Source organism: Homalodisca vitripennis, unplaced genomic scaffold (genome assembly GCF_021130785.1).
Source record: "Homalodisca vitripennis isolate AUS2020 unplaced genomic scaffold, UT_GWSS_2.1 ScUCBcl_4346;HRSCAF=10474, whole genome shotgun sequence".
Taxonomy (NCBI): domain Eukaryota; kingdom Metazoa; phylum Arthropoda; class Insecta; order Hemiptera; family Cicadellidae; genus Homalodisca; species Homalodisca vitripennis.
In genome coordinates, this window is record NW_025780469.1 from 1 (window position 1) to 51,962 (window position 51,962).

Genomic DNA, 51,962 nt, shown 5'->3' on the forward strand with positions numbered 1-51,962 from the left:
GGTTATTTAACATTCGTGATTTCCTGTTAGATTTCTTAGATTTGTTTATGGTACATTAGACAGTAAATTTCATTGGTTTTCTGACTGTCCCAAAAGTGTCCTAGGACCCCCAGATTTATATCTACTGCCCAGTACATACTGGCTCTAGGAAGATTGTAAATCGACATCAAAATACAAACACCTAGATATTGCTCTAGCTCTGGAGTTGTCAAAATCAGGGGCTTGTTAGGGTTTATCTGTATAGCATACAGGTTAGACTGATCTGTAATGGTATTCAAAAGATCTTCGTCAAAAAAGTATTTGAAGTACTCAATTGGTGTATCAATTTCAAAACTCGTCAGGGTTTGGGAGGGCACCTAGCCATGCAGAATACCTCTTTTTGACTATCTTCTGGAGCGACATCTGTCCACAGTGGAAGGGGTGTGTAACAGGGGCATCTTCTACAGCAGGCTCCTCAGGGTGTGCTTCTTCGTCATTTTCTTCCTGATGTATCTCTCCTTTTTCTGGTTGAATTCGCAGTTTCGTCCTCACGTGAGTCATCATCTGGGAACATAAACAATATTCTGCAGATAAACAAAGGTAGGCCCTCTTTGTGTAGGCCTATATTTACCTGTAGAAATCAATAGGTTACAAAAATTATTTTGCATAAATAATAATTATTATAGGTTTACAATATTTATTATTCCAGAACAAACTTTGGTCTTGATGCATGAGTTGGGCTGTTTCTTTACCCAATTTACAATCCTCCCCTTTCAGCCACACACAACACACACTCACGAGCACACTTGCTTAGATAGGCTGTATATAACCTAAAGCCTACCACTTTGCTCCCGAGCAGCTAGAATTCTTTGCAGCCTAGTCAATCCAACTGTATTTGGGTCGTCGTAGTCGGGGTCAGCATCACTATCGTCTGCCTCGCTCTCTTCACTTGATTCTGGAGGCAACAGTCCTATGTCAGCTAGAATCCTCTTCGGCCGACGCATCTAAAAAAAACACAAGTGAATTACTCCATGCTCAATATCACTAATTTAGTAAATAATGAGATAAACAAATAAATGTGGAAATACGTTTTCTATTGGCTTCATTTTCCTTTATGGCCTGTTGTTTGCAAAAAAAAGAACAAAACCTATTTTAGGTTATAAAACTACCTTAATCAGGTGGAAAACATTAATCAACTAGACTAATCTGTAGCTTATGAATTTAATTAACACTGACAGTATTTTTTAAAATCTAGTGACTTACCTTTTTTGAGAAAAAAAAAAAAACAATTTAAAATCCAGTACCCGGCTTATTTCTGAAAAACTGTGTCACCAACTAACCAAAATGGCTTATAAACAGCTTCAACTCAGCAGTTCTGCCACTACATTATCACAAAATTTCCCACCGGTTTGTTGTCAAACTGTAACATTAGTCCACAGACCAATATAAAATAGTTTTCATGGAGAAAAAAAAAATTAAATTCGGTTTGTTGCAAAATCGCAACACCCGCCCATAAGAGGTTAAGGGTGAAAATCTATTATTGGTTTCAAAAGAATGGGATCTTGATTTGAAATTATTTTCTGCGAGTTCAGGAAAGTTTGCTTCATAGTTTAGGGTCTTCATAGCATTAGCATAAGAGTTCGGTTTAATAAAATTACCTCTGACTTTTTTATAGTAAATCGGAATGTATTTGCTGGCAGTGTAATAAATCCTCCTTCATAGTACTCATTCTATTTTTAATGTTTTTCTGCCGGTTATATTCAGGACAAATTTTTGAGTTGTTACTATGTGATCCAAAGCAATGAATACATTTAACAGGTGACTGACATTCCTCAGAATGGAAATTTTCCCCGCAATTTCTGCATAACCTATTGTTGTTACAGGGCTTACTAGCTACGTGTCCATACGCAAAGCAGCGATAGCATTGTTTTACAGGAATCTTGAAGGTATTAACCTTCATCCGAACATAATTTAATTTTATGTAGTCTGGCAGTCTATCTGATTCAAAAGTAATTTCTAACAAAGTATGTAGGTATCAATTAGTTTATTAACACGTCTTTCGATTCGGGTGAACTAGAATAATATTACATTCACTTTCTACATCTGTAAGGATTTCCTCTTGAGAAACATCTCGTTCCACATTTATCACTCCTACAGAAAAATTTCTGATTGAAGGCACAAATACATTGTATTGTGATAAATTTTTAGAACATTACTATGTTGTTGGCCGCTTCATAGATTTTGCATATAACAGAGAGAGAGAGAGAGAGAGAGAGAGAGAGTTTTTCCTGCTCTGTCTTATGTATTTGATATCCGTGTAGTGGGTTTTGATTATTTTCCCTACAGAGAAGGGGTTTTAACCTATTTTTCTCTTTATCTTGGATAATGACCTCAAAATGTCCCTGATTGTCACACTTATAGTAACTTTTAGTAAATTTTCTTTTAATCTCCTGTGGGTTTTGATTTTTTTGTTCAGGTTCAATAAGGTTATGTGTTCTTTTTAATGGGTTTTCATTACTTTCAGTATTATTTGTGTCTTTATTAGTGTATTCATGGTCTAATAAAATGGATTCGACTGCAATTTGGGTTTGCATAACCTCATCCATGAGGTTAGTCGTGGCCAGACCCTCCATCATGTCGGGTCTGGCCAGAAACAGGTTAGTGGTGGAAACGATGTGTAGGCTATTTTACTATGTTTTAATTTTAAGATGTTAGAATAGTTTGATTTAAAATGCTATTAGTTATTGTAAAATACACAGATAAAAGAAGAAATCTACATAGTTACCCGATAATTCACAAATAGTATTAAATATATTACAATACAACTTCAAAATTTATCAGCAGGACAACCACTTCTTCAGCAAAAAAAAAAAACCCGATCTGAACAAAGCCTTTAGATTCTTTATAAAAAGTTAATAAATAGGTGGTTAATTACATTGCATAGAAAAAATATATTTTATAATTACTATATAAACTTATAAGTCAAACTGCAATTTCTATAATTCATTCCATAAAATAACGAAACTAACCTGAGCTTTTTTATAGTAACAAAATCAAACTGGACAAAAATAGATTATATTAGTTTTTAATATTTACCACAATGCTGTTTGACCAAAATTTATTTAAGAATGTTAATTTAATATTCTGTTAAAAAGAGCATAATGTTATCTATCAATGGCATGAGTATACATTTTAAAAAGGTGAAGATGTCTAAAACCTTTCAATCTGACTTATGGGCTTATATGAAATAATATCCATATTACGATTACAAATGAATACATACCTTTATCTTTATACATATATTTCTTGTGTGCGTTTTATGGGGCTAAACTCCTAAACGGGTGGACCGATTTTAATGAAACTTTTTGTGTATCTTTAGGTGGATCCGAGAATGGTTTAGATTCACAATTCGGTGAAATTTAAATTGTTTATATAATTAATTTTTTATTTATAAATAAATTGTTGTTGATCTTGGAATATTTTACATTGGACCCGCCAGACTGCGCTACGACACGTAATACAAAGTGAACTGTTACGTAACAGCTGTTAACACTTTCAGCTTAAATTCAACAAAGAGGCAGAAAAATGTGCTTACATTTAAATTGTAGAAAATATGATGTTATTATAAAGTGCTTGATCAGTAGTGTAATGCAGATTTCAAAGATGAAGTTTCACCAATTGTTCTATGTAAACATTATAACATTACAAACACAGCCATATGTTTAATTAATTATAGTCTTGAAAGCGCCCGTAGGGGAAACGTCTTACTCTGACGTTTAAAGGTTGGCCACCTTTCGTACCCCGAGCTAGTTGCCAGACACATCTCCAATCCTGGCACTTTCCCCTGTCTCATCCATAAATCCTACCTATTCCTAATTCCTCCCTTTTCCTGACTGGATCGTGCTATTGTTTGTGGGGAGTGCTTGAACTGCTACACTCTGAGAAGGTGTAGCAGAAGAGAGCTGATGTGAGCTTGCTCTGCCGAAGCAAACGGTAGTATGAATCCTGGTGCCAGCCACTTCGGTCCCTGGTCAGGAAGTGATTATTGGACAGAAATGTCGGAGATTTCTGTTGCCACGTGCGAGCCCGAGTCGTGCGTGAATTCCCGACTCGGTTAAACGAGATAACATCGGGCCCCGGGGAACTGGGGTAGGGTGCCCTGCCAAGCTTTGGCTGACAGGTTCCCGAGGGTACACCCGTTCCCGATGTCTCGGCCTGCACCTTTAATCACGATGCGCTGGTTCAAATATTGAATGGCTACATTAAACCCTTCTCAAGCAAATGATAGAGTTGTAGAAAGAGATTCTATGGATCTGGAAAAGAAGCGTGCTCTCTCTTCAGAATCTGAATAGGAAACAAAACAAACAGAGAAAAACTGCAGACAAGAAAATTAATATTCAAAATCTTCCCACCCCACTTTTTCTAGTATTCAAACACAAAGACGATACTCAGAACTTGGCAAAGGTGAGCCCCTTCCTTGTTAATAAGGCTCTAGTCGGAGAGTGGGCGGCTCGCCGTCTTCTGTTAGGAAGCTCCGTAATGGAAGCATCTTGGTAGAGGCTGCGAACGCTCCACAGGCTCAGAAATTTCTCTCCATGAGATCCTTTTACGACAAAGTAGAAGTCGTTGTCCATCCTCATGAGACATTAAACTTCTGCAAAGGAATTGTATTCTGTCGCGATATGCTATGTTGCTCAATTGAAGAGTTGAAAGAAGAACTGAAAGATTGTCTTGTGACTGATGTGGTGAGAATAATGAAGGTTGAAACACGGTGTACCGACACCTACACCAGGTCACATTTTGACTTTTGCCCTTCCTCACCCACCAGCCACAATTAGAGCAGGATATCTTTCTCTACAAGTTCGCCCATACTTTAGGAAATCCCCAGAGGTGTTATAGATGTCAACGTTTTGGGCATTCGAGCAAAACTTGCAATAACCCTGAAACATGTAGTCTTTGTGGAAAAAGTGGTCACAGTGACAAGGACTGTGCCGGTGGCGAAGAACAGTGCGTCAACTGCAAGGGCAAGCATCCTTCAAGCTCTCGCAGCTGTAAAAATATACTTAGAAGAAAAGGAAGTGCTGAAAATTGTTACTAGCGAGAAATTGTCTTTCGGCGATTGCTCGTAAAGAGTATAGGAAACGACTTGGACAAACCCCGAAGAAGGACGTATCCTATTCTCAGGCTGCCTCTGTCCCTGTGCAACCGAAACCGTGTGCTTCCTGCTCAGCTCTGGAAGGCATGGTTAGAGAAACTAACGCAACAGGTTGCTGCCTTGGTACAATAAATCAGTGCCAAGACCTTCCCACGTAGTGGAGGCACTGATATACCAGAACTTGCACCTTCTGTGTCTGTAAGACCTGGCTACACCTACTCAAACCAAGGGACGGAACACTTTAAACAAGCAACAGTCTACTGAAGGCCAGGTTGCTGCTCAATTTTTAAAAACCCCTAATGCTGGAGGTTCCAGCGTGACGGGGGAAAAAAATATATCTCCGGAAGTACGCCAAAGACTTGTTTCTGGGATAAATCAAAAAAATTGCCTCTAAAGTGGTCGAACGGTCAAAGGGTGCCAACAGAACCCCTCCCTCATACCAGTCCTCCAAATCCAGCCTAATGGAGGAGGATTTGTTTGATGACGACCTTAGGCCACATTCAGAAATTGAAAAAAACTAATGTAAATTTTAAACAAAATCAAGGAAAAACAAAAAACAAAATTACTTTTAAATCCTAATTTTATATGAATATTATACAATGGAATATTAACGGACTGCGAAGCCATCTGGAAGACCTGAACCTACTAGCATCACAAATAAAACCAAATGTCATATGTATTCAGGAGACCAGGCTTCACCGTGCATGCCAATTTTCCATCAGGGGATGGGATATCTTCCGCCATGACAACCATAATGACGGACATGCATGTGGAGGAGTTATGGTTCTCGCGAATCCTTCTCTGAATACAGTGGAGGTACCTTTGAACACACCTCTACAAGTAATATGCATAAAGATTGACATACCGTTTAAATTACATATCTGTTGTGTTTATATCCCCCGCCACCAGAATGTCTTCCAAGAGAAGATCTATTGGACCTTCTTAATCAATTGCCTCATCCTTTCGTACTTGTGGGCGATTTGAACGCCCACCATCGTGTTTGGGGCTCTACTACTTGCTCTCCAAGGGGCAAACATGGTTTCCAAGGTCCTTGATGATCTGAATCTTGTTTTGTTGAACGATGGCTCGCCAACTTATCTTTGCCCGAGAACAGGTTCCTGGTCAGTATTAGACCTAACCGTGTGCACACCACAAATTGCTTACCGCTTCGATTGGTCAGTTTCCTCTGACCTTTACGGTAGCGACCATGCACCGGTCATAACTAAAGTTCTCGATATTCCAGGTAATGTGCCCCAAAGACCTAAATGGGTGCTTGATAAGGCAGATTGGGACAAATTTAAACAAATTTTACAGGCACCAGATGTTTCAACATCAGTAGCTATAGACTCCGCCGTCAAACAATATAACAGTTGCTATTTCAAGCGCCGCTCTAGAAAGTATTCCAAAAACAACAGGAATCATCAAAAGAAGAAACTTACCTTGGTGGACAGAAGAGTGTAGGATATCGCTTCGGGAGCGCAGGAAAGCCTTGCGGATATTTAATAGATCTCCGACCGAGGAAAACCTCGCACGATTTCGTCTTGCCAGAGCTAAAGCTCGACTCATATTTAAAAGATGTCGACGAAATTCGTGGAAGGAATTTACTTCTTCGATTAAACCGTACCACCCCTTTATCTCTGGTGTGGAGGAGACTAAAGGCAGTTTGCGGAAGACAGCCACCTCTGCCTATTCTTGGCTTAAGGGTGAACGACACCATATTAACCGAGCCGAAAGATGTGGCAAACGCTCTGGCCTCGTCCATCTCTAACGTGTCGAGGGACTACGTCCTACAGTCCTTTGTTCCAGCGATATAAAGTACAACATGAAGCACAGCCCATAAATGAAAAATAACTATATAAGTCCCTTAAATTTATTGTTTTCCCTTGACGAACTAGAATCTGCTATTTTCTCCCATTATAAAACTCAGCTCCCGGTGCTGACGACATCCACTACGCCATGTTGAGAAACCTTCCTGTAGAGCTTAAAGCGTGCCTCTTGTCCCTTTTCAATAGAATTTTTCAAGAACGCAGCTTTCCAAGTTCATGGCGTAACTCTTACGTTGTACCATTATACAAACCTGGCCAAGACAAGTTCTCCCCTACTAGCTACAGGCCTATATCGCTTACCAGTTGTCTTTGTAAGATACTGGAGCGAATGGTAAATCGTAGACTGGTATGGTTCCTGGAACACAATAATCTCCTGTCTCCACAGCAATGTGGTTTCCGTCAAGGCCGTTCAACTCTAGACCACCTAGTGTGTCTAGAGTCGTCAATCCTGAATGCTTTCCTTGAACGGAGGCAACTTGTTGCTGTGTTTTTCGATATTACAAAAGCGTATGATACAGCTTGGCGTAGGGGAGTTATAAATACCCTTTCAAATTGGGGCGTCGGCGGTAATATGTTATATTTTATTAAAGGTTTTATGGATGAACGTTCTTTTAATGTAAGACTGGGAACTCATTTGTCCGACACCAAAATTCTTGAGAACGGTATACCTCAAGGGAGTGTCCTTAGTTGTACTCTCTTTGCTGTGGCCATAAACAGCATCACTTCCTGCGTCAGAGCTCCTGTCAGATGCTCTCTATTCGTAGATGACTTTGCTGTATTTGTCCCTGCCAGGAGGCTGGCTACTGCAGAGAGGTACCTTCAGCTCACCATCCACCGTCTTGAAGATTGGAGCAACCAAACCGGGTTTTCTTTCTCTCCTTCAAAGACTAAATGTATAACTTTTTCTCGACTGAGGAACGTCGCTGATCCAACTCTTAGGATAAATAGAATAATAATCCCAGCGAGTCGCTGTGTGAAATTCCTGGGGTTGTGGTTTGATTACAGACTGACGTGGGTTCCGCACATTAAAGAACTTAAGGCGAAATGTCTAAAGAGACTTAACGCGATGAGAGCTCTAAGCGGAACGAAATGGGGTGCAGATAGAAAATGCATGCTTCAGTTTTATAAAGCATATATTCGACCTTGTATTGATTATGGATCACAGGTTTATTCTTCTGCCAAGCCAACAGCCCTTAAAATGTTGGACTCAATCCATCATTCTGCTGTCAGACTGGCTACTGGGGCTTTTCGTTCAAGCCCCGTTGTCAGTCTTTTAGCTGAGAGTGGTGAGCCATCCCTATCTTTCAGACGTGTTCAATTGGCTATGAACTATTTTTTTAGTTTAAAATCAAGGCCAGAAAATCCGGCCTTCGAGGTAGTCTTAGACACATCGCTTGCTCCCTTGTACCACAATAAACCTAATGCCCCCGCACCTTTTGGCATTAGAATCCTGTTACATCTCGCAGAAGTGGTCATGAGAGCGATTGATGTTGAAGTATGTCACGAGATGGATAGGCCACCATGGACAGTCAGAACTCCCAATGTAATACTGTCGTTATTACAGTTGAACAAGCAAGACGCATCACTGTTGTCCACAAGCTCCTGTAGAGAAATATTGTCATCCTGTTCACCCTGCGATGTTATCTACACAGATGGCTCAAAGAGTGAGGCAGGAAACGGGTTGTGCCTTTGTCACTTCCAATAGAGAGTACAAATTCTGCCTCACTCCTGAATCTTCAATATTACACAGCAGAACTAACAGCTATCTTGAAATCGTTAAATATTGTATGTCCAAGAACAAATAGGGTGGTAGTGTGCTCTGACTCGCTAAGCGGTCTGCTGGCTATCAGGGACATGTACTCCAAACATGTCCTTGTTCGTAAGATCCGCTACGCTATGAGCGAGATGATGTCTCGGGGTATCGCAATTACGTTTTCTGTGGGTACCTGGACATACTGGAATACCTGGTAACGAGATCGCAGATAGGGCAGCAAAGGAGGCAATCTCTCTGACTCCATGTACTAGGCGATCAATCGCGTCCGATCTAAAGCCGATTGTAAAGTTACGACTACAACATCAGTGGAATATATCGTGGGATCAAGTAACCAATAAACAAACTTCGGCAGATTAAATACACAGTAAAGCCTTGGTCGACTGCTTACCGCACTAAACCGTAGAGAGGAGGTTGTACTGTGTCGACTCCGTATCGGACACACTCGCTTCTCTCACAGTTTCCTAATGAGTCGTAGTGATCCACCGCAGTGTGCGGAGTGTAATATGGCGTTAAACGTCAGCCACGTGTTGATAGACTGCCGCCTCTTCGCCGGGCAGAGGAGAGCACATCGTTTGCCAGGCCGGTTAGATGAGTTGCTTGGTGACAAAGAAGATGTTTTAACGAAGCTCTTTAGTTTTCTGGAGAGCACTAAATTAATGTCCAGAATATGAGTGATATAGTACCTGATTAGTTTTAGTAAACATTTTAACCGCTAGTTTTAGGTAAGGGTGAGCCCCTTTTACAGTTCACCCCTGAGTTGTTATTTAGTTTTAAGGCTCTTAACTAGCACCGCCTAAGTGCAATCTTTTAAATTTCGTTAGGAAAATTTCTGTGTTTTAATCAAGGGTAAACCCCTTTACAGTTAAAAATTTCTGTGAGGTGAGAGACACCACTATCTTAATATGTAGGTGTCACGTAAGGAGACGGGCACTTTTGTCCTTCTATTTATTTGTTATTTGTTATTGGTGAGGGTGGGTCCCTTTACAACCTACCCTCACTAACTTACCTGGTTTTAGCATTAGATGTTGTTATATTTATTAAACGTTATTATTTATCTGTTATTTAGTTTTAGTCTTCCGTACACTGCTGTTGTTTTTCTTATTGTCTTAATGTGATAATAATGTTATTTGACACAGAGATCCGCTATTTATTCCTTGCACTGATAACGTGACACCATATTTTAAAGTGTAGGTGTCCGTTAACCCTACGGGCATTGATAACCTGCGTGTTTTATGCCCTTATATAAAAAAAAAAAAAAAAAAAAAAAAAAAAAAAAAGTCTTTGAAAGCATAGAGTAAGCATAAACATATAAAAATAACACCACTTCTTATTTCAATATATTCTGTACTCAATTTGGAGGATGAGGTTATCCAGATATAAAATTGGAAGTTTTAGTAAAATATACCATTAACAGAAATACGTAGGGGAGAGAGGGGGGCACATGTGGACAAATTTTACATTTTATTTTTTTAAATTTTTGTTATGAGAAAAAATTGTCAAAGGTTTTATTTATATACTAATATAGGTGTTGAGGTATGTAAATATATGACATTTTACTCTTTAAAACATCTTTTGAACTTGTTAATTCTTACCTTTAAAATAGTTAACGGAGTGTCCACAAGTGCCCCTCCAGGGGGCAGTTGTGGACATAACCAACATTTTTGGGGGGTAGTTGTGGACAGATAAAAACATCTTTCATATATCTTAAATATGATTTTTATTAATTAAACTCAAACATATGACTCTTTGTACAGTTACAAGGAGTAGTTATTTCAACCTTTAAGTGAAGAAAGTAATAAAACTAGTAAAAAAATAAGTTCAATACTAACTAAACAATGTATACTTTACTTAAAATGACAAGAAAAACAAATAGGCTATTTAACCTGTGTTATAGCTTATAAAACATAACCTACCTATGCTTACAAAACAAACCAAACCTATTTTCTTACATATTTAAAAAAATATGTGAAGAGTAAAAGTATGACATCAATTCGTAAAGTCAAGATTCGTGTTTTATTTTTTCCTGCAAGCTAAACTTATTCTAGACTATTACTAAATTAAAACAAGAATGATAGAAAAACAATATTAATAGCCTACATACACATCAAGTAAACATTAAATTCAACCCATGTTATAGTTTGTAAAGGAAAAATTAAAGATAAACATACTGACAGCTCTTTCAGTACCTCCTGAAAACAGTCGGTAGGGGTAGTTTTACAATTATGTCTTCAATGTCAATGGCACTTACATCTGGAAGATCAGGTTTGACAAATTTAATTGATGATGTCCCTGATCCCTCTTTTTTCTTAAAAAAACTTACATTAAATTCAGTAAGACAAATCTTGTCATTGATTTGTGCTACATAAAATTTTTCACTTTTTTTACTGGCTAGCCGAACTAAAACAAAATCTAAAACATTTATGTTGGATCCATCAGACTCTACTTTCTCACCTTTACTTTCCTCTATATCACTATCTTCACTTAAAACTAATGGGCTCAAGACTTTATTCACTGTAGCATTCAATATCATCTTCTTCGTTTTCAGAAAGTACTAGAGCTATCCACATGTATTCTGCGTTTTCTTTTTTTCTGTTTAGATTTTCCTTTAGACTTAGACAAACCTTGTTCATCTCCATTAAAAAGTTTTTTCTTGTAGGCCAAAAAAGATTCTTTTTTTAATTCTTCTTTAATTTTCTTTGATTTTACTGCTGCCTCTATTCTATTTTTTTCAGGGGTATCTGTCAAGATACATGTCTTTCCTTTCTTTCTGCCCCTTGGCTTTTGAGTGTTATTTCTTAACGGTGCTTTGGGGAATGGGCGAAACTTGTTCTGGGGTTACAACTTTTACCTTTTTTGGATATTTTTGCACAACTGTTGGAGTACATTTTTCATTTTCAAATTGAGAATTTATTTGGTAATTTTTCTGCATCCATCTGATTTGTACTGGTGTTTTCACTAGTACTTGCCTTAGGTTCTTCTAGATTAGGGCCTACAAGAACCTTCATTATCTCCATTTTCTTTAGCCTGGTCTGTTGGCAAAGAGCTGATAAAGTCGGTATCACTAAATACTGAGCGCTGAAATGGAAAAATTCCGGATTTTGCAAAGCCAGAAACAATATTTTTCCTAGAAAAAGCTTCATCATACGCCATTGACGTTAGATAAGCAACTTGTTTTATTGATATAGTCATTCCAGGATTTTCAGATAACCATTTGTTAAAAGAGGTTTTGCAATAACTTTTGAAAGGTCCAAACACAGCAATGTCGAGAGGTTGCAAGCGGTGGCTAGTGTGAGGTGGAAAAGTTAGAATAACAATTCCATTTTCACGGCAGAAACATAATCACATCCAAGTTAATGTGCGACTCATGATTGTCTAATAAAATGAGGATTTTGATTGTCTTTTGAACATGCGGTGTGTAATTTAACATGTTTGACCACCTCAAAGAAAACTTCTTGAGACATCCAGCCAGAACGAGTCGCAAAAACCGACACTGCCAGTTGGTGCTCCATTAAGGAAAATGTCCTTATAATGAACACGGGGAAACACATAAGCAGGAGGTATTGTGTTACCAGAAGCTTTTATAATCCCACAAAATGTTACAAGCTCTCCTCGCTCTGCGGAAACATTCTGGCCTACCTGTTTTACACCAGTCGGAGCAACAATCTTTGGAGCTTGTAATACAGTAGTTATGCCAGATTCATCTATGTTTATGATTCTGTCACTAGTAAAGTGATATTTTTCCATAACTGTTTCCAAATTATTGAAGAATGAATCAACATTTTGTTTATTAAAGTTTATATTTCTAGCAAAGCTGGTGTTTTCTGGCTTTCTCAGACTCAGTGTAGACTGATGACGGCGCATTAAAACATTTTAGCCATTCAATATTTGCTAGTTTTTCATCTTCCCACTTACAAGGAATCTCAAGCCCAAGTTTTTTAGCATATGAATAGGCAAATTCACGTACCTGTCTATAGGTTAGGCCGTACATCATTTTACTGCATTGAATTAGATAGTCTACTATCATATTTTCTTGTACATCTGTAAAAATCTGTCTGGTGTTATACTTGCTAGACCGGGGAAAAGTAGATTGCACAGGATCGTCCTCATTTTCAGCGTTTGGCAGCTTTTGAAGTCTTTTGTGAAGCATAGATTTAGAAAGTCCATATGTTGCAGCAGCTCCACGGATTGTTTGGTTGCCATTCCGTATATCCTCAATAGCACATCTGACTGCATCCTCTGAAATTGCAGCTCTCTCGGTTTTTCTTATGTAGGTTCTCACCATCTTCACCCTAAAAAATAAATAAATCAATGTATATAACTGTTGTATTTAGATAAAGATAAAACTAGTTAATCTTAAAAAGCCTTTTGAAATCTGTATTGGGCAATAAATATTGCAACCTCCTTGATTGATGTGGTGTCAAGGCTTGGTTAAGCTATAATTTACTTAATTTTGGTTATGGGAGCAAAACAAAATGTTCTAGATCATGAAAATGACTAAAAATGATTCACAACAAGTGTACATGCTAGTTTATTAGCTATACATTTATGAGATGTTAAATAAGTAACTAATATAACACTTGTCCAAAACTACCCCCTTGTCCACATGTGCCCCCTTGAAAGTGTCCACATGTACCCCACCAGTAGATTGTAGGTGGTTTGAATGCATTTCTCATCGATATTTTTTTTTAGGTTAGGATTTATGACATCTTCTACACAATAAAATGTTGCTTAAATATTACTAAGTTTATAAAAATACCTTATGTTATAAGGAAGAGCCCGAATAAAATAACTTTTTAAAGTTAAAATTTGGGCTCAATTTTTACTTTTTTACATAAAAAAACATAAAATATTCTTACCTCTTAAACCATGTAGCCAAACAGCACTAAATTTATCTGGGGGAAACAGTAGACCAACACTGTTCTGTGAACAAAGTTTGAACTAAACTGGTTAGTTGCATGGCGGGAAATTCAAATTGTCCACTTGTGCCCCCTGTCCACATGTGCCCCCCTCTCCCCTAGTAAATATTAAGTGTGCAGCGATTGGTCAGTTACTTTTTTATTTATACCTTAAATAACCTAAGTAGCACACAAATCAAAAGGTTGTGTTCCTATGTGTGAATAACTATTGTTAACAGTTTAGATGATCAAGTTTTAAACTAATTGGATTTAATATAATTTGTTGTAATTTACATTTTTAATCTGCATTCAAAATTGGTCACATACGTTCAAATTAAGTAGCATACAAATCGCATGTGTGAATAACTATTGTTAATAGTATAAGAATTGGTTTTAAATTAAATTCTGTTGGCCAGCTCCGATACTATACTGTCATTTTAAATAACTGTAATGAAATTCGGTAGTTTAAATAGGCTAATCAGAAATATTGATAATTCTATTGTGATGGTGGCCGCTTATTATACTTCAGCTTTAAATAACTAATTTAAACTAAAAATCTAATTCGAATAGTCATTTTAGTAGTTTAGATAGGCTATACAGAAATGTCAATAATTCGATTGTGATGGAGGCCACTTATTATACTTCAGCCCTATAGGGAATATGTACTTATTTATTATTTTAGATAGTCTACGTTGTTATACATTTTTAATCTAGAAGTTACTTAATTAAAATTACATATTCAATAAGTTAGTCATATTCATTGTATACTATTATACAGAATTTTATTTTTACAGTAAAATGCCACGTCTTCGTGGACAGGACAACGTCTGTCGGGTTTGCTAGTATATATACGTATATTTCTTGTGTTCGTGTGTATGTGACTGAACTCCTCCTATACGACTGAACCGATTTTGATGAAATTTTAGGTGTGTTTGCAATGGAATTCGAGAATGGTTTAGATTTTACAACAAATAATTCATATCTTAAAATAAAAAAGACTCTAAGCTTTCTTAAACGAAAAGTTTAAGACAAAAATGGTTTACGTACCTAGGTAATTAGTTTAAAGTATAACAAATGGTCATACTAATAATTTGTATAAAAATCAAAATTATTCAATATGTTTTAGTATGCCTGGTTAATAAGTGGGGGAGGTATAGTTGGTACAACCGGCGTGTGGAACTACTACTCCCCATCTCTGCTGTAGCCCTCTGGTAGAATTCGACATTATGTCGAGGAACTGAGCCTCATTATATGTGCCTTGCACCAGTCGCCCTGATTCTATAAATATTGATGTATTTTGACGTCTGTAAGCTCTGCGTATTGTACGTACATGTGCGATACCGTCAGATATTCTTCGGTAATCTAGGTATTGGGCACTCTCAATCGTCCTTAATCACCTGCAATAAACATTATCCTTGTAACTATGTTTATCCTTGTAGACCTTTTGCTCACAAGATTGGCTTTTATTTATACTAAAAACACTTAGGCTATTCTTAAAATAGGTTTAAAATAGATTTTTTATCAATTTGTGCATAAAATAATAGTTATGTTCAAAACTTTAAATTACAGCTAACTCCTTCACAATGGAGTACTTTGCATAAAAACGTCCGAATGATGACATATCTAACTGATAAAACAATTGCCCAATTAGTTAGATATTAAATAATATAGATAGGTCTCCTGTCATTTACACTGATATTTTATTTTAATCTATTAACACAAATGCTTAACTTACATCAACAGCGGTCTAAAACTCTATAGTAGGCCTTGTGTTATAAATAATGTCTTGTGATACGTAGCCCAGTCTGGATCCTGTCTGCAGGAAGAAGGCATAGCGCTATGAGCATGCACAATACCTTGCCAGCCTTGAGATTGCAAGCTATCAAGGGTCACAGTTGCAGAGTGGAATGCATGCGGAAAATTGCCTGCAAAAATTGGAACCGTAAATGATGTTAGCATTATAATTTATATGTTGAGTAATTTACTTTATCAATTAGTATGTTACATCGTAATGCGTGCTGTACTTTATTTCAGAGATTAAACTATGATGATTTGGAGAAGTAATAGAAAAAATAAATCTAACCTGGGCGTAGTGGAAAAAGCATCCCACTATCCTTGCATGAGGCCAGACCAGGCGAGCGGCATTCCGGATAGCCGTCTCGAAGTCGGCCAAGACAATCTCCGGGCCACTGCTGCACTAACTGCATGAGATACTGGAGCACCCCCCGTACGCCTGCTGCGTCTTTCTGGGTCATTATGACGAATGCTACAGGGAAGAGCTGAAAATACCATCGAGCCATTAGTAACGAGTCATTAAATGAAGATTTACCTTATGTAAGACATTTTTATATTTGGCATGTAACAACTAATTTCAGCTACTCACGTAGTTCAGGTACTCCGCGTGAACTGTTAGCAATTGGAGCCGTGTCCCCAGCTGCACCGGCAACACCTTAAATGTTACATCCATGTCGATGCGTCGAGAGTTGCTGAGCGCATGCTTCAGTCTGGCAGACAGATATATTGCTCCAGTCCACCCTTGTTTACCGCCAGGTATAATTAAACCCATAAAAAAGGGTAAGGCTTCGCCATCTTCAAGAATACTCCGCCCCAACTCCGACCATTGCAGTTGCTGAAAAATCTCTGCAAATATTTGCAGTTAATTTAGGCACTGGTGGAAAGTTCTGACTTCAGTGACGGTACAAAGAACATCTGACCTGAGGGAAACCGATCCTTACTGCAGCGCGTGGAAATCTATAAAAGTTACACCATGCAATAAGAAAGCAGAATAATCAGCAGAGTTTTAATTAATTAAAATGATATACTTTACATTAGGTAATCATAGTGTACGTTTACTAGTCAAATTACGGAACGGGTCTTCGCCAAACACTCAGCCAATTTTTTTAAAATAATGACCATAATCACTGTTTATATAGTTGGTACACAATAGGCCGATAAGCAGCCCTTCACGAAATGCACACTTCACAGTGGTTTGATAATGGAAAAAAACCACCATTTTCTTAGTTACATAAAATGTTTAATATTCTATATTTTTATGTAAAGGATGTACAAAGAAAAAACTGCAATTATTTTAATTGCAAAGATCTAGGTTTGAGATTTGTTACAAACTTGTAAAGTCAGACATGTCGGAAGTACTGAAAATGTGAATTTCACGCGCCTACTTAGAACATTACTACCTTCGATTGTTATTGAAATTGAAATAGAACATTGTTTTAAAATTACATAACATAACACATAAAATGACTTTGATTTTTAACACGGCACAGTTATATTTGTGATATTTTTTATATAAGTGAAATTTAATTTAGTCTAATATAATATTCAACAATGTACTCGTAATAGCAATAACACATTTTCAACAACTTTTGCTTTGCGTTTTATCTAGTATGCTCTTAATAAATATAATAACAAAATGAGCTTACCTGTTTTCCGTTAAAAATATTAACTTAGCGCAGTATTTGTAAAATGTAGAAACTTTAATTTTCAGGATATATCTTAACTATGTATTTATATAAAGATTTTATACTTTAAACCGCAATTCACTTTCTTTACCCAGATTAAAATATTTACAGTACAATAAATAATGATTAGCTTTTTCAAACTGTTATGTTTCATATTGTGGAATTTTTAACTATTTGTGAGTGGTTCTACCCCCAGAGGTAGAACGAATTAAAAAGCACATAATTAAAGAAGTATATATACTATTTGATGTATGCAAATATATTTTGTGGTATTTGTTTAAGTTAATATATAGTTAACTGTTAAATGAAACCTAATCTGAACATTAAATTAAAACAAATATTTATATAAATTATTTGGGTTTCATGACTGACAATTGCTCCTATGTTCAAACTAAGTAAATAAAATAAATCCAATTGAGTTGTACGAAAAGCTTACTTACTGTAAGCATTTCTCTTGGTGATAGCCTTCTGTCAGTAGCAGCCCGTCGCTTCAGCTCAGCTTTTAATTGAAGGACTTCTATCGCAACATCAGGCGGGTGGTTGTGAGGCCCGTGCCGTACTTCTTCGTCTTGCCCCAAGCGGAAAGACGCACGACTGGTGCAGCCGTTAATTTTACACTTTACGTATTGCACTCCGTTCCTTATTCTAACGTTTGCAAACAGGTAACCATTCTTAACAAATAAATTACCACGTTCCCCTTCAATTTCCATTAAAATTATATATACTCTAATGGGATAGCCACAACACAAAACGAACCTCCTCACACGGACAACAGCAGACGAATGAGTAGAGAAATGGAACTCAAGTTAAGTTATATCACTTTGCAATGGTACGCGGCAAGGTACGAAGGATCAAAGTATAAGATCAATATTTGCGATAATATCCATCAATATACTCATGCATGATTATGTATCGTTTATATTATCTAGGTATATTATAATATACAATACTAGTCAAAAATATACAAATTTAAAACATTTTGCAACACAAGCTTAATAAAAAGTGGTTCACGGTGTCCTAGTGGTTGATTCTGTTATTATTCTGATAGCTTTCTTTTGCAGGATAAGATTTCATTAATTTTAGCGCTATTACCACATTATATTAGGCCATACCTTGCTATTGATTGAAAATAGGCATAGTATGCAGATTTAACATAGTTTTCAGTAACACAATTTATAAAACGTCTAAGTAAGAAAAATACTGTAACAAAATATTCCTAGAATTTTACTATGATATTAGGTGCTATGAGAATCATCCTTATTAGGTGCTGTGAAACCCCACGTATAAAACGTGTCAATTCCACGATTTACAGCAAGAACGCTACAAAAAAAAGTTCCTATTGTAAATTGGGCTATTATACGCCTTGCTGTGGTAGTCGTCGTTGTGGAATTCTTTGTTATAGGACTTAGCCCCGTAATACCGCAGAATAAGCGTAAGGTTAAATTAGTTCCCGGTCCACAAAAATTGTACCCCATACTAAAAGAAATTTATTGGGTAACGGGTCAAATCCACGGTGCGGCTTGACTACAGCTCATAGCGCTACAGCAATTTTTTTGTATTCAGTTGTGTTAGCGCTGTGAGCACTCGCCCAATTCTGTGGCGCTATGAGTTATAAAATATGAGCTTTGGCGCTGTTAGCATGGATTCGGTTATGTATTCGGCTGCGTTGGTGCTCTTATCGATATGCCGTTTGTGTATGTGGTGCGTGCCAATCTGAACTTGGGAGTATCGCATAGCGTCACAACCTCCTATTGGTTCAAATATATTAATAACAACCTTGGAGGGCACTAGATGGAGGGGAAATATATTGTTTCACAAAAGTGTTTATGTGAGTGGCTAAACGAAGAATCGTGTCGTGGCCTTTTCTTCGTTTCACTTGTTACCTAGTAAAATCCAGCATCCGTTATGTTGTTATGTGAAATGTATTGGTCCTATTGGCCATTCCCAGATTTGATCATTACAGAGAGTTTGTAAGAGCTGTAAACGATAAATTTCACATGTTATTTATTTATCTCGTTTACGAATAATAGTACCATTAGATTACATGAGTTAATTTATAGCAATATATTTCGACAGTATAAAATGAAAAGCAAGTCAATGTAATACATATCTTTATTCTTTATTTATTTTACATTATTTCTTCTAGATTTACAAATATACAAAGACCTAAAATTTTAATAATGGAGCCTGTAGCCTTGACGACAAGTACACTACAGCTTGTTATTTACCTTGTTTACCTGGGCCGATTTCACCTCTGAAAAAAATGGTTGTCCTACGCCATATTCGGATAGAGTGCGGCCTAGTTCTTCCCATCGCGGGGTTTGCAGTATGTTGCTTAAATCCAGCAATGATTTTGGTATGGGATGATATCTTTGCCGTGAGCACCGAGCTAGGATTGCCCTGACCTGCGGGATCTGATCAACACAGCAGCTCGAGGATACCTATAGGAAAATTAAAATAATATAATGATTACGGGCGAGTTTTTTAGATTTCTTAGGCGATGTTTTCTGTTATTTTTTTTACTAATAATGAGCGTTCTTGCATTAAAAATATGTTCAGTCTACTTTTTGACCGTATGTTTATAATTCTTTTGATTTGGTAACATCACTCCAAAAAGTTTTTTAATACATTCTCCCTTAAAACTATTAATTTATATAGTTCTAAAACTTTAAATAGTTGCCATCGTAAAACGTTAAGAGCTATCAAAAATCAGTAATAAAAATGTTTCTTGAAGTGTCAATTCTGATTTATGTTCTAAAATACCCAAGATTACGATCTTATTTGAGCAATGCTGTATAAGTATTTTCATTTTGGGTATATTGTCACGCACTGCCCCTCCAAGATAGTTGCAACTTTGACTCATCCTTTTGAAGTCTTCTAAGCTTAGCTGGGGGACGGCTCTGCTTGGCGAGTGAGGGAGGGTAGTCTTACGAATAACGCTCACTTTAACAAATAACTTACTTTATTATTAAAATTCAAACCTTTTTTTCGAGACTAACAATTTGTTTACAATGCAGATATTTTTATCCCCTCTGATCGAAGCTATTTGAGAGGAAAATCTATGAAAAACACATTAAACGCATACTACAACTATTAATGAAAACTACAAACTTGGAGATGAAATTAATTCATTTTCAAAATTTAAATTACAAATATATTGTATCAATTATAAATTGATAAACAACTTGATAAGCAACTAAAGCAAACATTTTATATATATTTATTTATTTACCCTGTAACAACACATATTTTTACAATTTGCTGTATTATACTTCCGTAGAAGAATGCCCAAGGAAATAAGGCATGAACATCTGAGAAATATATAAAGAAAAACACTGATTTTCAAATTAAAAATTGTTTAGAGCTTTCGGCCATCTTGAATTATATCATGACTATATCGAGTATTATTATAAACACTCATACATACTTATGTGTAATGTATATTCTTCAATGTGATAATTGAATAAAAACTAAATTTTACAAAAACTGAACATCACAGAAAAACACCAATTTTCATAACCATAACTATCAAATCAAATAAACAAGATAAATGAGTCGACCAATTCCAAAACTCACTAACTCCACTTTCCTAAATTTTACAGGATGAGCAAAAAACTATAGTGGTTAAAGTATAACACTCAAAGTAAATTATTTTTATTGTTATGAATAATAAATCCTACTACTAATTGGTTAAACAGTAAGAAATTAAATGTATTTCTTTTGTTGAACTAGAAAACAACAGTTAAATATTGGAGTTAGAGAGTTTTGGAAATGGAGATTGGTATTAGACAGTTTTGTTGCAGTACGGTTTTGATTTAGGTAGTTTTGTTGCAACATTGTGTTTTTAGGGCAACAAGGTTGGTAAATATTATAAAACTTGTAATAATGAAAAAATATGTATTTAAATTAAACAATTTTGTATGCAATTAAACTTAAATACATTTTGTTGTTTTAAATTCATTTTTACAATGCAAAGTTGCCCTCTAAGATTAAAACTTCATCCTCCATTGGATCTTCATGTTCATTAGGATCATCTTGATTAAGTTCCTGGTTTTCCCCATCATTGTTAGTAAATAGATCAGCGTAGTACCTAAGAAACTCCAGTTGATCCCCATTGTTTCCCCATAATGTTTTCGTAGAAGTGTTTGTACATCCTTAACTTTTGCAGGATTAACCTGAACAGAATTTGGTTTCATCTGGGGGTTTATGTTTCTCAGACTACAGCCTTTCTTGGCTATTCCTCTGGACGCTCCTATATCGTTTTTATAGGCTACTTCACCCCTTTACTAATCCCATTTCCTTTTTTTGCCTCTTGTTAATATGAATCGTTTTACAAGTGGAAAACTTAAAAGTGCCATTGACCTGGCTTCTTTACTGTTGATCTGCATACTTCCTTCCAGTTTTCAACATCAAAGTCCCAAACCTAATCTATTGACCGTTCCACTTTCTCTAAAAATGTCAAAGTATGTGTTTGGATGGGTGATGCTTTCAACTTTTCTCTCTATTACCCCAAAAACTCTATCGGGTGGGATGTAAGAATGTCCTGGAACCGGATAGTGAATTACAATTGTCTTAATGTGCTGAGGTGCTTTAGTCAATAACCAGTTTAGTAAAGCTGTAATAAGAATGGTATTTTTTATTTTGTCCTCCAGCACCATCTGCAAACAATCTAATTGTATGTACATTTTCTGGATAGACTGTTTCTGATAATCGATGGCGAACACAAGAAGCTATTTCGCTTGAACCTTTCGCACCTTCCATTTCAGTCCAAGCATAAATGAAAGTGTTTTCAACTGTCTGCTTTGACAGAGAAGAACCGAGACACATTGTAAAATTATATACATAAAACTGTCGTAAGAAATAAGCAGCTTGATCAGTCAACTTAGGAAAAATTAGATTTTTTTGGCAGTCGAATGAAAACGTGATTGTCCCAGCCTCTTCAGATTGCAATAGCTCAAAAAACATCTTACCTCTTTTTTTGTGAACTTGTAATTCTATTTTCAGTTTCCCCTTTTCTTCAAAATCTACCACAGATAGAATCTTCTCTTTCAGCTTAAGACATTGAGAACACTGGTCTGTTGCTGGTGACCCAAACCCTACATTATAATTTCTCTACAAATATTTTCCTAAAGTACTCATACTTGACTTTAAACTCATTTTCAGTAGTGTTTGTTGTACGATTTCCACAGACTAGAGATACTTAAATGACTTGCTAGGTACTGCCGTCTGGATTTCCCTCGGCAATAATGTGACTCTACAGGTTGTAGAGCCTCAATAAAGGTTTTTACTTTGGATAGTTTTTCCTCAGACTTTTTAGAACGATGGTCTCCACCTCGAAGTTCTTTTGGCGATTCGCCAGTTTGAAACACAAGACGGCACAATCTTTGTACTCTAAATTTTGAAATATTTAAAATATCTAAAAAAAAAGCCTTTTGGCAAACTTTTACCAATTCACTTCCTCCTTCATTGCGGTATGATGGTATGAAATATTCAATAGCCATACCTCTTTCAGAAGAATGAGGACCTTGAAGCCGATGTCTTTTTGGAACTTTTTCCTTTGGCGTACCTCAGTATAAATTGATCTTGGTCCAATTTTATTGCAAGATTTGTAGAACCCCTGATGAAAACGTCTTATGTCCTGCATATTAAGACGGGAACAGTCATAACAGTGCTTGGATCCGTTAGCTCTTTCACGATGTCCACAAGTTGGAATATTTGGGAATCCTTGAGCGGAGTGTCTGAAACAAATCATATTCCGTAAGCTAATTAAATAACCAGTATTTTAAAAACAGAAATAAAATACAAGCCGATATCATAAAAAACAATCAATGCTGTGAAAATGTTAGTGTACAGTTAAAGGGTTTTAGGTTATGTCCATCATTGGATAAACATACAAATTTAATTATGTTGTCCTGTAATAAATATAGTTTAGCTTACCTCTTCTTTTTGTCCTTGGTTTTCTTCCAGTTATCTACTCTTCTTTTTCTCTTTCTCGTGGAATTGTCAGGCATTGGTTCAACATTACCGCTTTGTAATAAGGTTACCTCTGGATCAGCCATATTGTACAAAACAGAAATAACTAATGAAGTAAACAAACAATTTCCCAAGATGCACTGCTGTACAGTGTAGCCAATATATAAACACAAAATAATAACTATTTTGAAGGAACTGCCCACTTTCTGTTTGAAGAATATGTTGCCAATGACTATCATATGATTAGGAATTAGTCAGTTTTGTTGCAGTACTGCCTTGAAGTGTGCTAGTTGAAGCCTGGAGTTAGAGAGTTTTGAAACAGTAATGGAGGAAGATGAATTAGCGAGTTTTATTTCAGTAAAGGGATTGGATTTAGAGAGTTTTGTTGCAGTTGCAGTTTTTTACATTGATATTTCCATAAGAATTAGAGAGTTTTTGGAACAAGATCTTTTGCTACCTTATAAAACTCCCCAAAATACTGCCAAATACTATAAAAACCTCAATTTCAAAAATTTTGGAGTTAGTGAGTTTTGGAATTGGTCGACTCAAATAATTATTCTCATCAATATATAAGTGTTTGTAAATTAAATCAATTAAACATATAAATACCTAAATGTGGACTTAACCATACTATCTTACCATACCAAGCAAGTTTACGTATAATTTACAGAGCTTCCTTTAAAATGGAAAATATTATCCAAATTGAGGGATATATTTGTTTTTCTGTGAAAGCAGTTGGAATTAAAAATAAAATAGAATGTTAAATCTAGCACTGGCCGTAGCACCGTCACCGCCCGCCACGACACCGCACCTTACCGGCTCGTCAGCTCTGGTCCACCTTCTCCGCGACGCGACCCCCGTCTTCCCCGACCGTTGCTGCTACGCACCGTCTCGGCTGTCGACCACTACCTGACCCCGACTGCCACAGTCCGTCTTTTCCCTGAAGTGCTCCACAATCACCCCCCCCCTCTACTTCAGATGGCGGGAGATGGTTCCCGTTGTCACAATATTATGATAGAGATATGAGGAAGAAAACTTGAATAATTATATTTATAATTAAAATCCTGAAGATTTAGACTGGATATGGTAAAAATTGACCTGTTTACTGGATTAAATGTATTCAGATTTCAATGTAGCAGAGTTGTTAATATAGTATTTAAAATTATAGAAATTTCATAGTTACGTGTTTTAACATAATAAACTATAATAGTTTCACAATTTATTTTATAAATTCTTTAACTTACAACAACTAATTCTCTTGGCCATTGACGGTACTAGTTGTGAGTAGTCGTCGTCAAGTACTTTCAAACTTTATTATTTAATAATTAAGGAACAGATTATTATATGTATTTGCGTAAACTATGTAATTAATAGTAAAAAAAAATGACCAGAAGGATGTATTGGAACGAAGATGGAAAATATAATCATTGTAATAGATTTAATTCATGGAAAAATATCTTTTTTAATCTTTAACCCTTAAACCGAAATAGGACACTTTTGACTCGCCAGGGAAATAGCGGTATGTCAGACCGCCCGATGTTTTCGCCAGAGAAATACCGGTCTGTCAGACCGCTAGTATTTGTTTTTTTTTTTTACATTGGAAAAAGCCTTTAAAGTTAAATCTTATCATTAAAATGCAAGCTTAGATAATTAAAGAATGTTATACTTATTATCATCAAGGGTATTTTTGTTGGATTTGAACAAAAGGAATAATGAAAAATGACACTTTTTCACATTAAGTTTGGTTTATTGAACATGGTATACGTAATAAAAAGTAGCTTAAATAAGAGTAATCAGCACGAAAACTTAATATTCCTGGATGAATGATGAACACATCATTTCTACCTTGCACAATTTAGGCACACTTTGCGGGAGCATTCCAAAACAAATGGCGTTCTCACATTCAATGGCATTTGTATTGGGTTTTTCTCTTCTTTTCATAAGGGCATATGCTGCAGGTTTTCCTCTTTTGTAGGCGATCGTCACGCACTTACTCCTCGCTCCTGTTCTTGTCCAAGAACAGAAAGAATGGTCTTTTTCAGGTCTGCTCTCAAGTTAGGCATTTCTAGTCGTCTTCTAATATGAGGCTCTACTAGTTCAAAAGCCAGCTGCTTTATAAACTGAAATCTTGTCAAAACTGGACTTCCCCGATAGCAAAGAAAACACAATATGAACGCGTTAACACTGGCAATATTAATTATGGCATAAAATACTGCCATTGGCCAACGACGAGTCTTTCGATTACTCCCATAGATAGATGTCTTTCATATCTAGGGTATCAACGCCACCCTTAGTCTTATTGTAGTATCCTACAATTTCAGGCTTATTTATTTCAGAATTTGTCTCAATATCGTGGTGCATATCGAGGAAATAAGAAGTACGGCCTTATTTTTCTTCGGCACAACAGAAAGTAACGTTGTGTTATTGTGGAAAGCATACAGCGAAGATCCCACACGTCTTTGCCTGTGAGGTAAAAATTCTGGAGGAATCTCTTTTTTTGTTTTTTTTAATAGTGCCAACAAATGTTAATCCCCTTAGTTTCAATTGGTCAACTAGCTCGATGGAAGTGAACAATTGTCAGCAGTAACATTACGATGGTTCTTTCTATATGCTTTGTTAATTTTATGACAGTCTGCGTACTCTTCAGTAGTTGTTTGTTCATCTCTGGTGAGACCAACACTGTAACAGTTTTTACCAGTGTAAATAAAAGCATTACAGAGATACGAACTACCTGAATCGGCCATACAAAAGATTTTTATGCCATATTTTGCTGGTTTTTTGGGCATATACTGTTTGAAACGGCATTTGCCCCTAAAAGGCACAAGCATCTCATCCACAGTTTACATTTGCTTTTGGACAAAACAACCCCCTGCCATTTGAGATTAGTTGATTGAATAAATCAGATATTGCTGCTGCCTTATCTTCTGCCTTGCGCTGTTTCTCTTGTCGTGGAGTCGTCAAATCGTTAGACAAGATATTAAAATCTCAAACCTTTTACACGACATTGTAGCTCAAAAATATTGGTCGCCCAGTAGGATCTTTGTTGAACAGAGATCTCATATCTTCATGTCCAGATTTAAATATTGAGGTATAAAGAAACAACCCTAAAAGAGCTCTTACCTCTACTTGATCACACGGATTGTAATTATACTTTGATGTGTGGTCACTTATTCTTCCTCTAAGCTCCGTCAGCTTTCTATTGGTTTCCTTCACTATAGTATCTATCATACTATCTGTGAAGATCAATTTCCAAACGTCCTTTTTGGTTGGATTTTCGCCCACAGCTTTAGCCTCAGCAGTAAGACCAGACAGCCCCCTAATAATATTGTGAGCTGGCGTTCGCCGATTTCTTGGAGGCTCAACAGTGCTCCACTCATATCCGTTTTTTCCATGTAAAACTTGTGGCTGCGAATCTAGGTAGTTTATCTACAGTGACAACACCTACCGCATCCTCCAGCATTATATCTTCATCATCACTGGAGTCATTGTAGTCACAATTGGAGCTGTCGCTGTCTGATGGAACATAGTTGGGATCTTGATCCGAATCGTCAGCTTCTGAACTAACATCAGAAAGGTTTATCATCATCGTTCAAGAGTCTCTGGATCCTGGTATCGAAGTTCACATCACTTGCTAAAAATCCTTTGGTCACAACTTGATGAAGGTTGTTGATCCATAGTGAATGAACCAGACCTTTTTCCACTACTTCCACTATTTCACTATTTCCACACCCACTATACAAGTCAATTTACAAGTTAATTTACAAATGTTCACTCTATTAATACATGTCAAGTAAAGATAAACAAAGAAATAAGAAAAGTTCAAAATGTATTTTGAGCTCATTCCAGAAATATCAGTATGTAAGACCGCTAAAACGGGCAGCGCGTAAGAGAAATACCGGTATAAGAGACCGCCAGACTTTTTAAAAGACACAACTAACTGGCTTCACAACTGGACTGGAACTGAGCGGGAAGAGTGTTGATCGACCGAAAAAAGAGTGGGGGGGAAGGTACACAGGCGCGTACGCCTCAAGGTCAAGTTAGTACTACCAACATTCACAAGTCAAAATACCCTAGCGGTCTCCAAGACCGGTATTTCGATTTAAGGGTTAATATTTTTATCAACATTTCCTGTAGACTAACGGTATTAAAAACCTCCTGAGACGCCAGTCTTCTTTCATGCGAAGTCCGTTGTTTAAATTCTGCCTTCAACTGCAGAACCTGTATCTGCACCTCGTCTGGCGGATGGTTGTGAGGACTGGGACGAATCTCCGCAGCTGCCTCCTCGCGGAATGTTGCGGTGCTCCCACAACACTCGATTCTATACTGGACGTACCTTGTTCCGTTCCGAAATAGCTTGTTACGATAAAGGTAGCCATCCTTTTGGTTAATTAGAAAACGTTCCCCTGGCACAAACTCCATCGCACATCACAACACGAAAAATGTAGACTGTTTAAAACACGGTGATTCTGGTAAGATGGACTAGCAGGGAATGAGATATAAAAATGCATTTCTGATGACAGTCTCAAAACCTTAACTCCGGCTCCCACTGCGGCACCAGCTGTTAGGTACTGGAGCATTCCCTCGTATGCAACCTGGATTTTCTTCGCAATGATAACAAACGCAACTGGGAAGATCTAGAACACGAATAGTGATTAATAATGCTTATTATTATGTTAAACATAATGCTCACATCCACTGTTACTATACAAACTATCGGTGACGATTGCAGATGAAAAGGTTCCGGGGAATAACATGTTTAGTCCATTTAATAACAATTTTTACAGGTTAGCAAAATAAACTTTACCAACTTTTTCATAAATGTTATGGATCGAAATCTAGTATTTATGCTCAAGTAACAGTTCTTTTACTAAGTTATTATTGTACTTTACATCAATAAAACCTATATTCTGTAGCTCAACAATTAATTTACAAATCTTAATTGCAGGACCTAACACGTATTTCCCCAAACATTGATGGACTGAACATGTTTTACCCCTGAGATTTCATGGTATGTAAATGAAGAACCATAATTATTATTCTTACATACCTTTTTTATTTAATTGTGAAACACACATAAATAGCCTAAACCTATGACAAGGACATATCACTGTCACTCTACATAATTATGTCTTTTAGTCGATCACGTGGAAGTTCATTGAAGAATTATAAATTTTTGGGGTTTTACAAAAGTTCTTTAAACGTTGTAGATCTTGGTATTTGGCCTTTGAAATATTGATAAGACCTGTAAAAAAAATAAATCCTATTATCCGAAGCAAATATTTAATATATCGTCAATTGTTAAATTTATTATCAATTGCGGTTTTTGTAAGATCCACATACATTTACTTTGACTTAGTAATTTAATAAGTTTGAAGTTAAACTAAAAATATATTTATACTACAACACAAAAATAGAAATTAACGTTCTATGGCAAAATACTGAAAATAGTAATTAAAATATTTGTTATTATATTAAACATAATGCTCATATCCACTGTTACGATACAAACTATCAGTGACGATTGCAGATAATGTTGTAACCGACGAGACTGGACTTTTGAAAAAAGAATCAGAAGACTAGTTGGCCGCAAGAATCTGATTTAATTTAATCTCACAATTATTAAAATACTATTTACATTACCTAGACTGTAATTTTAAAATATATTAAACACTCGTCAGTGAAACAGTAGGTTAAGAATTTAAGATTTTAGAGGGAAGGGCAAACACGGAGCGACGCATTACGTTCTAGTACCGGCGATCAACTCACTCCACACACATACCTTTTCGCTACAGATTTTGTTAAAATGGCGGACGAGACTCCGTACGGTGGTGCTTCCAAACGATCTACTTGGGCGTAACAGAGTCTATAAACGATACAGCTTGGCCAGACACAGGCTGGAGTCAGCAGAATCAGCAAATTCCTCAGCCAGCTGCAGCTAGAGCTGCCACGGGTATTAGGCTACTTCCGCTTAACCTCTTACGGCCCAAATTATTTATTTGTCAGGAAAAAAATCTTTTACCAAAACTTTTTGGTATTAATAAACCTTTTAAGATGACTACTATTTTTTTTAAATTTTTATTTGTATATTTAGGGGTTGTTTAAGGTTTGTTGCAAATTAGCAACATTGGGCATAATGTAAAATAAGCTCAAAATGGGTATGTAACAAAAATGAAACAGTGGGTTATAATAGAATAATGTTTATTTACATGAAAGTTTTCATTGTCAGGGTAATATATTAACAGTTTTTAGAAACTTGCTAATAAAAACACTCTAGTAGAGTACACAAACATAATAAAATAAGTTTAGGCATAAACCAGATATGGTTAAGCTCATGTGTGAAATGCGGTGAAGCAATTGCGAGCTTTTGTCAAGCAAAGATGAACACTGCACTTGATGCACTTCACCACAGTTATTCCTTTGCATTGTGGGTTTTTGCAACGTTGTCGGTCCTCTGTGATTTGAGGCCAGTGTGATGTCTCATCTCTTCTAGTAGTGGGCTCTGGAATTGGTTTGGCTGGGCCACGTTTCTTCTTTAGATTGTGTTGCATATCAATCTGATCTGCAGATGGTCTTCCTCTTTTCTTTTCTGTGTTCTTCCTTTGTTTTAGAAGACTCTCGGCCACACTTGATTTGAAATCCAATAAGTCCATTATGTCTTTTTTAGTTAATTTTTGCTCTTTGCAACTTCTTCGGTAAACAAGCCATGAGTTTACGAGTGTGAGATCCATGAAGTGGAATAAAAACTTTAGGTACCATTTCTTGGATTTTATTTTTATTCTGTAGTATGCAATCAAGCCATCCAAGAGGTCTACACCTCCCATAAATTTGTTGTAAGTTACTACAGCTTTCGGGCATGGAACAAAAATTTCCTTTGATGATTTCCTATCATATCTCTTAACTTCTGTCAATTGAAGCGCACTTTCAAAAGTCGAAACTAAGGTTACTCCTCTGTTGTCAAACCATTTGATTGCTCTCACCTCAATGGCATCTTTTTCATGTTTCTTTTCTTCAAATGATCCTCTTCCTTGTGCTTTCATTTCTTTATCTTTGGGAAAGTTTAATCCCGGAAACCGACCAGTCCTTATGGTAGATAATCCACCAATGCCTAGCTTAGAAAGTTCAAAAAACAGTGGCAATGAAGAAAACCAGTTGTCAAAGAAAAGTAGGTAATCTTTCTCCCTTGGAATGGTGTTGGCCATTTTCAGAACTATATTTGAGCTCGCCCCAAGATCAGGAAAACCAGGAACTGGCTGAATTTTCCCACAGTAAATTTCAAAGTTATATACAAGTCCTTTTGTATCACACAAAGCAAAGATTTTATAACCCCATTTTTTAGGTTTTTTTGGATTGTATTGTCGAAGTTTTGAGTTCCCCTTATAAGGAACAATCTGTTCATCAACACATAAGTGCTGTTCCTTGGAAATCATTTTGAATTTTTCCTTTAAATGATCAACCATGGGACGAATTTTGTAAAGTTTGTCACGCTCAGGATCATTTGGATTGTAGTTCGTGTTGACATTCAAATGCAAGTTATTTTTTATTTCAATCCAACGATTTCGACCCATAACATCTGCTACTTTTGGGACTCTTGTCAAACTTGCCCAATACATCCTTGCCCTGGGAAGGCCAAAAATTGACATTGCAAAACAAATACCAATATATTGTTCGAGTTCATTCCTGGTCAAGTTCAATGGCTTGTTAGGACTTTTTTGAATTGCAAATAAATTTGACTGATCTACAATTCTATCAAGAATTGAGTTGTCAAAAAATTCTTTAAAGTATTCTATAGGAGAGGCACGCACAGTACTTTCAGGAAGTGTGTCTTTCCAGATAACAGGCTCTCTTACACTTTCGGCAGCATCCACATTTGTCCAAAGTGGGGGTGGAGGCTTATCTTTGTTGGTCTTCCTTGGTGCCTGCGTAGAAGTAGACGGTTCTTCCTCTTCTGCTTGACTTGAGGTTTCATTTCGAATTTCTGCTAAGTTGTCTTCTTCGGAGTTCATTTCTTCGTCTAAGGACAAACACAATTGAGTTAGATCATTATAATATTACATTTACATACACAAAGTAATAAGTATCACCAATAATGTCAATGAGCTGTGCTTACCATTATTGTATTTAGATTGCATAAATCTTTCCAGTCGGTTTGTGTGGGCAAGGTCTGGGTCGTAATCTGGGTCGGCGTCACTGTCGTCTGCACTATTATCGTCACTCGAATCAGGTGGCAGCATACAGCATTCCTCTATTTCTTCACTCGTGAGATAAACCGGAGGACGAGGATCCCTCCTTGATCGATTCATCTCTAATTACAAATATAGGTTTTTAGTTTTACAATAGCATAAATCTTCGAGACTCTTTTGTAATGAATTATGCTTATTTGGAAACAAATATGTACCTTGAAAACTAAGTTTATACCCAGCCATTATGGCCCAATGTTGCAAAAAATATACTAACAGATTTTCAGGTTTTGGCCCACTGTTGCATTAAAGACACAATGCGGAATCGAGAGTTTTCTAGGTTATGGCCCAATGTTGCAATAAAGACTCAAACGGTTTTCGAGCTGTAAACTTTGAAAATTTGTGAAAACAACTTATGTAATCAATTAATATACTTAAATAATGAAATTCTCAACACCTAGTATTTTTTTGATTTAGCTAACTTACCTTTTTTTGGGAGTATGGCTTCTCTAAAGCTGTTGAATTGCAGAGCATGTAAAATCCAAGAATCACAACAACAAGATGGCTGCCTCTGGACTACCTGTAGTCAGTGTAGCCAATGTTTTGCCACAAAATTTACCACCAGTATGTTGCAAAAACGTAACAATGGGATTTAAAGCGATATTTAACATCTAAAGTCCTAAAAAAAATTAAATGTGGTATGTTGCTAAATCGCAACATGGGGCCGTAAGACAACAGTTAACAACTCAGTTGAGATCAACTAGAACATTCCGAGCAATTATTGCTTGGATTTATATTTTACTAAATAAAATATATAATAATCACTGTTCCTTATTTCCTTTTAATAATTTAGGTGACGGTAGATGTAAGGAACAATGAAGAATCGTTGGTTGGTAATTCTTTTTTGTTTCATCATTTAAGTCATTTTATTTAATTTAAAACGTCAGCACAGATAAGATGCAACATGCAAGTTGCTACAAACTAAATAACGTCATAAGATTAAAAAGCAATAACAATGATAATAAATTAATAAATAACAATACATAATTTAGACGGTAACAATAACGATATAAACTTTGAAAGGCCTAATAACTAACAATACTAAAAAACTACAATTAAAATACTAACAAACTACGTCACATGCAAGTGCAGATAAAAAAGTACATGCGAATTAAAAAGTTTAAAATCTACTTAAAACTAAGGGCCAAGGACGGCTCCCCGCTCTATGGGCTATACTGTCGCACACCCGTCACACCCGTCGGCTCCAGCGGATGGCAGTGGAGACACACTTACGGGAGAGGGCCACGCCATATTGACGGGAGACACCTAGTCGGGCTAGGGTCCCCCAATTGGCTTTGTCCCACGCGCCCAGAGAGCCGACTACAAAGGCATCCACGGTGACATGGAAGCCGCCGGCTCGGAGAGTCTGGGCGAGGAGATCGTAGGTGGCATACTTCCTCTCCCGTGCCTCGACAATAGACTGCCATCCATCCTCGTAAGTTTAATTGATTTCCGGTCACGGTCGATGACCACCAAGTCAGGCCGGAGGCGAGCCAAGTTGTCTGGGACATTATGTTCAGGCAGCAGCTGGTCGAGAGGTACACGCTGGTTCTGGCGCACCTCAACTCCCGGCGATGGTCGGATGGATGCCGCAAGGAGACCAAGGACGGCGTTATGACGTTTCGTGACCACGACCATGGACGGAAGACAGTGACAAAGCACATGGGCCGTGGTCTCGTTACGACGACCACATCGGCGGCAGCGCCGGTCCCCAGCACCCCAGCGCCTGCATCCATTCAAGGGGAGAACGTAGAGGCGCGCCCTATGCACAAATCGCCAGTCAGCGAACCTCGTGTGGCGACCTTCATACAAGAAGTGATTCGAAGTGGGGCACGCAGCGGTAACTCTCATCACTCTACCCTGGTCCGGCTTAACAGACAATGCAGACCGATAAGATAACTGCATAGCCGACGCAGGCAGGATGACACTCTGGACCGGGAGCCCCTGTCCACAATGGAGGTGGATCTTTCACCCGGGACAATCAGTTGGAAGGAATCCCTCTCCCCGCACTATCCCCAACGGAGGTCAGGGAGCCGCTTGGAGAGGCAATTCCGGGCAGCCCGGGCCAGAGAAAAGGTGGTCGCTACATTAGAGTTACCAGCGAAATCCCCATTCAAATATGCCACAAGGTACTCTTTGTCTGCTCTAGCAGCAGACCGCTGACCGGCCGACACAGCGAGACCCTCGAGAGCAAGGTGTGCGACTTTAGGGTCTGGGCAAGTCAGTAGGCGGAAGGCGTGGGTTACAGCAGCAAGGTCTGATAGGTCGGTGATAGGCCAGCTCCACCCAGGAGGGTGGGAGTGCGAACAACTCAGCACTCGCTCTAGCAGGGAGGTTTAAAGTCCACTTACATCCCGCTTTGACAATGTTGTCCAGCCCACGCAAGCACGTCTTCCTGATCCTCGCGGTATTAAGGTTAAAGATCAATTGCGGGATCAGGAACATGCGCAGGGCGTGGAGCTTTTGCCAGGGCGCAAGCAGACTCCCAAAGATGGCAGCAGCCTCACCTTCAAGCCTTGCAATGGTGTCCACAGGAGTTTGATCAAATCTCATGCCAGTGGGCACCCCAAGATGTTGGTATGGCTCGCCTTCACCCAGGACCCTAAGTGAGGAGCCGTAAATGGCAAACGCTGTCGGCCTCACCTCACGCCGCGCCACATGGAGTGTGGCACACTTCTCCGGTTTAAACTTGAGGCCGACCCACGAGGCCGCCGGAACTACGGCCTCAAACAGTGCCCTAAGCGATGCTTCAGACCTGGCAACCAAGGCCAGGTCATCCGCGTATGCCAGGACACTGACACGCGTGCCATGTAGGTCGGCCCCATGATCATCCTCAAACTACAATATAAATACTTTAGTTTTTCACTGGACAATAATAATGTTGACCTCGCAGTGTCAATTGGGTAAGGGATTTCCTAATGGACCGTCACACACTCCTCACCCTTAGACCAAGCCGTCCTCAGCATGAGGTAACATAAAATGGTAAGTCCAATGTTCAACAGGTTTCCCTTGTCTTTAAATTGACTCAGGAATTTGTTTCAGCTAATCTCAACTGTTATTTAGATATTGAAATAGAAACAAATGTTGGATGTCTTTATCTCAACTCTCTTTCAAAATTAATGGGCCGTCACACACCTCTCACCCGTAGACCATGCTGTCCTAAGCATGAGGTAACATAAAACGATAAGTCCAATGTTCAACAGGTCTCCCTTGTCTTTATTTTGATTCAGGAATTTGTTTCTGCTAATCTCAACTGGTATTTAGATATTGAAATAGAAACAAATGTTGGATGTCCTTATCGACTCTCTTTCAAAATTAAATTTGTACCAATATAACTTGATAAAAATCAATGAAAACTTGCAAACATACGTCACTTGGGTGTGCCCCTCCCTTCACAGAAAGTCAATAAAACAATAGCTTCATTAATTTAAAAATAAACTTCAAAATTCAAGGTCGACTAACATACTCAACAATAACAAATTTCGTTTCAGAAAATGAAATACAATTTAACATAAATAATGAAAGTAACATGGTTGTTGAATAGTGGCCTCTATCATTAACACGCTCAGAACAAGAAATAACACTAGGTTTTAAACCAACCAAACATGTTTTAAACAACAACCCTTAGTGACCCAACAACTATTTGCGAGATTATGGAGAAGGAGGAGATCGTTAATTTTAGTTTCCTACTATTACACTATTAGGCTACTATTATTCAACTATTACAAAAAAGGTATTTAAGTGTGTCGATTAGGAGTCCTAATTGCTGTGTGCTTATCATGTATTAATAATTTAATTGTTTATTTCCTTCAGGCATCCACAGTCCTGTATTGGGAAGCGATAGGAATGGGTATAAGGGGGGGAGAGGAATGCCGGCTTTACCTTTCTGTGGACAACAGATATCATTCATTGGATATTGATCGTAATATTAATTTATGGAAAATTCTCCCTTACCAGCCTCCAATGAAACCCTACGACTTCTCGCTACAAATTAATAACACAACGTTAAATTGTTAGAATGTTACAAAAGTTAAAATATATCGAAACATAGCAAAGTCTTGTATTTCTTTTTCAAGGTCGGCTATTTTCTTAGACTGCACTAGGCTTATATTATTTTCAGAGACGCCAGGGAGTTCCTCGGTTTTAGCTGATGCATTTACATAGTTCGTGCAAGATTTTTTCAGAGGTGTCACCGATTTTGAGGATGTAAATATTGTATCCGTGAATTGTAAAAGTCGTTGGTCCAATTCAATTGAGTGATCGAGGATAACTTTAACCTCGGTCTTAAGCTTGGCGACTTCTGCTTTCAACCTTGCGTTTTCTATTAATATTGTGTTTTCCGAAGCTGGTTGGAGTAGTGTTGAAGGCGACGCAGACGGCAACGTAGACGGCGGCACGACGTCGGGGCCGGGCGTGGAGCAGGCAGGAGCGCGGGACGCGGGCAGTACAGCAGGGTCAGGCGGTGGTGTGGCGGGTACGGGTGACACAACAGTCGCAGGCCGCTGCAGCGGTGATGACAGCGTACGCATGGTCACCGGATGCACGCCGCTGTGTTTATCATTGCACACAGTCACTTTAGTCATGTTAACATCTGATTTTATTGATGCGCCACAATTACGGCCTAAACATTGCCAAGAACTTTCTCCAGATTTTAATACTCTGTGCAACCTGTATTTGTAATTGTTGAATAATATACACGGTTTGCCAGTTTTGGTTTTTTCTATTGAAAACATCGTTCAGTTGTAAAATAAATATATAGACTTATATTGAATAAAATGTTTATAAATAAATAATAAATAATATAAAATTTTAACAATATAACAAATAGATAAAATATGAATGGTAAAACAATGAGGTTAAAATTTTATAAATTAAAACAAAGAAATCGAGCAATAAAAATACACGTCCCTGTCCGAGAATCGAACCGAGTAACTCAGGTACAGACTGCCGAAGCTATACTGACTACGCTACAACCACTTGACGATAGTAAGCGTCCAGTCAATTCATACAGTGCGGCGCTCCGTAATAGACGATTCGTAAGCAAGTTTAACCTTGTTTAAATTGTGGTTAAGAACTTTATATCAGTTGCTTACTTACAAGACAAATATTGTTTAGTCCTTATGCACATTCCACTCTTGTAATATAAATAAAATAAATGTACTTGCACCAAGTGTCGTCTCCGGATGGTCAGAGTTCGTGCGTTGGTTTGTTGTTGTTAGACATTATATGGTAGAAGGTAGCCCATATAGCTTTCTGCATGTCTTTCTCACTTTTTGTATTCCTTCTTATTGCTAATCCATAAAACAATTGAATCTTTTGAATTGCCAGGTCAGCGAGACGGTTTTTTCCGGATAATGGTTTCCCATCTGACAGTTTTTCTTTATTCGATGATTTCAGTTTCCGTAACCTAGTTCCCATGCGTTTTTGAATGTGACCAATGCATTCAAGTTTATTTATGTCACAATTCTCATAAGGTTTGCTATCAACTACTGACTTATAAGCAGCAGAATCACCATCACCCAGGTAATCTGTGTATCGAACGTTGTACTTTTGGATGGAACGATGGAACAAGGTAATGGCACCGTCAACTTCCATACCCCCACTGGTCTCTATATAATTTGCAGAACATGTATCAAGGTATTCATTTTCATTTCTCAAAGGACACTGGCAGTATTTTGACATAACATGAAAGTCCAGTACTTTACCTGTGTCGACGGATGTGAGAGTCGTAACACCATTCAACGACGTAAACCCTCTCTTTTGCCACGTCCCATCTAGGGCGACACACAGATCTCGATTCTGATTTACTTCAACAGCTTCTTCAACTGAACAAGCCATTGACTCTTCACATAAAGTTGTACATGCTTCTCCAATAGCATTCTGATGTGAAGTAAACAGTGTGGGCGGAGGGGGAAGATTTAGAATTCCACAAAGGCTCTGTGCCGCCATGTAACCTTTACCGATTATTCGCAAGTCGTAAACCAGGCGCAAGTTAATATCATAAAATGTTATAGGCTTAGGTGTATCACCTGACTTAGGCCTACTTACTACTGAAATCTTCTTACTATTAGTAAAAGATGTGTCAGATTGTTTACAATTTGTACAAAATAATCTAAATTTGGTGGCTAGCCCTACTATGTTTGTTTTGGTGATTTTTAGGCTATGGTGGCAAAACCTACATACTGCCAAAGCAGTGAGGGCATCAGATAGTTCATTTATGTCCACTATTTCATAATCCAATTTATCAGTATTCTTCCGATAATATTCAAAGTTCTTACCTAGCTTCAACCTAGACGAAGAAATAGGTGGAAGCCTAGGCCTACTTTGTTCATTATTCTCAACAACTAAGCTTTCATTAGGTTTAGGCTTTCCAACGTTTTTCCTCTTCTTGTAACAACTTCTAAAAGACCCCACCTTTTTATTATTACCCATTATAATGGCTAATATGATATACACCGTGTCCCAAAAAAAACTGAACAACTTTATTAGATTGTAATTATTTTAATAACACACATATAAAAGAATTTTTTGATTTAAAGTAACACGCATAATCTTAAGTTATTTTGGGTACAACCTTTATTTGTGAACCTCAACATGGTTTCCATTGTTGGCAAAAAGATAGTCGATTCGGCTATCTAACTCTGCCCACACTCGATGACGCATTTCCTCATTAATTTTGGAAAAGGCCGTGATAATCCTTAGTCTCAATTCTTGAATGTTTAACACTTTAGACTTGAAAACCTGGTCTTTTACAAATCCCCAGACAAAAAAATCACATGGTGTTATGTCTGGGGACCGTGGGGGCCAGGCTATGGAACCACCGCGCCCAATCCACCGACGAGGGAAAGTGTCATCAAGTGATTCTCTTACAAATAAGTTCCAGTGCGGAGGGGCACCATCTTGTTGAAAAAAAACGTTGGGCTGTAGGTCTTCTAGCTGTGGGTAAGCGTAGTTTTCTAGCATGTCTAGATAAATGTTACCATTAATTGTTTTTTTCATTGAAGAAAAACGGGCCAATAAGTCTGTCATAGGAAATAGCACACCACACATTTAACTTGGGACTGTCTCGAACATGTTCCCGAACTTGATATGGTCTTTCTGTACCCCAAATACGCACGTTATGTTTATTCACTTTTCCACATACATGGAACGTGGCCTCATCAGAAAACACTACCTTCTTTAGAAAGTTCTCATCAGCAGTTAAACGATCAAGCACAGTAACTGCAAAGTGTTTACGTTTAAGTTTGTCATCTGGAGTAATTTGCTGCAAAATTTGCAGCTTATAAGGTTTCATTTTCAAATTTTTCTTTAAAATTCTTTGAACACTGGATTTTGATAAATTTAACTCACGTGCTGCAGTGCGAATAGATTTTTGAGGACTCCGTAGAAATGTTTGTTGCACGTTCTCAATAGCTTCATTTGGCAGTTTAGGCCTACCATTGTTTTTTGAATGTTTTATGCTGCCAGTTAACATGAACTTATCATACCAGGCTCGAATGCTGTTCCTTGATGGTGGATGGCGACCATAGCGTGTTCTAAACCTTCTTTGCACTACAATATCTGATTTGGTTTCAATGTACCACTCAACACACTGCGCTTTCTCCTGTGCATTCATAGTGACTGCTTTATTGTAGGTTATGTTTTGGGGTTTAAGCAGTTTGAGCAAACAACAATGAAACAGCTGATCTTTACAACTAACATTAAAAAAAAACTTTATAAACTCTACCTTCATGTGGTCATGCTTATAATAATCTAAATTTAACTTTGCGGATTTTATTAGGCTTTAAAGTTGTTCAGTTTTTTTTGGGACACGGAGTATTATAATATAACACTTCACATGAAACAGTTATACTTGTTGTATCTATACTTGTTGTACTTCACTTTTCACTAAATGCAAAGAAATGAAGACAATAATATTGTTTAGAGCAGACAGCTGAGTTCACTAATAAAAACAACAGCTTGTAATAGACAGAATAGCCAACCTGGAAAGTAAAATATATCTCGGAAATAAGTAGAAGCATTGTGTATAGTGATGAAAACTTATGATGTCGTGAGAGAACTAGATTTTTTGTTTCCATAGTAGGGTACATCACCATATATAATCAAATTTTTCAAAATGAAATAAAACAGCTACCTATATGTATTGTATATCATTTTAAAGGTAATATTTTAAGGAATAAGAATCAATAAAAATCTAAAAATGTCAAAAAATTAATATTTTCCATTTCACAGTGCCCTTAATACTTCAGACGAACCTTTATCAGAACAGGAAACCATTGTTATCAACACATGTGTTAATTCAGATACATACATAGGGCCATTAACATGAATACATTTCAAAAATACAAAACACAATTTTAATAACACAAATTTGCTTAAAAACTACATGTCGTAAATGCTAAATGTCCTAGAGACTAGACAGTGAGGGGACTTTCCTAAACGTTCAGATCTCTTACTACATCCAGCAGCGCGTTGAGTCCTTGCCAGGGTTCACCGCCTGCTGGAGGCACGTAATTATCAATCAGGGCTTGAAGGTCTGCTTCGCGATCTGGGTGAGCTACTACTCCTCGGTAATTCTGGAGTGATCCATATTCAGCTCCCCTGAACCTGATTAGAAGCTTGATGCATAACCAGGCCAGGCTCTTGTATCGTGTGTGCTTAGCATCACCCAGATCGCGGTTAAACCCGTAGTACTGATTATAGTTCACCAGAACTCGTGCTTGGGCGTAATGGGCAAAATCATCAGAGATTAGCCCGGACGCAGCTGCCCAGTTGAAGTTTCCGAAGACTCGGAGTGCTTCTTCGATAGCCCAGTAGCTGGTCATTCCAGCTTTGATGGTTTGCTGGACTGTCAAGGTCAATCGTAAGCTAAACTGTATCATCCCGTCGGCTAATCCTTCCATAATCTCTTGAGCATTGGTCCCGTTGATGATTCCGCTCATCACAGCCCCGCACGCCTTGACGTCTTCTGGTGTCAAATCACAGGTCAGGTTGGTTTCTGTGGACACGGCAGCGCATATGGACGCCAACTTAGACTGAGTGATAGTTCCCCTTTTGGCACATGCTACGTAGATTAGCGTTTACATGTTGCAGCCTAATGCTCGTCCTTTGGCTGAGCTAAATGAGCAGATGTAGTTCAAGAAAACTGCTATAGCTTCTGCAAGATTATCCGTATAATGTGCATCTGTAAGTGCAGCTTGGCGGCTGTTGGCTGGCTGCAGGTTCAGTAGCGTTCTGATGAAGTCGTCGATCTCCTCAGGGATGTCGTCTGGAAATCGCAGCGCGATATTCTGCACTGCTTGTGTGTTGCTCAGACCCTCGGCAAGCGGTAGTACTGGCGCTGATGTATAGGTGTTATCATAGTTCATGCGGATTAATCCTGCCATACAGCTCCTGACGAACACCTTTCTGGCCTCCGCTGTTCCCAAGAAGCTCTCGTCGCCTATGTTCGGTGCAACCATTTCCAGTGTTGCTACTGTTAAAGAGTACTCTGCAATATTCCAACCCTCTATGATACACTGTCCTCGTGCATAGATACTCAATACTGATGGCATCCATTTGCGCGCTCGTGAGAAGTACGGGATGTTGATGTTTCTCCTAATCATTCTGGAGGACAATTGTTGACCCGGGAATGCAAACCCTCTTTGACCTTCTCGGTCCCAATCACTGGCTTGAAAAATGTTTTGATTGGCCATTTTAGGTAGTTAGTGATAGCACGAACAACGCAAACTGGTAGCAATACAAACTTACTTAACATTTATGCCTCTAGTTCCTCGACAGCTGCTCAGTCCACCGCCGACAAAGCCAGAATATAAACAATGTTTATAGTGATGACAGTGAAGACGCTGTGTAATTCAGAAGGCTGTGGATGAGAAGTCCCGCAGCGTAGGTTCCTCTATGAATGACGTCATAAGCATGTATACACAGATGTTCGTTGACAGGTTCGTTAGGTGTTTTGTTTATTAGATACAAAAGTTGGTTTATATCCGCGTTTAGCAACGGATTTGGAAGGTGCTGGGGTGTTCACATAAACACACGAGACTCACAGCTATGAGATAGTGTGAAGTTCGATGAGTAAAGTGGATTACGGCAGCCAGAACACAGGTAAATTAATAAAAAACACAGACACCTTTCCGAGCAAACAATCACGTCAGCCATCTTGATCATATTTTTATGTACTGACTTTCATTACGGCCTCGGGCTCTGGCTATAAGCACTGCAGTTTCCTTGTAAGCTTCCTGCAGTTTCTCCCGGAGGGCTTCGATATGATTGTCATATATATATATATATATATATATATATATATATATATATAGTTCTGGCAGTATTCCTGATTGAGCGGGGTACCTGATGTGAAGGGCGTCGAATCATATAAAGGAGCATCGGAGGGTGGATCTTCACTCCGTGCTGTTTCAATTTTGGGTGCGGCCGGAGGCGGGCGTGGCCCAGCCTGTTCCTTTTGCCTTTTTCGGTATTCGTTCATCCTCTTCTTATCTCTTTCGCGCCGTTTTTCGGTTGGTGAGCGCTGTTCGTAGACAGGCGCATTACTCCAGTCTCTATCTCCGCTAGCTTCGTAACGTGCTTCCTGATGCTAATAGACGCGCAATCCGTCACTATCATGTGACCGCGGCTGACCAGCGGCATGAAAGGTGGGGCGACCTCCTCTTCCACTACGTGGGTTTAGGCTTCTGCCATTCATCTAAGAAAACGTAGTTGTTAGCACAACTAACAATGTCAAAAACGATGTTTCCCTGCCCCACCCTGTATTAAATAGTAATTACAAACAAATTCTTTTATACGTTGTGCCACTTTAAAAAAAAAAAAAAGTTATAAAACTTGAGAAATAAAACACTGTTTACACTGGCACACACTGTTTTTATTTGTTATTTATTCATTTTCATAGACTTTTTTCATAGAAACTTAATTTTCATGGATTTTTTTTCATAGAAACTTTTATAAAAACTGGGTATAACATTTTTCGGTACTTTGGGATTATACCGACCACACTAGTATGAAGAACACAAAAATAGAAATTTATAGAAACAAACATGATAGAACGAAAAAACAACTCTTCAATTACAAAATTACAAACTTACAAGCATTTCCAGGTATTGTGATCGTTATTGTTGTCGCTGTTATCTTATCTTTCTCGAGAATCCTGATTACGGCAGACCGCGCGGCATCACGTGATTTGCACGGTACATAATTGCCTTTCCATTACAATTCAATTTATATTTCTGATTAGCCCCTCTAGAATTTGATATTTTACTGATAGGTACTATCTCGAGGGATGTTTTTTCTTTCGTCGACATCAGCGCGGGGCAGCACCGAAGGTGCTGCCAAAGCCCGCGCTGATGGCCGGAGGCACTCGCATTTTGGGTGGCGGAATGTGATCAAGAATAAAAACAAGTTTTTAGTGTTTTTTTAATAAAGAGTTTAGTTTGGTAAATGTTTTGTTTTTGTTGAATTTTTGTGTTTGGAGAAATGTAGAGGTAAAACACGGAAGTACAACAAAGCGATGCACCAGCTGAACGGGCGGCGAGACTCTGCAATCACGTTATCTACTAGACGCTCGACTTTGACCTCTGTCTGAGGATGGGGAGGGGTTTGCGATAAGACAATTCCTGTTTTATATTGACGAAATATTGTTCTACGCTAATCTAGTAATCAGTAGAAAACGAAATGTGAAATAACGATTCATGTCTGGGTGTGGTCGGTATAATCCCAAAGTACCCATTTTTCTTTACTAAAGACAGTAGGCCACGCCTCATAGTTTCTGTGATGTTAAACTTTCCTTTGTAAGCCTTTTTGTGTTAAGTTTTTTAACTGGTGCGTATTGCTTGGTACTCTTCTCCCTGGTTTTTCGTTTTTTTGCGGGAGGCTCAAAACTCTTCATTCAAGTTGATTAGACCATAATCCTGGTCACCGTAAGAGGTTTTGTAAAAAAACACAATGGTTTGTCTTTTTCCACTCTTATTTGTTTGATGTCATTGAACATAACTCTTTGTTCTGCATTATTCTTTGAGAAGTTTTGACCTAAATGGGAAGTTAATTCTTTAAAATCATAAAAGTCTTCATGAGTCAATTCGTTTACTTTGAACTGTTTGCCATTTTTCTTGACTGTTCTTATCAAAGATACATATTGATCAGGGACGTATATCGAATGTTATATCGAATGAAATCGATGTGTCCTCATTGTAAAACAGATATTTCTCTTTACAACAAGTAAAAGTATAACCTGATTGGTTGATATACAAGGCAATAAAAAACCTAAAACGAGATGTCCGTACATATGGACGTTAGCACTAAAAGGGTTAAAGGCTTGGATATTCTCGAATAGTTAGATACAAACTTGCGGTAGTAGTTTATCAGCCCTAAAAATGATCTAAGCGTTCTTAGCCTATTAGGCGGTCAAAATTCAAGATGTCCTTAATCTTGCACAGTCTCCAAGCCATTTAGCTACAAATACAGAAAAACTAAAAACGCATATTCTCATCTCTATAGTTAAGAATGTTCTTCCACTTATACATAAAGACCGAACTGTAGCCGTTTTCATGTTACACCCTCAACGGGTTGAACCCTACTGTGATGGCTTTTGTCGATACAACTCACACATCCACACATATATATATATATATATATATATATATATATATATATATATATATATATATCGTCGGCGAATAAACAATACCGCCTATCTACAGTTTGGGTAACTTTACAGGAACCACAAAAAACAGATTATTCTTATTACGGATGAGAATAAACCCTAGATTTTTTTAACTAACAAAGGGACCATGTTGTTGATGGTTTATAACATATTAATCATGTACAATATTTGCCTTTCGTCCGTTTATTAAATCACTTAGGCGGTAATGCCACGTATTCTTTTCGTGTTTGTAGATTAGCGGTTTTGTTTTTTGCACTTGAAGGCGGTATTAGCCTTCAATTTTAATAAGGTAAAATTATATTAGGCGTTATTTACCAAAGGGAAAAAATTGACACAGTTTGTTAAGAATAGTTTGTTTCTTACTATTACTGATAAAATATCGTACCTCGAGATCAATTAAAATACTAAATTGTTAGGTACATAGTTCAGCCTTTTTCAAGTCTGAACAATATTTCACTTCTTTAATATTTTCCACTTAGGCTTTATGAGGTAATGAGTCGTAATATGTATGACAATCTTCAGGAATAACACTCTTAAGTTCTTGCAGATGGTTATATTTTTATGTCTAAATTGGAAGTTTGTTTTGGTACAAGGGCAAAAACTCACTTGTAAAGTGGTTTGACCTAGGCCGTCTTGGCAACTCTTCTTAGTTCGATTTGAAATTAAGTTTTGTTCCAATTTTCCCGTTAGGTTTGTATTTTATAGCCACTATATCATACACAGTCGGGTCTCCTTTCCTACTACCTGGCCTAATTGAATCATAAATCAAGGTTTTCTGCTGAGAGAAGTCTTTGAAAAAAGAATAGCTCAGGTATCATGATTGGTACGGAAAGGGGATTCGCCTTGCTTTTAATGCTGCTTCATTATATTGGCTTGGCAGGTATATTGGCACATCCTTCAGGGCAGTTTTAATTGCGCTGTGAACCATCTGATTGTGACCTTCGACCAGAAACTTTTGTTCGATTGTAGTTTTATTTGCAACTGCAAAGTGCAGCAGAGCGTTGGCGAAAACAGCGTTTCACACTCTTCTACTTCTACTTTTACACTCAATATTATTAAACAGGCCGTATATATATTATTAATTTGGGTAACAACGCAAAGTCTACTATAGTTAATGATCTTAATACAATTAAAATATAAAATTCAAGGGATCAGAAATTATATAAAACACACACACACACACACACAAGTACATACATACATATAACTTTTTAAAATACACTAAATGCTTCAATTCTCGGACATTTTCATAGGGAACAATGTGGAACTACCTGATATCTGGGCAGTCTATCTGCAAAATCACTATACAAACACATGTGGCTACAGGAAGCGACCATATGTGTAGACCGCTGTAAGAGACACACTCCGCAGATCTAAGAAGAGAAAGTGAGTCTGCCGCAACAGGAACTAGCCCTTCCTTTACAGCATCAACAGGTCGAACAGCTGTAGCAGAAACAAGACGTGGTACCTGAAATAAACGACGAATTCAATAAATATATTTCAGAATATGTTTCACATTAAATCATTGTGTAGGTGCTGTTCAAATTCATAATCTCCTGGTTAACATATAAAGGTCTTAACTGTTTCCCAATTATAACTCCACGGCACCAATAAGCAAAATTACCTATAAAGCGAAGACTGCGCTTATGTCGTTTTATCTCTGAAAACAAGTACATTTATCAGTTTTTTCACTCACACTTTTATTCAGCCTAGCGGCTTATTCTCCAGTCTCATTAACCACTGAAGTCTAAGAAAATAACATACACTCTCTTTCACAAGACACTGTTACAAAAAACCTTCTCTATTTGGGCGACTTAAGCCATATCTACTTCCGGCCAAATCATCTCGTAAAAGAGCGGGATGCACGCTTCATACACCTCCACCGAATATATCCCCTTTCAATAAACACCCGTCACAACAGATATAAGAGTTCTGTTCTCTTGGCTTGTAGCGTCAAATAAAAACATTGCTAATACCTAAACTAATTATATAAATAAACAAATTACCTCCTGTAATGTATCCGTAATGTTTACCGTCGCATGGCACAAGCTAAGCTACGTTTACTGTTTCACAACAATTTTCACTTTATATTATTAATATTCAATAAATTGATGCAATATGAACACATTAAAATTAACAAACAATAAAATAACAACGGATATGCTAAAACCATGAGCCAAAACCCAATTTCACTATCTGAACGTACCACATTATTGTCCAGCACAAGGGTGTTCATATTGTATCTTGTCCTGCATACCTGACATTTATCGTCATTCAGGGCAATGGCCTCATTCTCACTTCATTAGCAGATTCACCTATTAACCCAAAACAATTATATTTTCTAATACGTAAGTATACACTGATTACAAGGAAAAATTGTCTATACCTTACTAAAATCTTGGATATCCTTCATACCCTCCAGCCGGGCATTTCTGGTTACTAATGTCATTAGCTCCACAAATCGATCTTGTACTATTTAAGACGTAGTTCGACTGAAAAATCTTTTAGTATTCATGTGACAATTCATATTTATCTTTTTGATGCCAGCAGGTAGTAAGGTAAACATTCTTATTGTCGTGTATCAGTTTTGCTCCCTATCAGAAAAATGTTACGTAGAAGTTAATATATACCCGTATATATATGAAAATGTGCGTTGGCTAATTTAAGGAGCACAGCTAATCTCTTTCACTTTACACGATTAAGCATTGAACTGAGGTGTTACTTCTGGAGCTCGTTTGCGTCGTCTAGGTTCCGCTATCGGTTCCACGGGATCCTCAAGTAAAGGAGGTACTCCGATTGGCGAAGGAGGTGGTGGATGAGCCACACCATCATCTGGATCATCACCATCATTGGGGTTGACAACGGCGTCCATTACAACATGGCTTGCTCGCCGCAGAAACTGGAGAACTGTATATTCCCCTGTAACGTACAATTCCGTTGCTTCCGCAATTCTTCGATTTTTTGCAAGGTACGCTGGAGGCGTTGCTCGAGGTTGCCCCCCATTCGCGTACGCTCTACTGTAGGTGTTTTCAATATTCTTTAGCTCGTCTGCAAAGTGTTATAGTATTTTAAATGTAATTATTAATAAAATAAAACAGTGTGACACACACACACACAAACACACACACACACATATATATATTATATATATATATATAATCAGCACTTTGGTTACTACTAACGTGTGAATCCTCACTTATAGATATTTAGTATTATTAGAACATAAAACTTTTGTTTTAGAACCGGTACAGGCTGCAATTAAACCTTACAATAAATCGTATTTTTTTATAAATCGAGTATTTGAACAAATTAATAATTTTCCCAATAACATATAGTGTGCAATGCATGACAAATACTTACCGATGAACACCTAAACGTTAGGGTGAGGATGTCTCATCCTGGTGATCAGTGTTTTATTAAATGATTCTTGGTGGTTGTTAGTCGTTCGTCTTTGACGAAAGACTGACAAAGATTGAGCCCCAACACCTATAATTTATAATAAGAAATTTATTTCTTATATCTGAAAGTAGGCATGACTTAACCTAAAGAATCTACCTTCGATATGACTAATGGCTTATCTTTGATCTAATTTAGCAGTAACGCTGCAAGATATGACTAAAAGAGACCGCCATGTAAGTTTATATTCCATAAAGTAGTCAGATATTCTTTTGAAATCTAAAAACGTTTGGAACGATTTGGGACGATGTTTAGTCCCAGTAAATATAATAGATTTGGAAACAACCAGAAACAAATATATCATATTGGTTTGTGTGTCTGTGTTTGTATTTGTTTGTGTGTGTATAATTAAAAACCAACAATTCTTATCGTAATGACTTACATTGGCATAGAATTGATTTACTCTGATATTTGTATTTTAGTATTAAAAAGGTTACATATTATAACATACGTGTTATAATAAGTGTCCAGATGCAGATATTGTCGGCAAGAGTAGAACAACCATTACGGCTGTGATGACTTGTTAAGTAAAATTGGATACAATTTGCAAGTCATATTCAGTATATATATATATTGTATATAAGTCTATGCTTTTTACTATTTTGTCAATTAAATAATAATAGTTAATAATAATAATTATATTCTTTATTGCAGGAAACAATTAACAAATAAGGATCTGCTATGTTTAAATCACAAGAAAATGTTTAGTTTACCCTGAATTCATGTCTCCTCAACGTACAATATAGAAATTGTTCCATTTCTTCTACGAGACCATTTCTTAAGGCATGCTGCCTGATGGCTCGCATACCGGCTGGAATAGCATCGTGAGGGAGAAGAGGGAGGGACATAGTAATCTTTACGATTTTATGGGCCACTGGGTTTTCATGTAATAAGGCGGTCATTCCTAACAGCCTTGCTCTTTTTCTCATTGCCTAGAAAAAACATTTGGTTAGTTTCGGCATTTTTCATTAATTCCCTAGAAAATGTAAGTGTTATACAATTTCAATTAAGTGTGTTATTGTTGGTTGTCTCTGTTCGATGGTATCCAGTAAATCGACACATTAATATATAGCATCACAGCGAGGTTTATTATTTTAAAGTTTTCAGTTTTCTATAAATGCAATTTGCAACAACAATATTGGAATAGTGTTAAACAATATAGGATTACGCCGCACAGCGTGTCAATTTCATTTTCAATATACTGCGGGTAAATAGACTGACTGACCGTAGTGTGTATACTTTTATTCCTATCATGGTTACACATAAGTTAGCGAAGGCAAATTGTCACTAGTCGTACAGTTTATGTTGAAAATACGTTCCTTACTGTTGAAATCGGACTCAGTTTGCCTCAGCGTAAATAGTTTTATTATTTATAACTAAGAACTTACATTGGCCGAGTGGAACCAGTAGACGACTAGATGAGCGTTCGGGAATACTGTTCTAACAGCCACCTGGAGCCCCTTTTCAAAATCAGTTACCACAACCGTAGGTAAATCGACACATTAATATATAGCATCACAGCGAGGTTTATTATTTTAAAGTTTTCAGTTTTCTATAAATGCAATTTGCAACAACAATATTGGAATAGTGTTAAACAATATAGGATTACGCCGCACAGCGTGTCAATTTCATTTTCAATATACTGCGGGTAAATAGACTGACTGACCGTAGTGTGTATACTTTTATTCCTATCATGGTTACACATAAGTTAGCGAAGGCAAATTGTCACTAGTCGTACAGTTTATGTTGAAAATACGTTCCTTACTGTTGAAATCGGACTCAGTTTGTCTCAGCGTAAATAGTTTATTATTTATAACTAAGAACTTACATTGGCCGAGTGGAACCAGTAGACGACTAGATGAGCGTTCGGGAATACTGTTCTAACAGCCACCTGGAGCCCCTTTTCAAAATCAGTTACCACAACCGTAGGGTTCAATTGTGGAGCCACATCTCTCAAAAAGCGGAACAGAGAAATGTAAGAACTGGAACTTTTGGATTCCATCAAAACATAATACACACGAAAAGCCTGAAACAAATCAGTAAATTAAATACTTCATGGGGATAGTAGCTACCAAAAAAAATAACACTAAAGTGACTGTGACCAGCACAGTTGCATTTTGTTTAGAAGCAGTATTTATTTAAACCGTACAGAAAGAAAAGTGTGATACTAATGTTGAATTCAACACAATTTCAAAATTGTCATTACTACAGATTTACTACATACACCATAGTATTAGAATTTAGCTTACTTGGCTGAAGTCATGACCGTCAGTAATTGACGAGAAGGTGGTATATTGGTAAATGTCCCATCAATGTGCACCTCATGTGCTTCCTCCATCAGTTGGATAAAATGATGTGATCAAAAAATAACAGAACTGCTACCTTCATTACTAACGTGGCCAAGGTAGAAAGGGTGGTCGTCAAGGGTACGAACAAATTTTCGATTGTTTGGTTGACCGAGCATTACGGCAAGGTCTTCCAACGATTGAGGAATTATGTCCATCCTCTGCCGCTTTGCTCGGTACATGGCCGAACGCAATTGTTCGTATCCGATCCTACTGGATACTTCCACTGGTTCTCTGCAAAAAAATAATTTCCTTTACTGCTAAACAAATATACATTTATGCTCTTAGTATGGCTATTTTTTTTCTCATTACATATAAGCCATGTATTACGTGAAGTTATTATGGTATCTACTCCCCGTTTAAGTTTTTATACATATTAATTGAATTAGTTATTAAGCATATAAATTATACTAATTTTATATAATTTGAATATTAAATGTATTTCCAGTTCACATTTTATTCATTGCAGCGTATGCTATCTGGGATGGGCTACTCATTAATTATTTTGACACACACACACACACACACACACACACACACACACACACATATATATATATATATATGTGTGTATATATATATATATACACCAGCATAATATATATATATATATATATATATATATATATATATATATATATATATATATACTGTATATGCTGGGTATATCGAGTCATCAGCCAATATGGCCAAGAAAACAAATCTTAGTTTGGGACCGGAAGACGAGTAGATAAAGAGATTGGAATGCGGGGGAGGCGAAACGGCCGACTTCGTTTTTGGCCCGTGTGATCTCTGCATAGCGCGCGGACCACCACCTAGTCTGTATTTTCCACCCAAACCACAAAGGTAGCAGCAACAAAATTAATCCTATAGTAGAAGTGACACTACTAGTCTATAAACATTGTTCATGTGCCCCTTAAATCAGTTAACATATTTTCCTACTCTTAAAGGTCATAAACAACTACATATTTATTAAAAAGAATAAGTTTCTGAACCTTACAATTTATTACTTAATATTTGATTAGCAATTTATTATTTATTTAAGACATTTTCTACTCAAATTGTTACAAATGAATTATCCTCGATAGTTTTTAAATAAATACGTAATTATCATCATTTTGTTTTTTACAGAAACGATCTTTAAATATCCGTTATCTAAAATATGCTTATACAGTTAAGGCGTAGTATTTGAAATTTATAAAAGACTAAATGAGCTTATTGCATCTCACTAACATCAAATTCTTTTAAACGATTTCCTACTTTTTTCAATAGTTATAATAAAGTAAATTACACACATAAAACAAAAATTACTCAGTTATTCAACACTAATGTATAATAGTAGATAGTTGTTGTTAATACAAAAAACCATCATACATTTTTTAAATACGTTACGGGATTAGAATTTACATACAACATTTCTGTTCTGTTGACTAGTGAAGAGGTTAAATATAAGCAATGTATTTTTGCGTCAATGACGATATAAACACAGATATAGTTTGCATAGTAATAGTAGGCATTGAATAAACATTCATACTAAATTTCAACGCAATTATGTTTCAAACCATTTCAGCATTATTAACATTTTATGAAAGATCTAAACAGACATAGATAAACAAAGTGAAGTAATATATATATAAATTTCTCAATAGGTTTTCCTCCTCGCTCTTTTCATTTTAAACCAAACCACGTGACGCGTACTAGATTAACAAAAAGGATTTTGGGACTTTGTAATAAAAATAAGTGAACCTTCTTTCTTGCACTCTCATAATCAGTATTTATTTTAAATGTAATTCCAACTTCATGTTTTAATTTAGACGAAATTATAAATAACTTTGATTGGAGAATGATTGATAAGCCGAAGTCATTATTTTGAGCCATTTTACCTCCATGATGTTTTAGTAGTAAAAAGTACTAAAACAATGTCCTACTAATATCATTTACAACTACAGGTGCTGCACAAGCCGTATGTGCTGTAAGAGCCGCAGGTTGCTGCACGCGGGTGACAGGACATTGCAAGGCGGCGCGGCGGAACACTCCCTTAAAAGAAAAGTAGTAAACCGTTAACCTACGTCTGTTACTGTGGTGAGCGTGAGAGCAGTCTAGAATCATAGCCCCCCGGACAGGCCTGACACAGACACAACTTGAGTCAATAGCGCGATACTCTTATCAGCTT

General features: G+C 37.3%; 2 protein-coding genes across 2 annotated transcripts; both read right to left on the reverse strand.

The window, feature by feature from the left end:
* Nucleotides 1-21,612: 21,612 nt before the first annotated feature.
* LOC124372918 lies at nucleotides 21,613-23,511 on the reverse strand. Its single transcript, XM_046831330.1, has 3 exons — nucleotides 23,046-23,511; nucleotides 22,612-22,846; nucleotides 21,613-21,651 (listed from the first exon to the last, which is right to left on the reverse strand). The coding sequence occupies exons 1-3, from the start codon at nucleotides 23,318-23,320 to the stop codon at nucleotides 21,613-21,615; spliced, it is 549 nt and encodes a 182-aa protein (XP_046687286.1). The 5' UTR covers nucleotides 23,321-23,511.
* A 6,510-nt stretch (nucleotides 23,512-30,021) lies between these two features.
* On the reverse strand, nucleotides 30,022-32,829 carry LOC124372919. Its single transcript, XM_046831331.1, has 5 exons — nucleotides 32,779-32,829; nucleotides 32,552-32,738; nucleotides 31,189-31,383; nucleotides 30,736-31,092; nucleotides 30,022-30,029 (listed from the first exon to the last, which is right to left on the reverse strand). Exons 1-5 carry the CDS (start codon nucleotides 32,827-32,829, stop codon nucleotides 30,022-30,024), a joined length of 798 nt encoding a protein of 265 aa, XP_046687287.1.
* Nucleotides 32,830-51,962: the final 19,133 nt, after the last annotated feature.

What these genes read in the sequence shown, in the direction of transcription:
- LOC124372918 (XM_046831330.1), bottom strand. Translation starts at nt 23,320, where the DNA reads ATGATAGTCATTGGCAACATATTCTTCAAACAGAAAGTGGGCAGTTCC. An exon ending in ACCAAGGACAAAAAGAAGAG is followed by an intron (nt 22,847 to 23,045) that starts GTAAGCTAAACT and finishes GATTTGTTTCAG; the next exon opens with ACACTCCGCTCAAGGATTCC. An exon ending in TCCTCATTCTTCTGAAAGAG is followed by an intron (nt 21,652 to 22,611) that starts GTATGGCTATTG and finishes ATCCGGTTCCAG; the next exon opens with GACATTCTTACATCCCACCC.
- LOC124372919 (XM_046831331.1), bottom strand. Translation starts at nt 32,829, where the DNA reads ATGTCCCAGACAACTTGGCTCGCCTCCGGCCTGACTTGGTGGTCATCG. An exon ending in TGACTTGGTGGTCATCGACC is followed by an intron (nt 32,739 to 32,778) that starts GTGACCGGAAAT and finishes GATGGATGGCAG; the next exon opens with TCTATTGTCGAGGCACGGGA. An exon ending in GCAATCTAAATACAATAATG is followed by an intron (nt 31,093 to 31,188) that starts GTAAGCACAGCT and finishes GTTTGTCCTTAG; the next exon opens with ACGAAGAAATGAACTCCGAA.